Consider the following 72089-nt stretch of genomic DNA (forward strand, 5'->3'; position numbering starts at 1 on the left):
GCCGTTTAGCAGCAAACTTTGTGAAAACTGATATTTGTGTCATTCTCAAAACTTTTGGCCACGACTGTACAGGTGTCAGTTTCCCAGTCTGTATCTGGGTAGTTGAAGTCCCCCATAATAACCTCCTCATTATGATTTGCCGCCTCGTCTATATCGTTTTAGTAGCAGATTTTCTGTGGACTCTGGTATATTAGGTGGTTTATAGTAAACTCCTATTAGTAATTTATTATTGTTTTTGCCTCCATGTATCTCTACCCACAGTGACTCCACATGTCCATGTCCCTCACTTCTATCTTCTCGGACTGTGGGCTTTAGACAGGACTTTACATAAAAGCAGACCCCTCCCCCCCCCCCCCCCCCCCCCTCTCCGGTTCTGACGATCCTTTCTAAACAGACTGTAACCTTGTACATTAACCGCCCAGTCATAGCTATCATCCAGCCATGCCTCAGTTATCCCCACTGTCATAGCTATCATCCAGCCGTGTCTCAGTTATTCCCACTGTCATAGCTATCATCCAGCCATGTCTTAGTTATTCCCACTGTCATAGCTATCATCCAGCCATGTCTCAGTTATTCCCACTGTCATAGCTATCATCCAGCCATGTCTCAGTTATTCCCACTGTCATAGCTATCATCCAGCCATGCCTCAGTTATCCCCACTGTCATAGCTATCATCCAGCCGTGTCTCAGTTATTCCCACTGTCATAGCTATCATCCAGCCATGTCTCAGTTATTCCCACTGTCATAGCTATCATCCAGCCGTGTCTCAGTTATTCCCACTGTCATAGCTATCATCCAGCCGTGTCTCAGTTATTCCCACTGTCATAGCTATCATCCAGCCGTGTCTCAGTTATTCCCACTGTCATAGCTATCATCCAGCCATGTCTCAGTTATTCCCACTGTCATAGCTATCATCCAGCCGTGTCTCAGTTATTCCCCCTGTCATAGCTATCATCCAGCCATGTCTCAGTTATTCCCACTGTCATAGCCATCATCCAGCCATGTCTCAGTTATTCCCACTATGTCACAGCTATCATCCAGCCATGTCTCAGTTATTCCCACTGTCATAGCCATCATCCAGCCGTGTCTCAGTTATTCCCACTGTCATAGCTATCATCCAGCCGTGTCTCAGTTATTCCCACTGTCATAGCTATCATCCAGCCGTGTCTCAGTTATTCCCCCTGTCATAGCTATCATCCAGCCATGTCTCAGTTATTCCCACTGTCATAGCCATCATCCAGCCGTGTCTCAGTTATTCCCACTGTCATAGCTATCATCCAGCCATGTCTCAGTTATTCCTACTGTCATAGCTATCATCCAGCCATGTCTCAGTTATTCCTACTGTCATAGCCATCATCCAGACGTGTCTCAGTTATTCCCCCTGTCATAGCTATCATCCAGCCATGTCTCAGTTATTCCCACTGTCATAGCCATCATCCAGCCGTGTCTCAGTTATTCCCACTGTCATAGCTATCATCCAGCCATGTCTCAGTTATTCCTACTGTCATAGCTATCATCCAGCCATGTCTCAGTTATTCCTACTGTCATAGCCATCATCCAGCCGTGTCTCAGTTATTCCCACTGTCATAGCTATCATCCAGCCATGTCTCAGTTATTCCTACTGTCATAGCTATCATCCAGCCATGTCTCAGTTATTCCCACTGTCATAGCTATCATCCAGCCGTCTCAGTTATTCCCACTGTCATAGCTATCATCCAGCCATGTCTCAGTTATTCCTACTGTCATAGCCATCATCCAGCCATGTCTCAGTTATTCCCACTGTCATAGCCATCATCCAGCCATGTCTCAGTTATTCCTACTGTCATAGCTATCATCCAGCCATGTCTCAGTTATTCCTACTGTCATAGCCATCATCCAGCCGTGTCTCAGTTATTCCTACTGTCATAGCCATCATCCAGCCGTGTCTCAGTTATTCCTACTGTCATAGCCATCATCCAGCCGTGTCTCAGTTATTCCTACTGTCATAGCCATCATCCAGCCATGTCTCAGTTATTCCCACTGTCATAGCTATCATCCAGCCATGTCTCAGTTATTCCCACTGTCATAGCTATCATCCAGCCATGTCTCAGTTATTCCTACTGTCATAGCTATCATCCAGCCATGTCTCAGTTATTCCCACTGTCATAGCCATCATCCAGCCGTGTCTCAGTTATTCCCACTGTCATAGCTATCATCCAGCCATGTCTCAGTTATTCCCACTGTCATAGCTATCATCCAGCCGTGTCTCAGTTATTCCTACTGTCATAGCCATCATCCAGCCATGTCTCAGTTATTCCCACTGTCATAGCTATCATCCCGGCATGTCTCAGTTATTCCCACTGTCATAGCCATCATCCAGCCGTGTCTCAGTTATTCCCACTGTCATAGCTATCATCCAGCCATGTCTCAGTTATTCCTACTGTCATAGCTATCATCCAGCCATGTCTCAGTTATTCCTACTGTCATAGCCATCATCCAGCCGTGTCTCAGTTATTCCCACTGTCATAGCTATCATCCAGCCATGTCTCAGTTATTCCTACTGTCATAGCTATCATCCAGCCATGTCTCAGTTATTCCTACTGTCATAGCCATCATCCAGCCATGTCTCAGTTATTCCCACTGTCATAGCTATCATCCAGCCATGTCTCAGTTATTCCCACTGTCATAGCTATCATCCAGCCATGTCTCAGTTATTCCCACTGTCATAGCTATCATCCAGCCATGTCTCAGTTATTCCTACTGTCATAACCATCATCCAGCCATGTCTCAGTTATTCCCACTGTCATAGCCATCATCCAGCCATGTCTCAGTTATTCCTACTGTCATAGCTATCATCCAGCCATGTCTCAGTTATTCCTACTGTCATAGCCATCATCCAGCCATGTCTCAGTTATTCCTACTGTCATAGCCATCATCCAGCCGTGTCTCAGTTATTCCTACTGTCATAGCCATCATCCAGCCATGTCTCAGTTATTCCTACTGTCATAGCCATCATCCAGCCATGTCTCAGTTATTCCCACTGTCATAGCTATCATCCAGCCATGTCTCAGTTATTCCCACTGTCATAGCTATCATCCAGCCATGTCTCAGTTATTCCTACTGTCATAGCTATCATCCAGCCATGTCTCAGTTATTCCCACTGTCATAGCCATCCTCCAGCCATGTCTCAGTTATTCCCACTGTCATAGCTATCATCCAGCCATGTCTCAGTTATTCCCACTGTCATAGCTATCATCCAGCCGTGTCTCAGTTATTCCTACTGTCATAGCCATCATCCAGCCATGTCTCAGTTATTCCTACTGTCATAGCTATCATCCAGCCATGTCTCAGTTATTCCCACTGTCATAGCTATCATCCAGCCATGTCTCAGTTATTCCCACTGTCATAGCTATCATCCAGCCGTGTCTCAGTTATTCCCACTGTCATAGCTATCATCCAGCCATGTCTCAGTTATTCCCACTGTCATAGCTATCATCCAGCCATGTCTCAGTTATTCCCACTGTCATAGCTATCATCCAGCCGTGTCTCAGTTATTCCTACTGTCATAGCCATCATCCAGCCGTGTCTCAGTTATTCCTACTGTCATAGCCATCATCCAGCCATGTCTCAGTTATTCCCACTGTCATAGCTATCATCCAGCCGTGTCTCAGTTATTCCCACTGTCATAGCTATCATCCAGCCATGTCTCAGTTATTCCCACTGTCATAGCTATCATCCAGCCGTGTCTCAGTTATTCCTACTGTCATAGCCATCATCCAGCCATGTCTCAGTTATTCCTACTGTCATAGCCATCATCCAGCCGTGTCTCAGTTATTCCTACTGTCATAGCCATCATCCAGCCGTGTCTCAGTTATTCCCACTGTCCAGAAAAAATACTGATGACATCCTTAAGATTTCCGTGTTGCATCTGTTTTTTTTTTTGCAGATTCATTGTAAACACGCCTATTCTTGTCCGCAAAACAGACAATATTAGGACATGCGCTATCTTTTTTGCGGGTCTGCGGAACAGACATATGGATGCGGTCAGCACATGGTGTACTGTTTAGATTTTTTGCGCACCCATTGAAATGAATGAGTCCACATCCAATCCACAATAAATAAGGATTGGATGTGGACGGAAATAAACGGTCGAGTGAATGGGGCCTTGATAGAATCTGTCCCCAGCGACCTCCCTGTCCCGCTGTCTGCACGGACTCATGGCTGTGCTTCACCTGGTTAATGCGCCGTTTTTCTTTAGTTGATCCGAGGCTCTGTTCTCGAGTGATGATGATTTTCCTGAGTGGAGCTTGGGTGCAACAAGAGCAATGGTGACGCCCTCATTGCACCAAAGACCTGATTTGCATATTAAGAAAAAGTGTCATAACTCAAGAATGGAGCCTCAGACCAACAAAAGAAAACCAGCGTTTTTAACCAGGTGAACCCCAGCAATGTGTCTGTGCAGACAGTCGGATGGGGAGTCGCTGGGGACAGATTCCATTTAACCCTTTATAGGCATGTATAATACCCCTGTGCCTCTGGTGCCCGAACACACGGGGTTATCGTTCATGAAGTGCCGTTTCTGTCAGGATTTCCATGACCTTCCTGGCATGGCGGAGTGTCAGAATAATGAGACTGTCGCCGGCACAAATGATTTTGATGAGCCGCTCAGCGTGATACGTGTGATGTTTTAGGCCTCATGCACACGGCCGTTGTTTTGGTCCGCATCCGAGCCGCACTCCATGTGCTGTCCGCATCCGTTGCTCCGCAAAAAAATATATAACATGCCCTATTCTTGTCTGCGTTTTGCGGACAAGAATAGGCAGTTATATTAAAAGCTCTCCGCGCCATTCCGCAAATTGCGGAACGCACACAAACGCCATTTGTGTTTGTGGACCGCAAAAGACACAACGGTCGTGTGCATGTAGCCTTATAGATGATCTCGATGGGCTGCAGTCAGATCCTCCTGCACAGCTGACATTTAACGGAGGGGATCCTGTCACACTGAGAGGTCACCGGCGGCAAAAATAGCAGCGGCCCGGCCGTGCCCTCACAGGAGGTCAAGCAAATAGTATGGGGGTCAACCAAAGCAGCCCCCATATTAGAGCAGAGAGAAGTCACATTACCACCTCGTCAGTGGAGCAAAAGAACAGCCGATCCCCCCCTTCCCCAGTAGATTACCTCTCAACTTCCAGTATATTTCACATGCGGTGTAATCGTACACTGCGGTCAAAGCTGCTGCAAAAACTGCACGTGCCCCCCTAAGGCCATGTTCACACTGGGGGTTTTGCAATGGGAAATCCACCCAGATTTTGGTGCAGATTTCACTTCTACTTTGCAAAGGGTAAAATCAGATTTCAAATCCTCACTACAGGTCAAGTCATGTGTGGATTCCATTGCAAAAGATTTCCACCGAATATTTTAAAATCTTTTCCACTTTGCTGCTACTGTAAATGCTGCATATTCTCTGCCCGCAATTCCGCTTTGGAAAATCCGTAGTGTATGTGCCATGTGTGCCCGTACCCTTTAGAAGGCTTAGAAGACCACACAGCAGGGATATCTAACACTGTCCACTGGAGGTGCTCCCTCTGCTGGACAGGGCAGGTAATACCAGTGTTCTTATAAAGATACCATTGCAGGGTGTCACCTGACCTGAGGCCACATCGTGTATATGAAGAATTGGTCAAGTCGACCCTAAAACACATTGGGGTACACTTATCAAGCTTGCCTGTTTTTAGGTGTAAAATTAGACGGGCGTATTTCAATCGGCGGTCCTTCTTTTGCCGAGTATTTATTAAATGTGGCACAGCCGTTGATGATATAGACTCGGGGTACTGTTATTAGTCTGCCCTCTGGTGGTTGTTTTTCGGTACCGCAGGTTCATAGTCACTTAGACTGGTCTAAATTATTTGCACATGAAAAAAGTCGCATCTTTGCGGAGTAAAGTCGCATGTCTCCCAGAAAAGTGTGCAAAAAAGGTCGCACTTCACCACTGAAAACAGATGCCAACCCTGGGGGGGGAGACGAAAGTAGACAGTTTTTGTAACAAATTCTGGCGCAAAAAAAAGGCGCACCTACATAAATAGGTCGGGAAAAAGTCACAAATGTTAGAAAACTTCAGAATTAGGCCTCATGCACACGTCCGTGTTCCGCGGCCGAGAGCGGGCTGTGGAAACCCGGCCGGGATTCCTGCTGACAGCATGAGTGCACGGGGTCATTGGTTGCTATGACGCCGTGCGCTTCATGCAGCCGCTGCACTACAGTAATACATGCTGTCAGCAGCTCATGTGATTGGACCATGTGATATGACGCCACCACAGGTCCTTTAGCCGGCAGCTCATGCTTAAAGAGGTAAGAAGAGACCGGCAGCTACGCGATCAAGAGGAGAAGGTGAGTTAATTATTTTATATTTTTTAACCCTCAATTGACCACCTACTAAGCATTCTGTATTAGGGAATACTATTATTTTCCCTTATAACCATGTTATAAGGGAAAATAATACAGTGAATAGACTGTCATCTTAGCAACCATGCGTGAAAATCGCACCGAAAACGCACTTGCTTGCGGATGCTTGCGATTTTCACTCAGCCCCATTCACTTCTATGGGGCCTGCGTTGCGTGATAAACGCACAACATAGAACATGCTGCAATTTTCACGCAACGCACAAGTGATGCGTGAAAATCACAGCTCATGTGCACAGCCCCATAGAAATGAATAGGTCCGGATTCAGTGCGGGTGCTATGCGTTCACCTCACGCATTGCACCCGCGCGGAAATCTCGCCCGTGTGAACTCAGCCTAAATCATCAAACGTGGGACCACACGCCCAAACACAAGTGGAAAAAAAACACATTTTTGACTCTCTTAATTTTTATGCGTGAGCTCCGCATTATAAAGGGACCAGTTCTATTAACCTATTTATGATTTATTGGTATATTAAATGTTTTTTATATATATGTATGTAAAAGGAATGAGTAAAAATACTTGCAAAATATTGTGACCAGCCATTTTATAGATATAGTCCCCATCACTGGCTTGGAGGTGGCTACACGAAGTCACTCCATTATATTAAACAGAACATTGACGTGAGCGGAGACCCCCTCCCCCCAATCGGAAACCTATAAACAGGATATAAACCTTGGCACCGGGAAAACTCGTAGCTTTTTACTATCCTTTACTTTAAAATTTTTGTAGCCTAAGCCTTCTGTGCTCCATACTGTACATACTGCCTGCAACACGCGGCACGCTGCTGCGCAGAACAGTCTCGTGCCTCTCCTGTGCCGGTCTCTCCGGCATCCTTCTCACCATTTGGAATGATCTATATAACAATAATACGTGATTGATATATGTCCACACCTCCTAATAGGAGGACATATAGTTACTGTCTGCAGACCGTGAAAGAAGTTGGATTACTCTCTTCTTAAAGGTATGTTAGGTGGCATGAAAGGAAATGTAGTAACGTGGGCGACAGTAGGGGGTGTGGGAATGATCCAAAGTATGGTGGGAGTTCCCCTTTAATGTAAGTTCTGACTAATTCTACTTTTTGACAAAATAAATATTTATTAACACCTAATTAGGAAAATTTGGCACTTTCTTATTAATTCAAATCAACGAAAATAAAAACATTAATATCATTTCTTCTCCGCGTCGGCGGCACCCATCTGTCGGTGCTCTTCACGAGAGGACGTTCTGCACGCAGTGATATACCCACTCCTGCTTCTCGTTGACGGCCATGACATGCTGCGACACCTGCAGATGGAAAGAGATGGTGTTAGTTCACGCAGTTTAGTTCCCTTCGGACTGTGTGATGTCACCGAACGGCCGACCAGGCAGGTCAAAGCTTCATGGACAGAGTTTCTGTATCCTTTGTCACATCCATTGCTAAACTGGCTTGAAAAGTTTAACTTGTTTGTCACTTCCCTTCTTGCACTCCTCAGCAGGGGGCGGCGGTGAGCACGGGAGAATTGCTCTTTAACCACCTCCGGACCGCCTAACGCAGATGTGCGGTCCGGAGGTGGCAGCCCTGCGCAGAGTCACGCATATACGCGTCATCTCGCGAGGGCCGGGATTTCCTGTGAACGCGCGCACACAGGCGCGCGCGCTCACAGGAACGGAAGGTAAGCGAGTGGATCTCCAGCCTGCCAGCGGCGATCGCTCGCTGGCAGGCTGGAGATCCGAATTTTTTAACCCCTAACAGGTATATTAGACGCTGTTTTCATAACAGTGTCTAATATACCTCCTACCTGGTCCTCTGGTGGTCCCTTTTGTTAGGATCGACCACCAGAGGACTCAGGTAGGTCAGTACAGTCGCACCAAACACCACACTACACTACACCCCCCCCCCGTCACTTATTAACCCCTTATAAACCCCTTATAAACCCCTGATCACCCCATATAAACTCCCTGATCACCCCCCTGTCATTGATCACCGCCCTGTCATTGATCACTCCCCTGTCAGGCTCCGTTCAGACGTCCGTATGATTTTTACGGATCCACGGATACATGGATCGGTTCCGCAAAACGCATACGGACGTCTAAATGGAGCCTTACAGGGGGGTGATCAATGACAGGCGGGTGATCACCCATATACACTCCCTGATCACCCCCTGTCATTGATCACCCCCCTGTCATTGATCACCCCCCTGTAAGGCTCCATTCAGACGTCCGCATGATTTTTACGGATCCATGGATACATGGATCGGATCCGCAAAACACATGCGGACGTCTGAATGGAGCCTTACAGGGGGGTGATCAATGACAGGCGGGTGATCACCCATATACACTCCCTGATCACCCCCTGTCATTGATCACCCCCCTGTAAGGCTCCATTCAGACGTCCGCATGATTTTTACGGATCCATGGATACATGGATCGGATCCGCAAAACACATGCGGACGTCTGAATGGAGCCTTACAGGGGGTGATCAATGACAGGCGGGTGATCACCCATATACACTCCCTGATCACCCCCCTGTCATTGATCACCCCCCTGTAAGGCTCCATTCAGACGTCCGCATGTGTTTTGTGGATCCGATCCATGTATCCATGGATCCGTAAAAATCATGCGGATGTCTGAATGGAGCCTTACAGGGGGGGTGATCAGTGACAGGGGGGTGATCACCCTGATCACCCCCTGTCATTGATCACCCCCCTGTAAGGCTCCATTCAGACGTCCGCATGTGTTTTGTGGATTCGATCCATGTATCCATGGATCCGTAAAAAATCATGCGGATGTCTGAATGGAGCCTTACAGGGGGGGTGATCAGTGACAGGGGGGTGATCACCCTGATCACCCCCTGTCATTGATAACCCCCCTGTAAGGCTCCATTCAGACGTCCGCATGCGTTTTGTGGATCCGATCCATGTATCCATGGATCCGTAAAAAATCATGCGGATGTCTGAATGGAGCCTTACAGGGGGGGTGATCAGTGACAGGGGGGTGATCACCCTGATCACCCCCTGTCATTGATAACCCCCCTGTAAGGCTCCATTCAGACGTCCGCATGTGTTTTGTGGATCCGATCCATGGATCCGTAAAAAATCATGCGGATGTCTGAATGGAGCCTTACAGGGGGGGTGATCAGTGACAGGGGGGTGATCACCCTGATCACCCCCTGTCATTGATAACCCCCCTGTAAGGCTCCATTCAGACGTCCGCATGAGTTTTGCGGATCCGATCCATGGATCCGTAAAAATTATACGGACGTCTGAATGGAGCCTTACCAGGGGGGTGATCAATGACAGGGGGGTGATCCGGGAGTCTATATGGGTGATCACCCCCCTGTCATTGATCACCTCCCTGTCATTGATCACCCCCCTGTCATTGATCACCCCCCCTGTCATTGATCACCCCCCCCCCCCCCCTGTAAGGCTCCATTCAGACATTTTTTTGGGCACAAGTTAGCGGAAATTTTTTGTTTGTTTTTGTTTTTGTTTTTTCTTACTAAGTCTCATATTCCACTAACTTGTGTCAAAAAATAAAATCTCCCATGAACTCACCGTACCCCTCACGGAATCCAAATGCGTAAACATTTTTAGACATTTATATTCCAGACTTCTTCTCACGCTTTAGGGCCCCTAAAAAGCCAGGGCAGTATAAATACCCCACATGTGACCCCATTTCGGAAAGAAGACACCCCAAGGTATTCGCTGAGGGGCATATTGAGTCCATGAAAGATTGAAATTTTTGTCCTAAGTTAGCGGAAAGTGAGACTTTGTGAGAAAAAAACCCAAAAAAATCAATTTCCGCTAACTTATGCAAAAAATAAAAAATTTCTAGGAACTCGCCAGGCCCCTCATTGAATACCTTGGGGTGTCTTCTTTCCAAAGTGGGGTCACATGTGGGGTATTTATACTGCCCTGGCTTTTTAGGGGCCCGAAAGTGTGAGAAGAAGTCTGGGATCCAAATGTCTAAAAATGCCCTCCTAAAAGGAATTTGGGCCCCTTTGCGCATCTAGGCTGCAAAAAAGTGTCACACATCTGGTATCGCCGTACTCAGGAGAAGTTGGGGAATGTGTTTTGGGGTGTCATTTTACATATACCCATGCTGGGTGAGAAAAATATCTTGGTCAAATGCCAACTTTGTATAAAAAAATAGGAAAAGTTGTCTTTTGCCAAGATATTGCTCTCACCCAGCATGGTTATATGTAAAATGACACCCCAAAACACATTCCCCAACTTCTCCTGAGTACGGCGATACCACATGTGTGACACTTTTTTGATGCCAAGGTGGGCAAAGGGGCACATATTCCAAAGTGCACCTTTCGGATTTCACCGGCCATTTTTTACAGATTTTGATTGCAAGGTACTTCTTACACATTTGGGCCCCTAAATTGCCAGGGCAGTATAACTACCCCACAAGTGACCCCATTTTGGAAAGAAGACACCCCAAGGTATTCCGTGAGGGGCACGGCGAGTTCCTAGAATTTTTTATTTTTTGTCACAAGTTAGCAGAAAATGATGATTTTTCTTTTTTTTTCTTTTTTCCTTACAAAGTCTCATATTCCACTAACTTGCGACAAAAAATAAAAGATTCTAGGAACTCGCCATGCCCCTCACGGAATACCTTGGGGTGTCTTCTTTCCAAAATGGGGTCACTTGTGGGGTAGTTATACTGCCCTGGCAATTTAGGGGCCCAAATGTGTGAGAAGAACTTTGCAATCAAAATGTGTAAAAAATGACCGGTGAAATCCGAAAGGTGCACTTTGGAATATGTGCCCCTTTGCCCACCTTGGCAGCAAAAAAGTGTCGCACATCTGGTATCGTCGTACTCAGGAGAAGTTGGGGAATGTGTTTTGGGGTGTCATTTTACATATACCCATGCTGGGTGAGAAAAATATCTTGGTCAAATGCCAACTTTGTATAAAAAAATGGGAAAAGTTGTCTTTTGCCAAGATATTTCTCTAATCCAGCATGGGTATATGTAAAATGACACCCCAAAACACATTCCCCAACTTCTCCTGAGTACGGCGATACCAGATGTGTTACACTTTTTTGCTGCCAAGGTGGGCAAAGGGCCACATATTCCAAAGTGCACCTTTCAGATTTTGCAGGCCATTTTTTACACATTTTGATTGCAAGGTACTTCTTACACATTTGGGCCCCTAAATTGCCAGGGCAGTATAACTACCCCACAAGTGACCCCATTTTGGAAAGAAGACACCCCAAGGTATTCCGTGAGGGGCATGGCGAGTTCCTAGAATTTTTTATTTTTTGTCGCAAGTTAGTGGAATATGAGACTTTGTAAGAAAAAAAAAAATCATCATCATTTTCTGCTAACTTGTGACAAAAAATAAAAAGTTCTATGAACTCACTATGCCCATCAGCGAATACCTTAGGGTGTCTACTTTCCGAAATGGGGTCATTTGTGGGGGTTTTCTACTGTTTGGGCATTGTAGAACCTCAGGAATCATGACAGGTGCTCAGAAAGTCAGAGCTGTTTCAAAAAGCGGAAATTCACATTTTTGTACCATAGTTTGTAAATGCTATAACTTTTACCCAAACCATTTTTTTTTTGCCCAAACATTTTTTTTTTATCAAAGACATGTATATATGGATGTCGTTTTTTTTGCAAAATTTTACAGCTGAAAGTGAAAAATGTCATTTTTTTGCAAAAAAATCGTTACATTTTGATTAATAACAAAAAAAGTAAAAATGTCAGCGGCAATAAAATACCACCAAATGAAAGCTCCATTAGTGAGAAGAAAAGGAGGTAAAATTCATTTGGGTGGTAAGTTGCATGACCGAGCGATAAACGGTGAAAGTAGTGTAGTGCCGAAGTGTAAAAAGTGCTCTGGTCATGAAGGGGGTTTCACCTAGCGGGGCTGAAGTGGTTAAAGGGAATCTGCCACTGCAATCTTGGACTATTATCTGCAGTAGTAGACGAGTAGTCCTGCAGATAAGGAGTCCAGATCACTAGTTTTTATTTCCTAGGCACTAGTATGTGTTCAGCCTGCCCGCATGCATCACCTGGTCAAGGACTGTATATATTACAGACTCGGGGACAGTATAGCCTGGTGCTGTCCGTTCAGCTCGTGGGCTCCCTCTCGGAGCGCCTAGTCTAGTCTGCGGGCGGCCGCAGACGTCAGTCACAGGGCCTACAGTGTAAAGCAGGCAGGAGAGCGCTCCCCGTACACAGCAAGCTGAACCGGGGGAGAGGAGGGAAAGGCCGCAGCCTCTATTTTGGGGGGGGGGGGGGGGGGGTAAAAAGTATGTCTTATAGTCTGAAAACTACGACAGCACTTACTGATACAAAGCAGCATAGAATTGAAAACATTAAAAATGAGCCAAAGCACATATGTGGGCTATAATAAGCCCAAAATCCACCCCCTCCCCCCAAAAATCAATAATGGAAGACTACAGCTAAGGAAAAATACTCAACTCTAGAAGTCTGTACGCCAATAACAAAAACATACAAACGCGGCCTAAATAAATAAAAAGGCACAAACGGATAAAAAAAAAAAAATAAATGCATAAAAATATATCACCCAAGACAAATGGGAGGCAAGGACCAGGGCCCCACACGTATCGCCATATAGCAGGAAGGTATGTCTGCACAGCAGGAGGCCACGGAGGGTCCCCGGGGGTCTTTCTGCTCCCTCCAGTCTCAGATTACATGACATATACTGAAGAGCATCCATCACATCATGAGGTAACAATCCGCTCGTCATCTGTATTTTAATGATCCTGTATATTATTATCATCTACAACTTTTTATCTCCGACCTTAAACCCCAATAGCGCAGAAAATTACAGCCCCGGAGAACGTGGAACAAGCGGGTAACGCGGCTGTAATTCCTCCCATCTGTTTACAGGGGGCGGCAGTTCTGCTACATTCCTGGAAACCACAGAGTGGAGGCAGGAGGATGTGGGGAGAGGGGGGCGCCCCAAAACAAGAGCTTTGCTGAACATAACCATTAACATCATGAACTGCCATCACATTATTAACCCCTTGGGTCTGGGACAGTATTTGTATTGTTCCTCTTTGCAATCCGAAGGTCATAATCATTTTTTTAATTTGATGCTTCTGTGTGGGGCTTTGTTTTTTGCTAGACGAGCCGTGCTTGATGATTTGGTACAACTACATTTGCACGTAATTTATAGTAAATTTTATTGCAAAAATGGAAAAAATAATAATAATTATCTGTTGCAGCTAATCTTTTCTTTTTCCTTTTTTTTATCTCATGCAAAAATATGCCTTTGTGTTGGATTTTTTTAATGATTTTTTTTCTTTTTAAGGCTACATGCACACAAACGTACAGCGGGTCCACAATACACGGGCACTGGCCATGTGCATCCCGCATCACGGATCGCGGACCCATTCACCGCAATTTTTTTTTTATCTCAATGGGGAAGTTTTTACTGTAATTCTAATATTCATGTTTTTAACTATAATGTACCGCCATACATCTATATACTAATTCTACGCAGGCAGATGGCCTATATATACCCTAACATATGGAAATCCCTGCAATATGATCGAAAGTGGGAAGGGGTCCCTGCCTTTGAATGCTGCAGTCAGCACTGATCAACGCATTTAAAGAGTTAAATGGCAGAGATCAGAAGTTGCTGTGATCTCCGCCGCTGCTGCTTTCCCTGCACGACTATGCTCGTCATGATATGGCCACTCAGGCTATGTCCCGTAGGGTTATTACTATTACACTTACTGCTGTAGATTCTAAGGATAAAGCCGAAGAGTTGTACCTGGCCTGATGACATCATCGGTCACTGTATATGATGATGTCACCTGGTATAGGATCCATACTGAGCAGCATATCTAGTTTGCCTCCATCCATTAGCCTTCTCTATCACTGCACCTCTGTAATATGGCAGGGCTCTGTGCTTTCTGCACATTTACACTTTATGTCTCTGGGGCTTCTGAGATGAGATCTTGTGCACTGGAGCAGTACAGAGGTGTAGATAGAAATGGATATTTTTTGGTAAATGCAATCACATAGTAGTAATACTGTCAGAGGCGGCAATAGCACCAGGATCCCTGTCCCCGGGGAGCACATAGACAAGTTGCAAAATGCATTTTGATTATTTCTTTGAGTGCAATGGGTTAACAGTACAGAACTCCATTTAAAGCTCCTCTATTCAATGCATTGTGTAGCTGGACCAGCCCATCGCCAGCAGGGACTGCCCGTACATGCATGCAGAGCCTGTGCCAGCTTTCTGCAAGGATTGTCAGGTTCTTTTACCGTGGTTGATTTTCCTGGCACTTCTACAGCAAACACGCTCATTCCTCGGCTGCTGATACAGTTCTTGTTCTGATCGTTATTGACCTGCAGCACAATCTTCTTATCAGACTGGGAAGAGAAAAGCAGAGTCATGGTGTGTCATGCAGATCTCCCGATACCACATCACTTCTATACTGCAACTACACCACCCATCAGCCATAACATATAAGCCCGGGGTGCACCACTGAGCATCTTGTGACAATGGCGCCGTTCTGGGGAGGGATAGATTCAGCAGCAAAAAAAAGGCAGATGATGTTGGAAGCAGGAAAAATGAGGAAGCGCAAGGATCTGAGCGACTCTGACATGGCCCATGCCATAAGTCCCTACAACAGGGCCATGAGCATCTAAACTGCACCATGGATCAATGGAAGGAGGAAGCATGGCCTTACGAATCATGATTTACATCACGTGGACGGCCGGGTGCACTATGGAAAGAGGACAAGCCGGCGGAGGCAGTGTGAGGCTTTGGGCAATGTTCTGCTGGAAACCTTGTCTCCTGGTATTATGGCAATGTGACATGTACCCCATAATGGCAGTGTCCTCTTTCAGCAGGATAATGCCCCGGCCTCACTGCAGAAACTGCCCAGGAATGAGGAACATGACAGAGAGATGAAGGTGATGACGCCTCCAGATTCCCAGATCTCAATCCAATCGTCATCTGTGGGATGCGCTGGAGAAACAAGTCCGATCCATGGAGGCCGCGCCGAGCAACGTACAGGATCTGCTGCTAACGTGCCGGATACCACAGGACACCTCAGGTCGGTGCAGTCCGGGCCTCGAAGGGTTTAGGGTATAAGGGTAGGATACACAATATTAGGTAGGGTGTTATAATCAGGGGCTGACTGGGAACTTAAAGGGATTCTGTCACCTCCCCTCAGCCAAAAAACGATTTAAAAGCAGCCATGCAGCACAGCTTACCTGGATTAAGCTGTGCTGTTTAATCTTGAAATCCGTCCAGCAGTTACTTTAAAAAACGACTTTGATCAATAAGGAAATGCGTCCTGAAGGTGCCCAGAGGGGCGTTTTTTTCTTCCTAGTGAGCCCAGTACCGCCCCTCTTTCAGTGCCCAGCCCGCCTTCCTTGTATTTTCTAACTGCCGCCCCCAGCCTGCCACAGCCTCTCCTGCCTCTCCTCCCCCTCCCTCACGCCGAACGAAGTCTCGCACAGGCGCAGTACCCACTGAGGGCTGCGCCTGTGCGATCATCAGGAGACTGAGGGCGGCAGCTTCATCTTCGTCACTGGGCATGCGCCGAGCCCAGTGACGTCCGATGCTCGCTCTTCCCTGCTGACTGAGGGAAGAGCGAGCATCGGACGTCACTGGGCTCGGCGCATGCCCAGTGACGAAGATGAAGCTGCCGCCCTCAGTCTCCTGATGATCGCACAGGCGCAGCCCTCAGTGGGTACTGCGCCTGTGCGAGACTTCGTTCGGCGTGAGGGAGGGGGAGGAGAGGAAGGGGAGGCTGTGGCAGGCTGGGGGCGGCAGTTAGAAAATACAAGGAAGGCGGGCTGGGCACTGAAAAAGGGGCGGGACTGGGCTCTCTCAGAAGAAAAAAACGCCCCTCTGGGCACCTTCAGGACGCATTTCCTTATTGATCAAAGTCGTTTTTTAAAGTAACTGCTGGACGGATTTCAAGATTAAACAGCACAGCCTAATCCAGGTAAGCTGTGCTGCATGGCTGCTTTTAAATCGTTTTTTGGCTGAGGGGAGGTGACAGAATCCCTTTAAAATGGCCCTGGAAAAAAAAACTAAAAGTGGCCCCATGTTGTAGGTGGGTTCAAATTGACAGAAGACAGACCAAAACAAGTAGGAGGGGACAACTGAAGTAGGCGGGCCTGCACAGAACACCGCCCCAGCAGAACCAAATACCACAGGACAGCACAAAATACTGCCATTCCAACCACAGTATCATTGTCATGAGGACGGTAATACCGTTCAGGAGGGCACCTGCAGCCGTTAAGCATCAGATCATTATGTACCTGGCCTGCGGCCATCAAGAGGGCTTGAGTGGCCCCCTAGGCATCGGCCCACCGGGAAATTTCCCTGTAGGGTCTATGGCCAATCTGCCCCTGGTTATAATGTTATGGCTGATGTGTCATTACTTTCTGGTCAGAGGACGGTGACCCTCCGATCCTTAGGATAAATCTGCTGTCTCCGTGTGTGCGGTAATCACTCGGCTTACACACCTTATTCTCTATAACAGAAGTGATGCGGGCGTCATTCTTATAGGTGTAGATGATGACGTGTGCACATCCATCCATCGGATTTGCCTCCCCCTTAAGAATCACTGATCGGCACAGCACCTTCTGCAGAAGACGACTGCTGGACTCCAGGCTCACAGCTTTCATCTTAGGTTTACTCTTCTCCGCATAAACATCCATTATAAAAGGACAGGCCTGCGGTACACGATAAAGGCATGTCATAGCAAACACAGACATGATATAAAAGTATTCCCCTCCCCTGGACCGAGCGTCACATGCAAATAATTACCTCTGTCATTTCCAGGGCTTTGTTATAGCCCATGGACTGCAACGTCACCCACAGGTCACTGGGGTCTCCTTCGCGGTCATTGGCCTCCATTAGATTCAGATCCATAAAGCCCTTTCTTGTTAATTCATTATTCTTGGTTTCAAAGTTGTCTGTATAATACAAAAGATATAAATGATACTGGCTGCATTATACTCCAGAGCTGCACTCACTATTCTGCTGGTGCAGTCACTGTGTACATACATTACATTACTTATCCTGTACTGATCCTGAGTTACATCCTGTACTATACTCCAGAGCTGCACTCACTATTCTGCTGGTGCAGTCACTGTGTACATACATTACTTATCCTGTACTGATCCTGAGTTACATCCTGTATTATACTCCAGAGCTGCACTCACTATTCTGCTGGTGCAGTCACTGTGTACATACATTACATTACTTATCGTGTACTGATCCTGAGTTACATCCTGTATTATACTCCAGAGCTGCACTCACTATTCTGCTGGTGCAGTCACTGTGTACATACATTACATTACTTATCCTGTACTGATCCTGAGTTACATCCTGTATTATACTCCAGAGCTGCACTCACTATTCTGCTGGTGCAGTCACTGTGTATATACATTACTTATCCTGTTCTGATCCTGAGTTACATCCTGTATTATACTCCAGAGCTGCACTCACTATTCTGCAGGTGCAGTCACTGTGTACATTACATTACTTATCGTGTACTGATCCTGAGTTACATCCTGTATTATACTCCACAGCTGCACTCACTATTCTGCTGGTGGAGTCACTGTGTACATACATTACATTACTTATCCTGTACTGATCCCGAGTTACATCCTGTATTATACTCCACAGCTGCACTCACTATTCTGCTGGTGCAGTCACTGTGTACATACATTACTTATCCTGTACGGATCCCGAGTTACATCCTGTATTATACTCCAGAGCTGCACTCACTATTCTGCTGGTGCAGTCACTGTGTACATACATTACTTATCCTGTACGGATCCTGAGTTACATCCTGTATTATACTCCAGAGCTGCACTCACTATTCTGCTAGTGGATCACTGTGTACATACATTACTTATCCTGTACTGATCCTGAGTTACATCCTGTATTATACTCCAGAGCTGCACTCACTATTCTGCTGGTGCAGTCACTGTGTACATACATTACTTATCCTGTACTGATCCTGAGTTACATCCTGTATTATGCTCCAGAGCTGCACTCACTATCTTACTGGTGCAGAAATATATTTATGTGCACAGCGATTCCACTAGCAGAATAGTGATTGCAGCTCTGAGGCGTTTTTCTCTATAGCTTTATCCAATACATTAAAAACAGGACTCAGTGGTGCAGCCTCTCTTGGTGCACAGTCCCCTGACGCTCCGCACGTCTCCACCAGGAGGGACTCTGACACTTTCCTATCATTTCATCTGCATATTTCCGATGAACAGCGGAATTAATAACGAGTAAATGAGGTTACGTTTTTTCCGCACCGTCCATGGATAGAGCCGTGCTGTTAGCGGGTGATATTAAGGTCATATGATAATAAATGCTACCCGCGCGCGGCCTTTATGCCAGAGGCTTTTTTTTTCACCATCTTGCAGAAAGGTTAAAAGAAAAGTAATTCAGTTCTAATGCATTCTTAATAGAAACCATAAAAATGCAAATGTTTGGCTCAGAATTAGTGGACTTTTTACAGCGTGTAATATAGCATGTATTATCAGCAGGATAGGGCGACATATTTAAATCTCTTCCAAATTATCTCCCAATAACACACTTTTTCCTGTTAAACAACTGTATTAAGTGACTTCATTAATATAAAGGAGACAACTGCTGGCAAGATGGAGGCGACGCGCGCAAAATACAAACTAATGCGGCCGCACCTTTACAAACCTCCCAGGCGTCGTCATCGCACTTCTCACCGCTGTTCCGCAACTCAAAGAAATTATATTCCTCCAGGCTCAGGAACCCGTTGCCGTCTAAATCAATGATGTCAAACACGTCTGACAGAGCGGATCTGAAATGTGGGCGAGGAGGAAGACGAGAAGCCATTATTTCACGCCGTTACACAGAAAAGGGCGACTTCCGGAAATTTCTGCAATAATCTTTCCATTTGTGGTGCAACTGAATGCTCTCTGTTATCAACCACATCAGGCGGAGGACTGCCCTGTTCTTAAGCGCTTCTCTGGAATTTACATTTTGACGACCTATCCTCAGATCGACTCCTGGCACCCCCGCCGATCAGCTCTTTGAGGAGGCCTTGGGGCAGATTACCAAGCACAGCGCTGTCCACTGGATAGTGGCCGTGCTTGGTATTGCAGCCTGAGCACATCCACTTGATAATCCCTTTGAAAACGTATGCATAGGACAGGTCATCAATATCAGATCCGTGGGGGTCCGACACCCAGAGACAGCGCAGTGGATGGAGCCAGAAGCATAAAGCGCCATCCATTGTGTAGTGCATGGGTGTCAAACATGCGGCCCGCGGGCCGCATGCGGCCCGCAATGAATATTTTTGCGGCCCGGCAAGTATTTCTGAACATGAGCGAGCTGCTATCGGCGCGCTCATGTTCTCTCAGCAGCACGGGGAGAAGGAAGCTGTCCTCCCTCCCCCTGTGCTGCTGCCGCTGCCGCTGCCACCAATGAGAAGAGAGGGGGGGGGGGGAGGAGGGGCGGGCGCACTGCGCCACCAATGAGAATAGAGGGGGGAGGAGGGGCGGGCGCACTGCGCCACCAATGAGAATAGAGGAGGAGGGGGGGCGCACTGCGCCACCAATGATTGGACTATTTCCACACAGAGCGGCGCCCAGCACTCACCATTAGTCCTGGGTGCCGCTCCGTTCGCCCGCAGTGCCCCATTACTGTCTCCTCTCCTGCTCCACATGCTGCTTACTATCGGAGCGATGGGAGGAGACATCAGCTTCACTAGTGGGCGTTCCTTCTCCCTGCGCTGCGATTGGACAGCGCTACAGCCAGGAAGAAGGAACGCCCACTAGTGAAGCTGATGTCTCCTCCCATCGCTCCGATAGTAATCAGCAGCATGTGGAGCAGGAGAGGAGACAGTAATGGAGCACTGCAGTCGAACGAGCGGCGCCCAGGACTAATGGTGAGTGCTGAGACATCGCTGGGCGCCGCTCTGTGTGGCCTGATAGTGAAAGTAGTTTAACACAATACAGGAGGCGGGTGCCGGCAGCAGAATCGCATTGCCGGCACCCTGCCCCTGACAGGGAGCTGCGATCAGAGGCAGTTAACCCCTTAGGTGCCGCACCTGAGGGGTTAACTGCTGATCTGCCAGTACCCGCCTCCTGTATAAAGGGGTAATTTATCATTGGTGGTGCACTGTGCCCCCCCCCTCAACCCCCCCATCCCATTAAAATCATTGGTGGCACAGTGCGCCAGCCCCTCTCAACCCCCCCAGTATTGAAATCATTGGTGGCAGTGGCCACAGGGACCTCTCCCCTCCCCCTCATTGGTGGTGCAGTGGCAGCTTCTGATCGGAGCCCCAGCTGTGTAAGCCTGGGGCTCCGATCAGTTACCATGGCAGCCAGGACGCTACAGAAGCCCTGGTTGCCATGGTAACATCCCTGATGCTGTGTGCACAAGGCACAGAGCAGCAGGGACAGTGTGAAGTCCTATTCACCCTGATAGAGCTGAATAGGACAAGGGATGAAAGATCCCAGGTTCTCGCCCCTAAGGCTACTTTCACACTTGCGTTCAGAGCGGATCCGTCTGAGACGGATCCGCTCATATAATGCAGACGGTGGATCCATTCAGAACGGATCCGTCTGCATTATATTGTAAAAAAAATTCTAACTGTGAAAGTAGCCTCAGACGGATCCGTCCAGACTTTTACATTGAAAGTCAATGGGGGACGGATCCGTTTGAAGATTGAGCCATATTGTGTCATCTTCAAACGGATCCGTCCCCATTGACTTCCATTGTAAGTCTGGACGGATCCACACGCCTCCGCACGGCCAGGCGTTTTTTTTTTATGCGGCCCACATAAACTTAAATTTAGTTTTTTTGGCCCATGTTAGCCTTTGAGTTTGACATGCTTGGTGTAGTGGTTCAGCTCCCATTTAATACAACCGTAGTACCTGAGATCGGCCACTACAAAGGGTATGGCGCTGTGTTCCAACGCAGTACACTTTTTACTGCTGCTAACAGTGGATCGGTCGGAGTGACGCTTGTGTTGGATCCCCCATCGATGAGATACTGGTGGCCTATCCTATGGCCCCATGTTATGGGACCTATGGTCCTGCTTCCTCGCTATCCTTCAAGGTTCATGTCATCTGCTGTGAAAGGAGAGGGAGGGGCTGGCAGGGGAGGCAGGAGGAGCAAGGGTGCACAGATTATCTTGGGCCCGCCCTCAGTGCACTTAACTGCTTATTTGCATATAGATTAAACGTTTTTTTTCCCCCCAGAACAGTGAAAGGCATCGTTACATTCATCTGAGCGAGCCCTGCAAGGCTCTGGGCCTCATTTATCAGGCCCCCTTTTAAAGGGGTTATCCGATGCCTGGGCCCCTCACACTGAATCTTCTTAGGGTCAATTCACACGTCCGTAGTGCATTGCGGATCCGCAATACACCCAGCCGGCACCCCCCATAGAACTGCCTCTTCTTGTCCGTAATTGCGGAAAAGAATAGAACATGTTCTATTTTTTTCCGGAGCTGCGGACCAGAAGATCGGGGGCGCTCTCCGGAAATGCGGATGCGGAGAGCACATAGTGTGCTCTCCGCATCCATTCCGTCCCCATAGAAAATGAATGGGTCCGCACCCGTTCTGCATAATTGTACGGATGTCTAAATGGAGCCTTACCTGGCTCCCCGCGCCGCTCCTGGTCCCCACACCGCCGCCGCTGCTTCTCCCAGTGCGCGGATGAAAACATCTGGTGTTTGGGGGGACAGCAGCCGGTGACGGGGACGAGCCTCCCTATCATCACCCGCAATGCTAGGGAGGCCCCCCCGACGATGTTTTCAAACGTGCACGGGGAGAAGCAGCTGCGGCGGTGCGGGGACCAGGAGCGGCGCAGGGAGCGGGGAGCCAGGTAAGAAGATTCAGCGTGAGGGGCCCGGACACATGGGGGACATTTTTTAGTCTCGGACATCCCCTTTAATGTCTATACCATGTGAACAGTGTGACACTAATAATTGTAGCTCATTCATTGATGTGGTCGTCGGTATCTGAGACTTTAAAAAAATAAATGACAGTGTCCTTATGTTTTAAAAACGTATTCTGTAGTCAATATATTTTTGTACGCCGATCTTGGCAATGAAAAAGAGAAACTGAGGGTAGACGCCTCCTTTAATTGTATTACTGAGAGATCCTGTGATCCAATCCAAGCTTATACCTACACTACGTGCAGAATTATTAGGCAAATGAGTATTTTGACCACATCATCCTCTTTATGCATGTTGTCTTACTCCAAGCTGTATAGGCTCGAAAGCCTACTACCAATTAAGCATATTAGGTGATGTGCATCTCTGTAATGAGAAGGGGTGTGGTCTAATGACATCAACACCCTATATCAGGTGTGCATAATTATTAGGCAACTTCCAAAAGAAGGACTTGACAGGCTCAGAAAAGTCAAAAATAGTGAGATATCTTGCAGAGGGATGCAGCACTCTTAAAATTGCAAAGCTTCTGAAGCGTGATCATCGAACAATCAAGCGTTTCATTCAAAAATAGTCAACAGGGTCGCAAGAAGCGTGTGGAAAAACCAAGGCGCAAAATAACTGCCCATGAACTGAGAAAAGTCAAGCGTGCAGCTGCCAAGATGCCACTTGCCACCAGTTTGGCCATATTTCAGAGCTGCAACATCACTGGAATGCCCAAAAGCACAAGGTGTGCAATACTCAGAGACATGGCCAAGGTAAGAAAGGCTGAAAGACGACCACCACTGAACAAGACACACAAGCTGAAACGTCAAGACTGGGCCAAGAAATATCTCAAGACTGATTTTTCTAAGGTTTTATGGACTGATGAAATGAGAGTGAGTCTTGATGGGCCAGATGGATGGGCCCGTGGCTGGATTGGTAAAGGGCAGAGAGCTCCAGTCCGACTCAGACGCCAGCAAGGTGGAGGTGGAGTACTGGTTTGGGCTGGTATCATCAAAGATGAGCTTGTGGGGCCTTTTCGGGTTGAGGATGGAGTCAAGCTCAACTCCCAGTCCTACTGCCAGTTTCTGGAAGACACCTTCTTCAAGCAGTGGTACAGGAAGAAGTCTGCATCCTTCAAGAAAAACATGATTTTCATGCAGGACAATGCTCCATCACACGCGTCCAAGTACTCCACAGCGTGGCTGGCAAGAAAGGGTATAAAAGAAGAAAATCTAATGACATGGCCTCCTTGTTCACCTGATCTGAACCCCATGGAGAACCTGTGGTCCATCATCAAATGTGAGATTTACAAGGAGGGAAAACAGTACACCTCTCTGAACAGTGTCTGGGAGGCGGTGGTTGCTGCTGCACGCAATGTTGATGGTGAACAGATCAAAACACTGACAGAATCCATGGATGGCAGGCTTTTGAGTGTCCTTGCAAAGAAAGGTGGCTATATTGGTCACTGATTTGTTTTTGTTTTGTTTTTGAATGTCAGAAATGTATATTTGTGAATGTTGAGATGTTATATTGGTTTCACTGGTAAAAATAAATAATTGAAATGGGTATATATTTGTTTTTTGTTAAGTTGCCTAATAATTATGCACAGTAATAGTCACCTGCACACACAGATATCCCCCTAAAATAGCTAAAACTAAAAACAAACTAAAAACTACTTCTAAAAATATTCAGCTTTGATATTAATGAGTTTTTTGGGTTCATTGAGAACATGGTTGTTGTTCAATAATAAAATTAATCCTCAAAAATACAACTTGCCTAATAATTCTGCACTCCCTGTAGTATGGATGGACACAAAAGGGGCCACTGAAGAATCCCAGAGGTGCTTGACCATATTTCTTGCCATTAAAGGAGATGTCTCACTTCAGTAAGTGGCATTTATCATGTAGAGAAAGTTAATACGAGCAACTTACTAATTTATTGTTATTCTCCATGTTGCTTCCTTTGCTGGCTGGATTCATTTTTCCATCACATTATACAATGCTCGTTTCCATGGTTACAGACCACACTGGAATCCACAAGTGGTGGTCATGCTTGCACACTATAGGCAAAAGCGTCAGCCTCTCTGGTGGCCGGGACCATGGGAGCTCACATAGGCTAGTGCTTTATCCTATAGTGTGCAAGCACGACCACCATTGATGGATTGCAGCGTGGTCATAACCATGGAAAGAGCAGTGTATAATGGGATGGAAAAATGAATCCAGCCAGCAAAGGAAGCAATATGGATAATAACAATATATTAGTAAGTGGCTTGTATTAACTTTTTCTACATGATAAATCCGACTTACTGAAGTGAGACAACTCCTTTAACCCTCCACCTACAATGAATTCTAGCCTATGCTGCTGCCATCTAAAGGCCACTATGAAAACTGCAGCTTCATCATTTAGTAATTCAATTTTATATAATTATAATTTTTTTTGTAAATCTGACTTTCTGACCATATTGCTCCTTTAAGACGGATGAAAGTGTAAACCAATTTCATGTGTTGCTCCCTGCTAGCAGGCTAGAGAATGGCTGCACATTTACCATAACACCAACCATCCCACCCCCTCAAAACCAGAAGTAGTGCTTTTAATCTAAGATGCTAAAAAGTTATCATTTTGCAACCTCTGCACCTACACATATTGATCACTATTCACTGAGGCATCTGAGGGGTAAAAGAGCCAAGACTGGAGTTATCGCTGATCCCGGCTGTTGTAACTGAATCTAAATATACAGCTGACGACCGCTCCCTATGCTGTGGGCACAGCTCCTCCTGCCGCGCTGTAGATGTGCGGCACAACACACAGCGCCAGAGCTGTACACGTAAGCTGCATTGCCCCAATATTCACATATGTGTTGTGGCTTCAATGGAAGCCATGATGCAGCATCAGATCTGTGACTATGGATACCACCTGTACCCAACGGACCACAATGACTTACAATGGCGTCTAGCGCGGTTCATCTTTAGGACTAGTAGAATAGCTTTTTAGGCTGATGGAAAATACAATGGAGTCTCTAAACCATAATGCAGATGGGAGCGGCCTGAAGGTAAGTTCACACGTCACGGATTTGTAAAGGATGAAATCTGTAACACATCCGAACCAAACCTGCAAGTAAATCTGTAACACACTTTTTGGTTGCAGATTTTAACAGGGGATGTTAATATGTGCAAAATATCCATAAGATAACGGGCATGCGGATTTGAACCCATACTACAAATCCGCAACGTGTCGCTGGATTACCTTATAGGGGTTCTACAAGACTTTTATGCTGATGGCCTATTCCTAGGACAGGTCATCAATATCAGATCACAGATGGACCTTGCTTAAAAAAAAGTAGATGCAAGCAAGGCAAATGGCCTGTGCTGCTGACACTCTTGATACACAACCCCCATCATGTTTCTTAAAATGAAAACACTGAGACACCAGGGCTCTAGTGCATGGCTGACATCACTCATGGCGCTGTCCCCTCCACTGTCCCCTGTGCCATGAAATGTAAAAAATAAAAGGGATGAGAAGAGCGGGATAAAATCCAGGTCCGGCAGATCACTTTATTATAATTCCTTTTTTTTACGGAACATTAGTGCGGCTCTAGTAATTCGCCACGTGGACGCTCGGACTTACCTAAACTCGGCTGTCAGCTGTAAATCCTCGCTGACGTCTCTGTACACCAGCCGGGCCTCTTTGGTGACTTGCTTCTTGTTCTTTCTCAGTCGGCAGCCTGTAGTGAACGGGATGAGTGTGTAGGAGCCGGCTCCCAGTTCGCCCTTCCAGACGTATGACTGTGAGCAGAGAATGTATGTAAGCCTGAATGCGTGATCTCATATCCAGCCTGATGACCATACTGGTGCCAGTGACACAGGGAGAGGTGAGATCAAGTCATACCCGAATTTTTCCATCTCACTGGGCTGTGTAATGACTTGCGAAAATCCAAAGCAAATGAGCATGCTCATATCTCTGCGTTTTCAGCTGTAAATTGCGGTAGACATGCGGTGTGATACCCGCAATTCTGCCATGTCTGAACCTGGCCTTAGGGGTTAAAAACTAGTCCTAGTCTAGCCGCCAGTCTGATGAACTATCCTATTAGTTTGAAAGATATTTGAAATCCATGTAGAAAAAATTTGCATGTCAATTCTGGCTGCGGTATCCACATTAAAACTGCGGTGCAATCTGCGCAACCGGGGCAGAAAGCCAAGAGTCCGCCTCAGATTCCACAGCAAATACTTTTTTCCAAACTCTATGGCGGCCATGGCCTGAGGGTGGCTCCAAACACAGGGGAGAACGTATCGGGATGTGACTTTTTCAAGCTAGTTTTCATTTGATTTCACTTTGAGTGCGCCAAATTTATCAGAAATTCGAAAAAGTCATAATGATAACTGTCTAGAAACAAATTACTATAACTAACTACGCCGAATTTTTAGACCACTTTTCAAAAGTGGTATAAAAATCAGCTTGGTTTAGTATGGTAATTCATGGGGGTGGTGATTGCTACAAAACTTGTGCCAAAATATGTGACTTTTGTACATCCGTTTTCTGACCTCTTTTTTGCAGCATCTTTCTAGCTTTTTCTTTTTCAAAGCAGCATATAAAACTGCATTTTTTGAATTGCTCTTCACTTCTGGGGCATTTTTTGGGTATAGGTGGGTTCACACTAGCATTAGGGATTCCGTTATGGCTTTCCGTTATAACGGAAAATAACGGAATCCATAAGACGGAAGGACGGATCGGTTCTTCTGCCCATAGACTTGTATTATGACGTAATGCAAAACGGAAGCCTTTAAAAGGCATTCCATTTGCTTTTCGTTCTAATAGAAGTCTATGGGAATCATAACGGATCCGTCTGGGTCCTGTCGACAGGACTTTGTTTTCCGTCTTGCATAATGGGACCCAGACGGATCCGTTATGATTCCCATAGACTTCTATTAGAACGAAAAGCAAATGGAATGCCTTTTAAAGGCTTCCGTTTTGCATTCTGTCTGGGAATTCCGTTATTTTCCGTTATATCCATGTTATAATGGAAAGCCATAACGGAATCCCTAACGCTAGCACAAAAATACTGGGTGCAGGAAATCTTACCTCTTTGTTGCGTAGTTCTGTAAAGGCGACGAGCTGCGGTTCTCCTCGTCCGTCGCTTTCCTTCAGGACGTACAGAGCTGTGTCCATTGACATCCAGGGGGAAGGTTTCCCTACAGAAAAGGAGAATCCCTTAAAGGGGTTGTCTGGGTTCAGAGCTGAACCCGGACATACCCTTATTTTCACCCTGGCAGCCCTCCTGAGCCTGGCATCGGAGCATCTCATGCTCCGATGCGCTCCCGTGCCCTGCGCTAGATCGCGCAGGGCACAGGCTCTTGTGTTTTCAATAACACACTGCCGGGCGGTAACTTCCGCCCAGCAGTGTGTTCGGTGACGTCACCGGCTCTGAGGGGCGGGCTTTAGCTCTGCCCTAGTCGTTTTACTGGCTAGGGCAGAGCCAAATCCCGCCCATCAGTGCCGGTGACGTCACCGGGCTGCCTGTCAGCCCCATAGAGAGCCCGGTATGTCACCGGAACTCAGAAAATGCCTTTGCCCTGTGCGATTTAGCGCAGGGCAAAGGAGAGCATCGGAGCACGAACTGCTCCGATGCTCATGTCAGGGGGGCTGCCGGGGTGAAAATGGAGGGATGTCCAGGTTCAGCTCTGAACCTGGACAACCCCTTTAAAGAAAACTACATCATGCAGGAAATAAAACATTTATACATTTCACTTTAATCATAAATTCTGTTTCAGCTCCTTTTCATTTTCGAGATCTCAGCTTCCTGCCAGTGAATAGAATAGAAATGTCCTAATTTACATTATCCTGGGGGTTCGACCACCGGGACTCCTAGAACAGGGGTCTCAAAATTGCCACTCTGAATGGAGCAGAGGTGTCCATGTGGGTCCACAGCTCCATTCACTTCTATGAGACTGACAGAGCGCTGTCTACATTAGTCCCACAGTGGATGGACATAGCGCCTTCACTCTGTTCAGGCGAGGGACTTGCATTCTCAGGATCGCTGGGGGTCCCAGTGCTCAGACCCTCACTGACCATACATTTATCAGATAGGTGAAAGATGTTGTTTATAGGAAGAACCCTTTTAAAGGGGTTGTTCTGGTTCAGAGCTGAACCAGGACATACCTCCATTTTCACCCAGGCAGCCCCCCTGACATGAGCATCGGAGCAGTTCATTCTCCAATGCTCTCCTTTGCCCTGCGCTAAATTGCACAGGGCAAAGGCATTTTTTGGAGATCAGGTGACGTACCGGGGCTCTCCATGGGGCTGCCAGAAAGCCCAGTGACGTCACTGGCACTGATGGGCGGGATTTAGCGCTGCCCTAGCCAGTAAAACGGCTAGGGCAGCGGTAAAGCCCGGCCATCAGAGGCGGTGACGTCACTGAACACACTGTCGGGCGGAAGCTTCCGCCCAGCAGTGTGTGATTGTAAACCAAAGGGCTCTTGCCCTGCTCGATGTAGCGCAGGGCAAAGGAGAGCATCAGAGCATGAACTGCTCTGATGCTCAAGTCAGGGGGGCTGCCGGGGTGAAATTATGGGTATGTCCGGGTTCAGCTCTGAACCTGGACAACCCCTTTAGGAGCCTAAAAACACGTTCTGCTCACACTTAGGGCTCATGCACACAGACGTCATTCGTATTTTTTCCGGACTGCAAAATACATACGGTCATGTGCATGAGCCCTAAGTCCAGCTCACAGAGCAGATGGGTCCTAAGACTGTAGAAGCGTAGGTAACAGCAATCAAGATTAATTACAACCCATCAGCTGTGTGAGCAGAGGGGGCTCAGGAGGTGTTTTCAGCCTGTCAACAAGAAAGTTTCCATTCACTGACAGCATGCAGAGACCATGAACTAGGCGAGGAATGAAAAGGCAATGTATATTACAAAATTGCAGAACTTTTGCACTGATTACACTGGACAAGCCCTGTAAATACACAGTAAAACTCCTTATCAGTGATATAGAGAAAATAATGACGGATGGCAAGATTGGTGTTTTTTATTGGCAAGCAAGCAGAGATAGGGAGTGGTGGCCTGCTTAAACTGCTGCTGTCACACCCAAACATCTCTAGACATAGTAAACTAGATCTTTAATCAAAACTGAAACTGAAGCCCCTCTATGCCCCATTATACGTCCTGCTATGAAATCACACATGCAGTTTGCGGTGCTGCTTTTGATGTAGATTCATAAGAAATAGGAAATTTAAAAGGAAGGACTTTTACACTTACTTCCTGCCAGATTCACTTCTGGCTCAGAAACCCGGCTGTGCGCCCCCAGCCTTACAACGCCCCCTCAATCCTAACATTTACTCTTCCTACGTGAAACTACAGTGAAGAATATACCGTGCTGCCGGCTCCCTGTAGCAGCAGCGTTCAGCTCCTGAGACCGACACTAGAGGGCAGCACATCCACAGTCATAAGCTGCTGCACACAGTGGCACGTACCTTCAGCTCTGCTCAGGTTCAGTGGCTTGATTGTCAGATACACCGTAGATTTCAGGGTCAGCTGCAGCTTGTAGTGATGGCTCGTTATACCGTTCTCTTCCAGGAAAAAGCATCCCTTGGACCGAGTGCAGGGCCAGTCCTGAAGATGACGAGAACAAACTGTTATAACGTACATGTCATGTAAAATGTAAAGGAAATCATAAGAATGAAGAAACTGTAATCCTCTCCTGCTGGAGGCAGCGCGTCGTCTTGTGTGCACTACAAGACCCAGCAGGCGACCACCAGTCTAGACAATCCGCTGTGAGCCTGGAATCTAGACTGATACAATGTATCAATCAGGGCAGGGGAGAGCTTAGTGCTGAAGATAGGATTGTCTAGACTGGAAACAACTGTAGCGAACCCTCAGCTGTAAGTGGTATCACACTTGGTCACACCACCGTGTTACCAAATATTTATCGCCTACCCAGAGGGTATGATCGGGAAGGGGTTCTGACCACTGGAACCCCACCCATTACCAGTATAGGTGTCCCAAAGTCTGTGTGACCACTGCTCAATTCACTGCTGACTACTGTCAGTGAATGGAGCAGCGGTCACACCTGCACATTACTGCTCCATTTACACAGCGGACTGGGGCACCCCTACACTTGTGATCTGTTGGGGTTGGGGCTGTCGGACCCCCAGTGATCATACCCCGTGGATGAGTAATAAATGCTGTTAATGGAAAAACTCTTTTAATACTTAAAGCAGAATTTCCATCTTATCAACTGATGACATATCGCTATGATATGACATCACTTTATGACTGTGGGGTGTGAATTCTAGGACCTCCACCGCTCCTGATTATGAGGGGGCTGCAGGACTGGTGTAGTGCTGCATCCCCTCTAAGTTCTCCCTGCACAGGGGCATTCCCCTCCATCTCATTGTTCAGGCAGGGGCAGACTTTACCAACATACAGATCAAGCAATTTCTCATGGACTAAAAGCAGTTGGTGTAAAAAAAATAACTAAAGGGGTGGATGCACCGTCTGCACAAGGGCTGGAGGGGGAGAACCTTCCCAGCAGCAGCAGAAGACCCCCGGCTGCAACACTAAGCTAAGAGTGGGGCAGGACTTAGCGGGGCTACCAGGGTGGAGCTTAGCGGTACAACGGGGGACACCCCCAGACATGCCAGATCTGCCCCTGTGTGCAGGAAACTGCAGCGCTGCCCCGTTTAGCTGCAGTGCTCGAGTACAGACAAAATCAGTAGAAGGGATGCAGCACTATATCCGAACTGCAGCCCCTTCATTCTCAGGATTGTGAGGGTCCCAGAAATCAGCCCACCACCAGTCATAAAATTATCTCATATCCGAGCCATCATTTTTTTAACAAGGATGCTCAACCTGCGGCCCTCCAGCTGTTGCAAAACTACAACTCCCAGCATGCCTGGACAACCTACAGCTATTAGGGCATTATGGGAGTTGTAGTTTTGCAACAGCTGGAGGGCCGCAGGTTGAGCATCCCTGTTTTATAAGATGGGGATATCCCTTTAAACCAGCTCTCTTATAAATATCAAAGTCTGCCATACAACTGCTCCTGATGAAGGTAAGCAGAGTGATGACCAGTAATTGTGAGGCGGGGGGACCTAGCGACCCCCTCTGATGAGCTGAGGGAGGCAAGAATGAATCCTACACCTGATGATCATACTGCCCGTCTTCTATATATCAATCTAATTTATTCTTATAAGAAATAAATGGCGCACTATGAACAGTTCGCACTGCGTCGGTAGCGGCAGAAATATGGAGCTTAGCGGGAGCCCGTTACTTTCTGTGAGCGGCGTCTACCTGGACCCATTGCTCAGCTTGCCGCCCATTGACCTGTAATGCAGAAAATGTAAGTGTCAGGCGGCACACAATTTACAGGTGGTCGGGGCAGAAAACAATAGCAGGAGTTGTTATTGGAAATGAGTACACGCCCCGGGAGAGCTGTGACTGCCGCATTTTCGGCCTGCGTTCCACAATCATTTTATGTGCCTCATACGCCTCCCCGGGGCCCCGTAAAGCGGGGTCCGGGCAATTTGCCCTTTATGGCTTTGATATCTGCAGCTATTATTTCAGGTTGAAGGGAAAGAAAAAATAAAATAAAACGGAGACCCTAGTAAAGTCCGAAAGAAGTAAAGGACGGCGGCGAAGCGCTGATCAATAATAACACTCCGCAAATATTGACTCTGGGAAGGGAATTTGACGCGTCCCCCACAGGAGAGGCCGCGCCGGTCATTTATCAAGGCGACGAAAAGTGGCCTCCTAAATGAAAATCAATGGACATGGGGGGGTAGGTGGTTATCAGGGTGCCTCGTACCTCAACTGGCCTCATGTCACTTAACCCTTCCCATTCTGCTGAGGGGACGGCCGCTTGCCACGCAGCCAGGCTTATGTAACAAGAGTCACTGGTGCACACCAGGTAGGCATAAAGACCACCCTAGAAATAAAAATGCAAATCAAGCTCGGCTTTTTTTCGGACATTGCATGCTCGGCCATTAGGAAGACTGTGCGGAGCAAAGCCGCATTATTATTGCAAATGGTGGGAAAACAGCGGCTGAGCGCCAATCAGATAGGGGCGGAAAATCCTAGCAATATGTGATTAATGACGCAGATTTACTAAGAATGTCAAAGTAAAGGACAGAGATGGAGTGAACCGCGCCAAATTTATTCAAAGGCACTCACCTCGTCTTAATAAATTAGAAAATTGAATTACCTGTGACGAGCAGGGATAGGTTTATGGCAAAAATTCAGTTTGAACCCGGCATGACGCCACGTGAGTAAGGAATGGTACCAAAGTCACCACGGATAAAATATCACAACAGTGGTCGAGATAAGTGGCTGCAGGGCAATCTGTGACTGCTTATCTCATAGGAAATAAAGAAATCCAACACCCCTGAATGACTTAATAAAATATTGCGCGTGGATTCATTGCGGATTTCATCTCGCTGCATGGTAAGGACTGACATGCTGCGGATCTACACTCCGTGCTGCGGGTCAGTTTCCGCACGGACTTATTTTCTGCAATGTGGGAAAGATCTCATCCTCTCTGCTGTGAATGTGCTCCGCTGAGGAATTTCCTCCAGCAAATCCAGCCCCTCTGCAGCATTTCTGCTGTGTATGTGAACACGCCTCTAGGGTGCAGCCAGCCGGGGTGGAGTAGCCACTGCACGTTTTGCCGCAGCGGATCTGTTGTGGTTTTGCAAACTATTTGCTGCGGATTTCACCCGAAGCATTTAAAAGGATGAAATCCACGGTGTAAGGCCTCATGCACACGGCCATTGGGGACCGCAAATGCACGGGCAACATCCGTGCAGCGGGCCGGACCCACTCAACCTAAATGGGTCCGTGGTCTGTCCGCACTGCAAAAAAGTATGACATATATTTATTTGCGGTGCGGAACAACGGAAAGAAACACCACGGAAGCACTCCGTAGTGCTTCCGGTGTTCCGTTCCTTGACTTTGTTCCGCATCTTCGGAATTGCGGACCTATTCAAGTGAAAGGTTCCGCATCTATGACGCGGGGTGCACACGGCCGGCAGCCATGGATTGCTGACCCACCGTTTGCGGGCCACAATATGATCACTACCGCCCAACGGCTGTGTGCATAACGCCTAATGCTAAGGATTTAAAATCCGCACCGCAGGTCACTTTCCACTGAGGACTGTCGATGCAGCGTGGGGAAGAGATTTGCTTAAAGGGGTTTTGTCACTTCAGAAAGTGGTATTTATCATGTAGAGAAAGTTAATACAAGGCACTTACTAATGTATTGGGATTGTCCATATTGCCTCCTTTGCTGGCTGGATTCATTTTTCCATCACATTATACACTGCTCGTTTCCATGGCTACGCAATCCCCCCAGAGGTGGTCGTGCTTGCACACTATAGGAATGTATGTAAGCACAGCCATGCTGATAGATTGCAGGATGGGAAAATGAATCCAACCAGAAAAGGAAGCAATATAGGTAAAACAACAATACATTAGTAAGCGGCTTGCATCAACTTTCTCTACATAATAAATGCCACTTGCTGAAGTGACAAAACCCCTTTAAGGGTACGACAACAAGTGATTGACTTGCTGCTGGTTTTCCAGAGCAGCACCAAAAATCTGCAACAAATGGTGTGAAATTTGTTGGGGAAAATGCCTTGAATTTCCCAGGGATTTCGACTGCTGCATTCCAAAGGGTTAATTTACAATTTTCAGTGCGGACGGCGCCGAAGGAAATCTGCGATATACGGTGGACACATACAATCACGTCAACCATAGAAGAAGGCTTCCAGGAACGCAAACGTTGGCCGCGGGGTCTAATATACGTGCAGCGCGCAGCTTTATTGCTCTCCATGTTTTACAGATTAGCCTGTTGTGGGATTTATAGAAAAGGCAGCAACCCAGACGGTCATGTCATATACAGTAAATAGGTCCCATGGCCCCCTGTGATTGCCCCCGACCTATCAGAGTTACCACCAGGATGCGTATGGACGTGAGTAAGTCAGAGGGTGACTAATAGGTGGATGGAAGTGCAATCCCCCGAAATGAAATACAGTTTATATCATTGGCAATTTACTCAGTAGAAGCAACGCAAGAACTGCACAGGGTGATGAGGCTGATGATGATGAGGACGATGATGGAGCTGCTTTGTTCTCTGCTCACTTAGGTCACTGATGGCAACTTACAATGAGACACTACAAAAAAAAAAAATCTAGAACATGAGTTTTAAATTAAACCATTTAAATGTATAGCCTGCAGGGTTTTTAATTAACCCTTAGGATACCGGAGTTTTTTTTCGTTTTTGCATTTTCAGTTTTCTTCCCTATCTTCCTTGAGACATAACTTTTTTATTTCAAATGCCACCATTTAGGATGGCATACAATCTAGTGGGAAGCAGGATAAAAAATGGGGTGGAATTGGAATTTTTTTTTATAATTCCTCCACCGTTTTACGGGCTTTGTTCCCACAGAGTTCTGTTTGCAGCCATTGATATAACTGCCTATTCTTGTCCGCAAAACAGACAAGAATAGGACAGGTTATATTTTTTTAGCGGACCACGGAACGGAGCAACAGATGCGGACAGCACACGGAGTCCTGCCCATATCTTTTGCGGCCCCATTGAAGTGAATGGGTCCGCACCCAACCTGCAAAAACTGCGGCTCGGATGCGGACCACAACAACGGCCGTGTGCATGAGGCCTAAATATAGCTCTGTAATATGGAAGTGTGCATGACCCCTTAGGCGGGGTTACACCACTTGTCATGAACAGAATGTGAATATAGCAAAGGCGCCACACACAACATTTTTCACCTTCTCCACAGGACCCCCGTGATCACTGGTGACCCCCACAGATCGGTAGAGAACACTGAATGAGTCAGCCATACATGGGATGGAGGCAGCGAAGGGTAGCGCTCGCCGCACAGACAGCACTATAATCTTGATCCATAATAACTTCTTGGGGGTAGGTTACCTGCAGATCACTGGGTTCCATGTGTCTGGGATTCTTGAGAGGCGCCATATTAATCACCGTCGTCGCTGTCCCTTTGTAGTTTCGAGCTGAAGACGGCCGCGGGGATTTACTTTCCACTGCAATAATATAAACTGAGTAAAGATATGAATCATTGTGGATATAAATGGTGAAACCCCAACCAACAAACACGATTCTGAAAACAGGTGAGGTCGGGACTGCTACTGCATCTCACCCTCCCATGCTTTACACTGCAGCTCTACTTTTTCAAACTGGCTGCTGTGTATGAGCATGTGTCCTTGTTGCTGATTTCTATAATGGACCGGACTGTGGACCCTCAGAGATCCACTTTAAGTGTTTATGTAATCATGTACTCACCTTTCCGCGGAGTTGTGTCGCCATCATTAAACCTATAGTTCCGAGGAGACACAGAACGTTCCGGAGAGGTTTCAATTTGGTTCCCAAACTGCTGACGCTTGGCCCGGTTGTTAGATTCCATCTTCTCAACCGCTGTCTTGGCACATTGGTCACAGGTGCTGATGAATGTGGTACAGAACTGCACAAAAAAGGTGTAAATGTCGCTATAAAATGTGGAAATACGCGCATCACAGTAGATAGCGGCATTCCTCATACCAATCAGGGCATAGAATGTAGTGACCTGTACTAAAGAGCACTACAACCAGCCCCATCCTGACATGGCTGATAACAGGGAACAATAGGCTGCATTCAACTGTGCGGACTAAGGCCTTCTGCACACAACTGTATCCGTTCTGCGGTCTGCAAACCACGGATCTGCAAAAACGGATACTGTCCATGTGCAAGTCGCAGTTTTCTGACTCCCTTCACTAGAACTGGCTATTCTTGTATGCAAAACAGACAAAAATAGGGCATCATTTGCGGAATGGCCACACGGATCCAGGCAGCACACAGATGACATTTTAATGGGTCCATGTGTGATCCACAAAAAATGCAGATCGGAATTGGAACAAGAATACGGTCGCGTGCATGAGGCCTTCCTGTTTGCTGAGCCTTCATTTCTGTTTCTGGTAAAGCTGTGTGACAAGCAATATGCCCGCCACCATTTTTATTATTAATTTGTCTACTCCTGTCAGTATTAACATGAAATAGAACAGGATCCGTGATTACACTGCAAGGGTGTTTCAGAGAAAAGAAAAGGGGAAAGTTACTAAGCAAAATGCAGAATTGGCAAATTTATTATGTACTTTAGATCATTTTTATGCCTCACTGCACAGATTTTAAAAATGCCTAAAAAGGAGGCATTGTTTAATGGAAAATGCAGCAAATTTATTAAAGGGGTATTCCAAGAGTTAAATACTAATGACCTATCCTCTGTATTTTTTATCAATATTATATAGGTGGGGGTCTGACTCCGAGCACCCTGGACAATCAGCTGTTTAAAGAGGCTCTCTGCAGCCTCTTCATTGTATATCAAGCCATACATTGTATAGCGGCTGTGCTTGGTATTGCAGCTCATTCACTTGAATGAGACTGAGCTGCAGAAAGACAATGTGACCGATGGACATGACGTCACAAGCCTAGGACAAGGCTTGTCCCCTGGGCGGTTCCTCTCAGATCCTCCCAGCGTACCTGTCAATCAAGCTTAGCTGGAGCCACAAAAGCCAAGGGGGCCGCCCAGTGGACACTTAGGGACACTATTTATTAAGATCGGCATTTTAGACGCTGGTCTTAATAAAGCCCTGCACTGGCGACGGATCCAACGTCACCTCCGAGCTGTCTTACATTTAGGCCTCATGCATGCGGCTGTTGGGCACCCCTCATCACGGATGCGGACCCATTCACTTGAATGGGTCCGCAATTCCGGAGATGCGGAACGGAACACTAGGGAGTGCTTCCGTGGTGTTTCCGTGGTGTTTCTTTGCGTGATTCCGCACCACAAAAAAATATGACATGTCATATTTTTTTGCGGTGTGGACAGACCACGGACCCATCCAAGTTTAATAGGTCTGGCCCACTGCACGGATGTTGCCCGTGCATTGGGGACCGCAATTGTGGTCCCCAATGCACGGAACAGCCGCACAACGGCCATTTGCATGAGGCCTTAGACTATTTTCTACACCTAACACAGGCGTAGAAAATGATGAATGAGACGGGCCAACCAGCCGATCCCCTTCCCCACCCACTTTTTTAGACCTGATGAGAGCGGGAAGAAGTTGCAGATTGCTCTAACGCTAATATAGGCGTATTTCTGTTTACTAAATGACCCCCTTATTCTCTGAACCCAATGTAAGCCTGTCGCTATGTAATGCTGCCTGTGGTCAGGGCATGCTGTACTGTGAATAGAACTTGTGTCTCTATGCTTTACCTTATTATAATCCAACCTGCCACCGTTGTTCACGTCAGACAGGCGCAGCACGGCGCTCACCTCCTCCGGAGACATCTTCTCTCCTTTCTGGAAACAATAACAGAGATTTTACATCTTGACACAGTGAAATATATAATAAAAACCATATGTATTATTAGTGAGGAGCCGTCAGCATCTATACATATGTGATGCCTGGACGCTGAACTGACCGCACATATTAAAGTCAGCTGAACCTACGAGACTGTCCGACCATCTAATGTGTCTGGAGATGTCTAACTTTCTCCAAAGGGCAGAAGTCAAGAGAAGGATCGGGCAGATAGATTTCAACATGCCTAATCCATTTTGTTAAAAACTGCTGCCAGTGGTGTCTTGAGGGGTCAGAGGTGTCTGACAGTGGCCTACTTCTCTTTTAGGATAATTGAGCCGAGAGTACGTATGTGTGTGAAGAAGGTCGGGAGTATAGCCAGGCTTACTCCCCCCATTCTGCACACATGTTCATGGGGAACCAGCTATAGAAAGACAGATAAGCAGACAGTTAGGAGATGGAAGGATTTGGTGCACATACTGTGGTGAAGATCTTGGTGAACTCATCATGTAGGAGGTATCCCTTGTTAGCAGGGTCTAGTTTTCGGAATGCTTTCAGGAGGTCGGCTCTTGCTGCGGGTTTCTCTCTTTTCACAATGGCACAAAAATCATCAAAGTTCAGTTCCTTGGTCTTTGCGGTCCAGTATCTGCTGAGGGATCTGTTAGACGGGTTCCGCCCGGCCCGCTGGAGAACTGCAAAGAGGTAGAAAAAGGAAGTCATCTGCCTAGTTCAAGAGACACAAACCAAACTGCATGTCGGCCAAACCAGAGACTCCCTCTAATGGAGTTTTCCGCGCGGGTGCAATGCGTGAAGTGAACGCATTGCACCCGCACTGAATCCGGACGCATTCACTTCTATGGGGCTGTGCACATGAGCGGTGATTTTCACGCATCACTTGTGCGTTGCGTGAAAATCGCAGCATGTTCTATTTTGTGCGTTTTTCACGCAACACAGGCCCCATAGAAGTGAATGGGGCTGCGTGAAAATCACAAGCATCCGCAAGCAAGTGCGGATGAAGTGTGATTTTCACACACGGTTGCTAGGGGACGATCAGGGTGGGGACCCGATCTTTATTATTTTCTCTTAAAACATGGTTATAAGGGAAAATAATAGCATTCTGAATACAGAATGCATAGTACGATAGCGCTGGAGGGGTTAAAAAAAATAATAATAATTTAACTCACCTTAATCCACTTGTTCGCGCAGCCGGCATCTCTTCTGTCTTCATCTGTGAGGAAAAGGACCTTTGATGACATCACTACGTTCATCACATGGTCCGTCACATGATCCATTACCATGGTGACAGACCATGTGATGAGTGTAGTGACATCATCAAAGGTCCTATTCCTCACAGAAGAAGACAGAAGAGATGCCGGCTGCGCGAACAATTGGATTAAGGTAACTTAAATTATTGTATTTATTTTTTTAACCCCTCCAGCCCTATTGTACTATGCATTCTGTATTCAGAATGCTATTATTTTCCCTTCTAACCATGTTATAAGGGGAAATAATACAACCTACACAACCTTGAACCCAAACCTGAACTTCTGTGAAGAAGTTCGGGTCTGGGTACCACATTCAGTTTTTTATCACGCGCGTGCAAAACGCATTGCACCCGCGCGATAAAAACTGAACAACGGAACGCTATCGCAGTCAAAACTGACTGCAATTGCGTACCTACTCGCACGGGTTTGCCGCAACGCATCCGGACATGCTTGTGCGAAAGAGGCCTAAAAAGGAAGAGACATGAGCTAATTTGCATATTTTTTTCCCATGGAGCATTGCCTGAAAATAGGCCACCGTACACCCGCTGGATCTCTTCAATGAGAACAGGTAACTCCTCGAGCTGAATCCCATTTACTATAATACGTAGCGATCAGACATGCTCGGGCCACTTATTTGCCAAGAACGGGGTACCCAGTCACCCCTGCTCCCAGTCTCAGTGACCATCTCTGCACAAGGGCTCATGCACACGAAAGTTGTTTGTTTCCGCATCCGAGCCACACTTTTCGCAGCCCGGATGCGGACCCATTAACTTCAATAGGGCCACAAAAGATGCGGACAGTACACTGTGTGCTGTCCACATCCGTTGCTCTGTTCCGTAGGGCCGCAAAAAAAAAAAAAAAAAAAAAAAAGAACATGTCCTATTCTTGTCTGTTTTGTGGACAAGAATAGGCATTTCTATTATGAGCAACCCATTACGTAAATTGCGGAACGAGCACAGACAGCATCTGGACCGCAAACCACGGCATGGCTGTGTGCATGAGACCTTAATCAGATGCTTATGAGACCTACTGAACACATTATCGGCCATGTTTTACAAAGCCAGCAGCAGCGCCCCCTAGCTGCTAACAAACACCACAGCATCGAGGAGGTCTTGTCAGGCACGGGCGGTGGCGTGCAGCTCTCGCACTTGTGAAAACCCATCTTAAGGTCACGGCTCCTTCAAGTGCATTCGGTCACGTGACCGCCGCGCTGTAACGTTATAGCCTGTGAATTAGACGGCAGGAAAATTATTTTCATTCCTGCTCATTTATCTCCTGGGAACATGTTCCCTGATCCCGGGACAGTTAACCCCTTAGGCTTTGGATCCTGGCACGTAGCGAGCTGCGCAAAGGTTTAATCATCATTGTAATGACGGGAAATATTTGGTATTCTGACGGCCTGTTCTCTGCGACCTTGACACCGCCGCTCGTATAATAATAATTGGTCAATTGCTTAAGTGGCTGGTGGAAGGAGATGAAAGACATAACAAGCCGAAAGGAGATAACATTTGTTCTCGGCGCTACTATTTTTGAAGCTGGATTATGAGAAACCTGCCATTAGCCGCCCGCGAAAAAAAAAATCTTTTGCCATAATGTTGAAAGCCTTCATTAGGCTAAGCACATCTGCTGAATGTGACCGCCTGTTAAACTAGCCGTGGCGTAATTAGGATATCACGACTGAAAAAATCCAACGTGTCATCAGGATTTATCTCTCTATCAACACAGCAGAACGGCAGAGTTTAACCCCCGCCGTGCCGCCGCCAGCGTAAAAACGAGAAGCGCCACAAACTGTTCCTAGCGCCGCACCTACGGGAAACCGTGATGACCGCGCTGTATGGAAATTCTGACACATTCTTTTTTTGCTTTTTTTTTTTTTACCATTGAATTCAATGATAGAACAAATGCGGAGCATGGAGGTTTTTAAAATTGGCAAAAAAAAGCTTTTTTTTTTACAAAGCTCATTCTCATTTTGTTAATCTCCTGGAGGTTGCGTAGCTTTTTTTTTTTTTTGCCCCTAAAGAATGAAGCACAAAAAAAATTACATTAAAATAGGATAAAATAAATTAAATAATAATAATAAATAATAAAATCATAATAAAAAAAATAAATAATAATCACACCCCGCCAACGTGTATGAAGCCCTTGTGGCTTAGCAGATCCAACGGGGGTAATTTATCAACATTTTGGTGTCAGGTTTTCAGGGTAAAAATTCATAATCCCCACTCCAAAAAAAATAAGTAACAAAAACAAAAACGAATCTCACCCCGCCAACGTGTTCGAGGCTCTTGTGGCATAGCAGACCCATTGGGGGTAATTTATCAACAGTATGGTGTCAGGCTTGTGCGGAACTGAGACCGCTGTAGCGAATCTGACACAGCTGGCACACTGTCGTGTGAATGAGGCCTTATTGATAAGGGCGTAGCCCAAAATCGTTAAAGAGTAACTTTTTTTAAGGGCTCGTTTGCAGCGTGTGCTGCCCGTTGCCATATTGCGGAACGCATTTGCGGATCCACAATACACAAGCATCGTTCCGTGTGCATTCCGCATCACGGATGCGGATCCATTCACTTTAATGGGTCCGCAAATCCGGAGATGCAGAACGGAAGCACAGAACGGAACACTATGGAAGCACTACGGAGTGCTTTCTGGGGTTCCGTTCCGTGCCTCCGCACCGCAAAAAGATAGAACATGCTCTATCTTTATGCAGAACGGAGGGATCCTGGATCTGTTCAAGTGAATGGCTCCATGATTCCCATGCGGCTGGGCCGCGGTCGGTGCCCGTGCATTGCGGACCGCAGTTGGGCACGGAATTCATGTGAACGAGCCCTAAGAGTTTGTTATTTCATGCAACGTTAGTACAGGCGAACATAAGAAACACTGTAACCTATCGTATCACACACCGTGCCCTGCCATCCCCAATTTTTTTTCAGTGCCCAGACAACCCCTTTAAGACTAGCCTTTCCTACGGCGGAATTAAACTGATCGATGGAGACTACGTCCCCTCCTAGTTAGGGCTCATTTACATGACCGTGCCGTGTTTTTTGCGGTCCGCAAATTGCGGATACGCAAAACACGGATGCTGCCCGTGAGCCTTCCGCAATTTGCGGAATGGACCAGTAGGCCCATTATAGAAATGCCTATTCTTGTACGCAATACAGACAAGAATATGGCGGGGCTACGGAACGGAGCAACAGATGCAGACAGCACACCGAGTTAATGGGTCCGCACACGGATGCAGACCAAAAGCAAGGTCGTGTGAATGAGCCCTTAACCTCACCCACTCTACTAAGCCTGAAAGGGAGAAGTTGCTAATTATTGCGCAAATATGGTGTACACCAAAATTTTCACCTTTTATGCGGCAAAAAAGTGGTAAAAAGCAGTTAATAAATTCTCCTCTGTGTGCAGAAATGCTAAAAAATAAAGCCCTATCACAAAAAAAAACATTATCATCGTTTAACCACCAAAAATTAACTTAAAATCATCAGGTTACCGCTGCTTCCAGTCCCCGCCATACTGGAAGTGTGACGTGCCACCCACTGTACACGCATTTGACCCCTGAGGCTGTGGTTAGTTTTTTTTTTTCAGTCCATACCTGACCACCCCTAATTTTTTTTTTAGATCTCGGGCAACCCCTTTAAGAGGTTAATAAACCTCATTGCAGCTTGTCATTTGGTGCTCATTTATCAAGTCAGTCAAAAAAAAAATAAAAAAAAATAATGGCAACCAATCAGAGCACAGCTTTCATTTTAGAGCAGTTTATGACATAAAAGCTGCACTCTGATTGGTGGATGCAGTTTCTCAGCTGAGACGGTCAATATAGCTGCCGCCTGTGATTTCACTTCTCAGGTTACGGTTTCTTTATGTCCCCCCATGATTTTGGACACGACTAAATCCAGCAGGTATGAATGCCCCTGGATCATCGAACTGATACAAAGGGTTAATACCGAGACACAGCTGCTGCCGCTCTGTGATGCTGTCCAGGCTGCTCTTGAAGACGGTCAGGTAAGCGGCTCTGCACGAGGCGTAAAAAGACTCCTCGTCATTGGGCTGGGGCTTCTCTGATCGCTCGTCGGATGGACGCCGTTTGCTCGTAAGCGATGAGGTGCTGCCGTACAAGCCCGACATCCTGCAGAACCTAGACGCAGTGCAAAAAAAAACGACAGGATATAGATTAGAAACGTAATGTCTCCTGCTCCAGTCACATTCAAAGCTGCAGGACAAGAACATACAGGGCACGCTCTGCTAGGGGGCGCCGTGCGGGATGCAGTTTATATGAGAGCTACCATCCAGCAGATTTTGGAATGCAGCTCTGGATGCAACTGGAGTATATAGCTTGTCAAGATAAAATTGGTAGGAATACAACCAGGCATTATTTCAGAACCAGAGCGCTATCCAGAGAGCAATCCCCACTTAGCACGGGGGGTCCTTAAAGGGGGGCAGCTAGAATGGAAGCTTGGGAAGTCAGAAAACGACCTAGTGTTTCAATGATAGGGGTATGCACAGGATAGGGCAGTGATGGCTAACCTCCGGCACTCCAGCTGTGGTGAAACTACGACTCCCAGCATACTCCATTCATTTCTATCGAGTTCTGAAAACTGCCAAGCAAGCATACATCTTGGGAGTTGTAGTTTTGCCGGAGGTTAACCATCATAGGGGATAGCAATTAGATTGGTGGGTGTCCTACTGCCGAGACCCCCACTGACCACTCCGCGGGGTGGCCGGTCGGGCATGTGCCCAGCTGTTAAATTCATTCCTATGGCAGGTCCGGAGGCAGCGGTACTCGGCCATCTCCAACAATGCCATAGAGCGGCTGTGCACATGCCCACCTCTCCGCTCCATGGAGTATGGGGGCCCCCATTCTCGTGATCGGTGGTGGTCCCAGCAGTAGGACCCCCACCAATCTAATTGTTATCCCCTATCCTGGATAAGTAATATAACCAGAATACCCAATTTTTATGACAAACATATATTTTTAGAATTGGGGCGGGGGTTCTTTTTTAATTTTTCATGTCATTATCTATTTTTTTATTTTATTTTTTATCTTGAAATCCTGCAGTTTTTGCTCCCATTCGGCTGCCACTTTCTGTTCTGTAGAGATTGCTGCCCAGCAGCCAGCTCATGATCATCACAAGGCAGGATTACAATGACAGGTAACACATCTATATAAATAACATACAGAGTAGGTGATTGATCAGCTCCTCTCCTCCTTGCAAAATGACCACAACACTCGGCCTCAGCATTATCAATACCGCCCTGGACTGGCTGTAAGCTGCCCATACACCTTAGGCCTCTTTCACACTTGCCGGAATTACACGCCGGATCCGGAAAAACGCAAGTGAACTGAAAGCATTTGAAGACGGATCCGTCTTCAAAATGCGTTCAGTGTTACTATGGCAGCCAGGACGCTATTAAAGTTCCTGGTTGCCATAGTAGGAGCAGGGGAGCGGGGGAGCAGTATACTTACAGTCCGTGCGGCTCCCGGGGCGCTCCAGAATGACGTCAGAGCGCCCCAGGCGCATGGATAAGTATACTGCTCCCCACTACACTTTACCATGGCTACCAGGACTTTAGCATCCTGGCAGCCATGGTAACCATTCAGAAAAAGCTAAACGTCGGATCCGGCAATGCGCCGAAACGACGTTTAGCTTAAGGCCGGATCCGGATCAATGCCTTTCAATGGGCATTAATTCCGGATCCGGCCTTGCGGCAAGTGTTCAGGATTTTTGGCCGAAGCAAAAAGCGCAGCATGCTGCGGTATTTTCTCCGGCCAAAAAACTTTCCGGTCCGGAACTGAAGACATCCTGATGCATCCTGAACGGATTTCTCTCCATTCAGAATGCATTAGGATAAAACTGATCAGGATTCTTCCGGCATAGAGCCCCGACTGCCATTCCCCCCCCCCCCCCCATGCGGATGTTCGCTGTCACTCCATTCAGCTCTATGGCAGCGCCAGAGATTGCTGAGCGCTTGTACTCCCATGGAGTCCCCTGCCACTCAGACACCTACAGGTATATCCTGTGAATAGATCTCATTATTGGACAAACCCCTTTAAAGACCACAGCAACCAATCGGATTCCATCTTTTATTTGTGACGGCTCCTTCGGAAAATGAAAGGACAAATCTGATTGGCTGCTGGGGGCAACTAAACCAGTTCTACTTTACACCAGTTTGATAAATGACACCCAGGATCACACAGGGGTTTTGGTCTCTATCTGCAGTAAGCCTTGTGTACTCTGCCGCCTACGGTTTCTCAATGTGACTCTGAGCCGCACACACAAAGACTTTTATATTTTTTTCTGTACGAATTTCAACATCACGACAAGACGGATTATTCGGGGGGGGGGGGCATCTGATGTCGGATCCACGGCTCGGCCTATTCTTTGGGACTGGGCCTATATGGCGGCATTATGCACTGCGCGGCACAATGTGAACCGGTAATACTGGGGGTGTGAGGCCGCTGATAACACGTGCACTACATGAACCACCCAGCTTTCCCGATTCAATCCCCTCCAGGAGGACGTCACCCCGTCCTGTGTCCCCCACAATTCTGGAGAGAACTCTACAGGGTGCCGTTCCTCTGTTACTCCTCCGGTAAATGGCGGATGGGTGTTACCAGTTGGGGGGGGGGGGGGGGTCCTGCACATTGTGACATTGACCAATCAGTGGTGTCAGGCTCCACAAGGACACACCCTTTTGAAAAAGGAATGGTATCATCCAGTTGGCAACTAATTTATGAATTTCCTGTAGGCAAGGGAAAGGTACAGAACAGCGTTGACAGGTGCCCTCTAATTGGTGAGTGAGGACGTATATGTACAATAGTACCCTGGATCCACCTCCAAAAGCTCTTCTGGGACTTGTGGTGCATATTTTGGACGGGACAATACCAGCCTATATTATATATAGAGCCGCCGTGCCATAGAGTGCCAGCTCTTGGGGCGAGGAGAAGGCTACCCCACCCTATATAGCTCTGTCTACTCACTGTATAGACCCCCGTCTTCTGCCCAGTCCGTTCTCTGCTGCTGCTGCTGCTGCTGCTCCGTTACCAGGGGAACGCCGAGCCGGAAGTGACGTGTTCCTCCAATAACAAACATGGCCGCCGGGGCTTCAACGTCTCGAAAACTGCAAATGTCGGGTGTTGGTATTTTAATGAGAGTCGGACTAGTCTAGCGGGATGACACGAGCGCTCAATGCCACGAGACACACGGAATTTCATGATTTAGACGGAATAATTATAGTAATGAACTGCGGCGGAACCTTACAGCGCGGCACATTCCCGGGCGGAAGGATTTAGAGGCGCACAGGACGCCAGTGTCAGAATAAGAGAAGTTTCACTTGTGGTGGGAGAGCAATGCCGTGAGTACAGTGCGCTGTGGGCCGTGCTCTGCCCTCCTGCTGAGGGGCTCAGGCTGGTTTTGGGATTATAGGTCGTTTCCCCAATGGTTATGAGACTACAACTCCCATCATACACCACAGGAGTAGTAGGGGCTTCTCTTTAGGCTCCTGATTAATGGGGGCACACAGTGAATAGACAGAAGTATTTGGCCTAGTTATATCCGTAGACTAGTCGTGGTATACAGCGCCCATGTGTCGCCAAACAGTGCATACGTAGTGCCATACTTTACACCTGTACAGCAGAGCGGTGCCCAGAGATCGCCATACTGTGCCCACATACAAAAAGGCCAAGGAGGGGCATTATCAGTAGGGCGCTGTGTGCCGCGTTACGTTTTTATTTTATTTTTTTACACTTCAGACAGTTATCACCTAGACAAAGTTAAAGGGGTTTTCCCATATGAGACAATGGGAGCATATCGCTAGGATAAGCCCCCCATTGTCTGATAGGTGGTCCCACCACTGGGACCTACACCAAGAATGGAGCGGGGAAGGTGGTTGTCAGGGGACCCCGGGTTTCACCGGGTCCGGCCACCACCAAGTACTGAATGGGAGCTCGCCACGCATGCGCTGCCTTCGCTCCAATTCATTTGTATGGGGCCGTCCAGCGCACCCTCCACAACTTTCGGACCTGCGTTCTCAGTGTAGGTGTGGGTCCAGGCGGTAGGACCTGCAGCTATTGGACAATGGGGGTAAATCCTAGTGATCCCCCCCCCCCCATTGTATCAGTTGGGGAAAACCCCTTTAATACAAGGCACTTACTAATGTATTGTGATTCTCCATGTTGCTGGCTGGATTCATTTTTCCATCACATTATACACTGCTCGTTTCCATAGTTACGACCACCCTGTAATCCAGCAGAAGTGGTGGTCGTGCTGCTTGCACACAATAGGAAAAAAAACTGGCCTCTCTGGTGGCCAAGACCATGGGGAGTGTGCATAGGCACGCATACGCAGCAGCTCCCATCCCAGCCGCTTCGTATCTGCGCTGCAGCGATGGCCGTAACTCCATGATATGAGCAGTGTATAATGTGATGGAAAAATGAATCCAGCCAGCAAAGGAGACAACATGGAGAATCACAATACATTAGTAAGTGCCTTGTATTAACTTTTTGTACATGATAAATGCCATTTGCCAAAGTGAGAAAACCCCTTTAAGCCATGCCCCTAACTCTGCCTATACACTCCCAGTCCCCTAATTGCCCCCACAAAGTAGAATCCCGCTCTTTCCTGTGCTGACCTCAAGATTATCATTCCCCCGGCCCATTCATACTGTTATTCAGCTCTGAGATGACGTCACCGAATCGCACCTGCTATGCAGCGCAGCGGCCAGGGAATGGTGGAGCAGGGAGCTGATGGCTCCTGTCTTATTGTATTCAACTGCTTCAGGTTGTATAGACATTGCTCAGCCATGGTGGACAACCACCGAAATCAATGTCTGTCCTTCCAGCTCCAGGACGGACGGTTGGGAGGTGTACGGTATGCTACGGTGGATTTCCAGGACGTCCCTCCATGACAGCACCCATGGAGGTTGTCCTATTGGTCTCTGTAGGGACAGGAAGCGAGAGAGATTAAAAGGCCCCCTCCCCTCCCACTCTCCAGTGTTCTTCCTGTCCCTACAGGGATCGGAGCAGAGAGAATCTTTCCCTACTCTGGGAATCTATTTCAGGGCCGAGCCTGGTCGGGGGGGTCTCCCTCTCCTCTTCAGGCTCTGGAGGGCCCTGGGGCTAGCACCTCTCTGGGTAGGGGTCCCCTAGCTTCCCCCGATACCTGTTTCTTTCCCGCATCAAGCTCTGTGGGTGGCCGCGGTATCAGGGAGCCGAAGCCGCTTCTTCCGGGTTCGGGAGCTCTGGGATCGGCTGCGGCTCCTGCGCTCGGCGCTCCTCCCGTTTGACGTGCAGCCCATGTGACCGGAAGTGCGGGTCACATGGGCGGAAGAAAGATGGCGGCGCCCAGGGAACGCTGAGCCCGGCGGAATGCACGCAAGGGGGGGTCGACTCTTCGTTTGAATGAGTCCCCCCCCCCCCACCTGGATTTAAGGAGGCGGAGCCGCGCGGCAACGGGTGGACCAGGTAGGACATAAATTGTGTGTCAGTTTGTTGTCCAAACGTGGTATGGAGGTCCAGATGTCAGCTATGCAGGACACTAGCGCAGACATCCCTACCCCGAGTCATGTAAGTAAGTGAGGCTTGTATTCCGGTCCCTCTCTCTCTTCTTGGCACTGGACTAATGGTCTCTCTCTCTTCCATACCAGGGAGAGAAAGACACCACGGTTAAAACGCTGGGAGAACCCAAAAAGAAACCCAGAAGATGTGCTCTATGCTCAAAGAGACTGGGGGACGCACACGTAAAAGCCCTGTGTAGCGACTGCCTGGCAAAGATTCTCAGAGACGAACAATCCTCCCTTTTGGCTGATCTGAGAGTGATTGTGAAAGAGGAGATCCAAGCGGCCAGCTCTAGTATAGCACAGAAACCCTGTGCCGTCTCCCCTCCCCCCAAGAGACCCCGTGTTCTTAGGGAGTCAGATTCTGAGGAAGAAGGTTTATATCTGTCAGAAGGGGAAACCTCAAAGGGGGATAACGATCAGGGCTCGTCTTATATGGCCGACGACCAGAGAAGATATCTCTTCTCGCAAGAAGATCTAGATCCCCTCCTGTCGGCCGTAAGGCAGACAATGGATATAGAGGAGGAAGAACAGACTCGCTCGATACAGGACGAGATGTTCGGCGGCTTAAAAGCTAAGAAGAAAAAGTTGTTCCCGGTAAACGAGACCTTAAAGGACCTAGTCATAGACGAGTGGGCAGATGCCGATAGAAAATTGTACATTCCACAGGAGTTTAAGAACAGACTATTGTTCAACTCAGAGGACACAAAACTGTGGGATATAGTTCCTAAAGTTGACATTCAAGTGGCAAAGGTGGTAAAGAGAACCACTCTCCCCTTTGAAGACTCAGCCCAGCTAAAGGAACCAATGGATCGGAAGATCGACGGTTTGCTCAAAAGAGCATGGGAAGTTTCGGCCAACAGCATAAATACCAATATTGCTGCTACCTCCGTGGCCAGATCTCTGTGTTTATGGGTGAACCAGCTGGAGGAACATCTGAAGCGGGACACCCCTAAGGAAGAAATTCTGGCATCACTGCCTCTCTTTAAGATGGCCGCATCCTTTGTAGCAGACGCCTCGGCAGAGTCCATAAGGTTTGCAGCAAAAACAGACTCCCTAACCAATACGGCGAGGAGAGCCCTGTGGCTAAAATCCTGGTCAGGGGATATAGCCTCCAAGAATAAATTATGCGCCTTACCTCTTAAAGGTTCTCACCTCTTTGGTCCGGTACTGGACGAGATCCTGGAGAAAACAGCGGACAGAAAGAAGGGTTTTCCGGAGGAAAAAGGCAAGAAACCCTTGCCCTTTCGTAAGACGACCAGCAGCTTCCAGGGCACTCCCAGAGGTAAAGGGAAGACGGGAAGGTGGAGCTACCCCAAAGGAGGAAAAGGTCGGGGTTTCCTCTTTAATCCCAACTCCAAGCCTGAGAAACAATGACGCCAGACCAGTAGGGGGCAGACTCCAGTTCTTTTGGGAAGAATGGACCCGGATAACCAAGAACCAATACATCCTGGAATCCATCCAGAAAGGGTTCAAGATAGAGTTTCGCCTTCCCCCTCCTCATCTTTTTCAGGCCACAATATTTCAGTCGACCTCCCTGCAGAATCAACTTCTGGCGGACGTCCAAAAACTTCTGAGTTTGGGCGCAATAGTACAAGTCCCTCCTTCAGAAGAATTCAAGGGTCACTATTCAAAACTCTTCCTCATAACCAAACCGGATAGCTCCAAGAGAACCATCATCAACCTGAAATTCCTAAACAAATGGATAACACATCACCACTTCAAGATGGAATCAATAAAATCCGCAATTCCGTTGATAAGCCCAGGGGCGTTCCTATGCACCCTGGATCTAAAGGACGCTTATTACCACGTCCCCATTCACCCTCAATACCAACAATACTTGAGGTTCGCAATCAAGAAAGACGGCAGGATTATGCATTTCCAGTTCCAATGTCTCCCGTTTGGGATCTCATCAGCCCCACGCATCTTTACAAAGGTAGTGGCGGAGATAGTTGCCTATCTAAGACAGAGACAGGTAACTATAATTCCCTACCTAGACGATTTTCTGCTTGTGGCAGACTCAGAGGAGGAGTTAGAGCTTCACAAAGAAAGGACTCTATCTTTACTCACACGTCTAGGATGGAAAATAAACCTGGAGAAATCAGACCTACATCCAGCAACACAAAAGAAGTTCCTAGGAACCCTCCTAAACTCCGTGACCCAATATTCTCTTCTTCCCCAGGACAAGCAGGTCAGTATAAGGGAAAGAATAAGAGCCTTCAAACTAAAGAAAAAACGGACTCTACGGGAAGCCATGCAGGTCCTAGGTCTGATGACCTCATGCATCACAACAGTTCCTTGGGCCCAGTTCCATTCAAGAACTCTCCAGGCGGAGGTCCTCTCTTCTTGGGACAAGGACCACAGATCTCTGAACGCCAGGATATCTCTTTCAGACAGGGCAGTAAGCCCCCTCTCCTGGTGGTTGTTAGCAGAAAACCTGTCCCGGGGGATTTCCTGGAACACGTTACCACTCAGAACGTTAACCACGGACGCAAGCAGCCAGGGTTGGGGGGCTCACGTAGAGGATCAGTTCTTTCAGGGCAGTTGGTCCTATACAGACGCCCTACGATCCTCAAACTACCGGGAGTTAAAAGCGGTCTGGGAGTCCCTGAGGGCGGCAGAACATCTCCTCATAGGTCATCATGTCCGAGTACTATCAGACAACGTAAAAACTGTTTGCTACATAAAGAGACAAGGTGGGACAAAGAATCCTCATCTCCAGCAGCTAGCGGATCTCATCTTCAGCTGGTCAGAGGAAAAGATCTTATCCATTTCAGCCACACACCTGAAAGGATCTCTCAATCGCACAGCGGACTTTCTCAGCCGACAGTTAGTCAGGCCAGGGGAATGGAAATTGAACCAGGAGGTATTCCAGTTGATTTGCCAGCAGTGGGGGAGACCTCAGGTGGATTTATTCGCGTCCAGCAGAAATACTCAGCTGGACTATTTCTTCTCGCTAGACCCAAGAGGAGGACCACGGGCGGTGGATGCTCTTTCCCAACCTTGGGACATGAGTCTAGCCTACGCCTTTCCCCCACTTCTCCTCATACCGCAGATCCTGAAGAAATTGAGAGGGTGCTCATCCACGCTGATTTTGATAGCCCCAGCTTGGCCCAAGAGAGCCTGGTTTTCGGTTCTAAAGACCATGTCCATCAGGGATCCAATATCCCTTCCAAAAAGACAGGATCTTCTATCGCAAGGTCCTCTGTTTCACCCCAACCTGGACAAACTGAACCTTACAGCATGGATCCTGAGAGGCAGACCTTAAGGAATAAAGGGCTCTCGGACAAGGTAATTTCAACTTTACAGAGCTGCCGCAAACCTGTCACAAGAGCAATATACAACAAGATCTGGAAGAAGTTCTCATCCTGGTTGTCACAGAACCATACAGATTCCGGATCCCCCACGGTGGGTTGTATTTTAGAGTTCCTTCAGGAGGGGTTCGATGCAGGTCTGAAACCCAGCACACTCAAAGTACAGGTTTCGGCTCTCAGCTGTTGTCTCGATACTCCCCTTGCAGACCATAGGTGGATTAAAAGCTTTCTAAGAGCAGCTTCTAGATTGAGACCCACCTTGAGACAGTCGGTCCCCCCCTGGAGTCTAAACATAGTTTTAGAAGGGTTATGCGATCCTCCTTTTGAGCCGATTGGGCAGATATCCGAAAAATTTCTGTCTCTAAAAGCGGTGTTCCTTCTGGCTATAACCACAGCCCGCAGGATAGGGGAAATCCAGGCCTTATCAATTAAACAACCTTATCTAAGGATTCTGGATGACCGCATAATCTTGAGGCCGGATCCAGCTTTTCTTCCCAAGGTGGTCTCTACTTTCCATAGAGAACAGGAGCTAACACTCCCTTAATTTTGTTCCTTTCCCAAAAATATACAGGAGGAAAGATTCCAGAGGCTGGACGTTTGAAGAACAATCCTAGCCTATCTGGACAGAACCAGTTCCTGGAGGAGATCAAGTAATCTGTTCATCCAGTTCGGTGGGAAGAATAGAGGCTTGAAAGCATCAAAACAGACGCTGGCACGGTGGATTAAGGACACCATCAGAGAAGCATACAGACTGCAGGAAATGACCTGCCCCTTAAATCTGAAGGCACATTCCACGAGAGCGACGGCAACTTCCTGGGCCGAAAGGGCCGACGCTACAGTTGACCAGATTTGCAAGGCTGCAACCTGGTCTAACTTCCTGACTTTTGCTAAGCATTATAGGCTTGATGTATTGGCCGGACAGGACTTGGCCTTTGGGCGAAAAGTCCTTCAGGCAGTAGTCCCCCCCCCCTAGGAGATTCAGTTGTTAGTTCTCCATGGGTGCTGTCATGGAGGGACGTCCTGGAAATACTGGTTTAGTTTACCGGTAAATCCTTTTCCAGGAGTCCGACATGACAGCACCCTGTACTACCCTCCCTGTTATGCTGGTTCCAGCCTTGTAAGCAGTGTGAATATAACATTGTATTAATAAAGGTGTTGGATCCTATCCGGTGTAGTAATTTGAAAAAACACTGGAGAGTGGGAGGGGAGGGGGCCTTTTAATCTCTCTCGCTTCCTGTCCCTACAGAGACCAATAGGACAACCTCCATGGGTGCTGTCATGTCGGACTCCTGGAAAAGGATTTACCGGTAAACTAAACCAGTATTTTTGTTGGCTGCAGCCATGGGGCCGGATGTAATTTTTTTTAAAAAAGTGCAGAGAGCAACGTTAAAATTTGCTCCCACGCGGGAGGGCCAATTCACACACAGCAGATCTATTGCAGAAATTCTTCAGCGCTGTCATTGTTTTCTGCAAGCCACATTCAGAGGAATGAGACTGTTGCAGCAAATCTGCTGCCTGTGGATATACCATAATCTAGATGCAGTGCCCACATAGTGCCATATTGAGACCATGCAGGGTAGAATAGTGCCCTATAAAGTGCCATAATAATCGCTGATCAGCCCCCACGCCCCCTGTGCTGGTTCTGGTCTCACCTCAGTGGAGTGAAGCTAGTCATGTCTGATGGCTATTGCTAATTAGAAATGTTAAAGCTCCTCCCACCTGTCAGATTGGGCGGAGCACAGCCCTAAAATCACATTTACTTCCATCTGTCCAGTTTCATGCAAGCTTCTATTCATTGGGTAAAGCTAGGGCTTATGAAGTAGTAAGGGACAGATGGAAGAGAGGATGACTGAAGTATCGGACTGCACAGGGTTGTTTGTTACCATGGAGATGTGTAGCGCTGCGCAGGAGCTGTGGACACAGAACAATGGGGCATTTTTCAATAAACCCTGTTGCGAAGTTGCTCCATTATTTGGTTGTTACAATGGACATATCTTGTAAGCCCCACCCTACATTATGGTTATGCTGCCAGAACTGCGGATACTGCAGATTTTCTGTTTTGTGGTTGGAGAATCCAGTGTTTTCTGAGACTTGGGGCTCGTTCACACAAACGTATTTTGCGTTCCGTATACGGAACCATTTATTTCAATGGGTCCGCAAAAGATGCGGACAGCACTGTGTGCGTTGTCCGCATCCGTTGCTCTGTTCCGTGGCCCCTCAAAAATGTAGTCCTGTCCTATTCTTGTCTGTTTTGCAGACAAGAATAGACATTTCTATAATAGGCGCCACCTCCTGTACCGTTCCGCAAATTGCAGAAGGCACACGGGCGCCATCCGTGTTTTGCGGACCGAAAAAAAAAAAAGGGCACGGTCGTGTGAACGACCTCAGGATAGGTCATCAGTATCTGATCGGTGGGGGTCTGACACCAGGGTCCTCCGCTGATCAGCTGTTTGAAAAGGCACCAGCGCTCGCAGTATCGCCCCGGCCTTCTCCAGCTTTTCCTAGGCATCACATGCAGTAGTCGCAGCTCTTAGGCCCCTTTCACATGGGCGAGTATTCCGCGCGGATTGAACGCATTGCACCGCACTGAATCCCGACTCATTCATTTCTATGGGGCTGTGCACATGAGCGGTGATTTTCACGCATCACTTGAAATCGCTTTATTTTGTGGGTTTTTCTTGTAACGCAGGCCCCATAGAAATGAATGGGGTTGCGTGAAAATCGCAAGCATCCACAAGCAAGTGCGGATGCGGTGCGATTTTCACGCACGGTTGCTAGGAGACTATTGGGATGGAGACCCGATTATTATTATTTTCCCTATAACATGGTTATAAGGGAAAATAATAGCATTCTGAATACAGAATGCATAGTAAAATAGGGCTGGAAGGGTTAAAAAAATAATTATTATTTAACTCAATCCACTTGATTGCGCAGCCGGCTTCTCTTCTGTCTTCTTTCTTTGCTGTGTGCAGGAACAGGACCTGTGGTGATGTCACTCTGGTCATCACATGGTCCATCACCATGGTAAAAGATCATGTGATGACCGGAGTGACGTCACCACAGGTCCTGTTCCTGCACACAGCAAAGAAAGAAGACAGAAGAGATGCCGGCTGCGCAATCAAGTGGATTAAGGTGAGTTAAATTATTTTTATTTATTTTTTTAACCCCTCCAGCCCTATTGTACTATGCATTCTGTATTCATGTATTATCTACAGAACACCGATCCCAAGCCCGAACTTCTGTGAAGAAGTTCGGGGTTGGGTACCAAACATGCAGATTTTTCTCACGCGCGTGCAAAACGCATTACAATGTTTTGCACTCGCGCGGAAACATCGCGCATGTTCCCGCAACGCACCTGCACCTTTTCCCGCAACGCCCGTCTGAAAGAGGCCTTAGGGTCCATTCACACATCCGTAGTGCATTGCGGATCCGCAATACACCCAGCCAACACCCCCATACAACTGCCTATTCTTGTCCGCAATTGCTGACAAGAATAGAACCGGAAGATTGGTGGTGCGCTCCGGAAATGCGGATGCGGAGAGCACATAGTGTGCTTTCCGCATCCATTCCATCCCCATAGAGAATGAATGGGTCTGTACACGTTCCGCAATGCGGACCCATTATTACGGACGTGTGAATGGAGCCTTAGAAGTGGATGGGGCTGAGCTGCAATACCAAGCACAGCCACTATACAATTTACGGCGCTGTACTCGGTGAGCTAAGAAAGCTGTGGCACTACTGTGAGCACGCTGCTTTCTCCATCAGCTGATCAGCAGGGGTCCCGGGTGTCGGACCCCCATCCATCAGATAAACCCTTTAAGCCTACAGCATGTCACTTCTTTCTGCTGATTTTGATTTCACCTACTGCAATGTATAGGACAAAATTTTGCCGCACAACGCCACGGGCCAAAATGTTAGGAGTTACGTAACCTGACCCGAGCTTTATAAAAAAACACGGTGGGCGACTTCCAGAGCGACTCAGGAACGGTTAATTGGTGGGGGGGGGAGCTCAGATCTCCACCACGTAGATATTGATGGCCAATCCTGAGAATAAACCCTTTACATCAGCTAGCCCCGTCCACGTTCCCTCCCACTTTTCGAAACTGAATAAAAAAATACAAAATGTCACAATCTTTTTTTGGGGGGCAAATAAGGGTACTTTCACACTTGCGTTGTTTGATTCCGGCAGGCAGTTCTGTTGCCTGAACTGACTGCCTGATCAGGCAAACTGTATGCAAACGGATGTCATTTTTCTGACTGATCAGGCATTTTTCAGACTGATCAGGATCCTGATCAGTCTGAAAAATGGCTGATCAGTCAGAAAAATGCATTGCAATACCGGATCCGTTTTTCCGTGTCATCAGGCAAAACGGATCCTCAATTTTAAAGGTCTGCGCATGCGAATGCCGCATCCGGCACTAATACATTCCTATGGAAAAAAATGCCGGATCCGGCATTCAGGCAAGACTTCAGTTTTTTTTTGCCAGAGATAAAACCGTAGCATGCTATGGTTTTCTCTTTTGCCTGATCAGTCAAAATGACTGAACTGAAGGCATCCTGAACGGATTGCTCTCCATTCAGAATGCATGGGGATATGCCTGATCAGTTCTTTTCCGGTATAAAGCCCCTGTGACGGAACTCTATGCCGGAAAAGAAAAACGCTAATGTGAAAGTAGCCTAAGCCCAAAAATTCACAAAGCCTTGTTTTGCCACTTTGTGAAGTCAAGCTGGGCCTGACAACTCTCCCCTCTTTGTGATGCGTAAGGGGCAGTGGAAGCCGGGGTCCGGCGTGCGGCCATTATATTCCCGTCCGTGGTTTTGTGCGGCTGAAGCTCGTTCTTGCTGTCGGTATTTAGTCGCGGTGTAATGAAATGCTAATGTCTGCTCTTTAGGTGACAGCTGTGAGATTGAAGGCATTATAAATATTCCGCTCTCGGTTTCGAGCTTTGCTATTAACAGCTGGGCATCCAGCTCAGGAGAAGATTTTGGCACCAGCGAGGGGAGCGCTTGGCATCTCTCTCACGCTGGATGGCGGCGCAGAGCTTCTTTAAGGGTCACTTTACCTCCTGTCTTTTTTAAAAAAAAATTTTTTTTGCAAGATACTAATCACCAGCTTCTTTACCATAGACTGGAGGGTGGTGTCCGCTGTCACTGGTGTAAACCCCATGTCCACTGGAGGGAAGTGCATCTTATGACTTTGGCCCCGCCCCCTTCCCAATAAGCCCCACCCACTCTTTAAAAAAGTTGGAGTGACAAAAAAGTCTTACATTTTTGCACAGGAATGGTCAATGTTTTTTGCTTTCCGAATCAATTAATAAATTCCTTGTTTGTTACTTCTTCACCAATTTAAAGATCTCTGCTTGCTGTTAGGGAAAGAACGTTGTTGTTTAGGTCCAGGTCCGTACACCTGTCCTCACAGCTGAGGGTTTGCTGCTACTGTATGCAGCCTAGAGATGAACAGTGTGGACTCTAAACTGATACATTGTAGCGACTGTCAGGACAGCAGAGAGGTGTGCGCTGCTTGTGTTTACTTCCCAGATGATTGTCTAACACTGGATACATTGTAACGAGCTCTATGGAAATATTAGCTCTTATGGTTTCCCACCTTCTGGTGCCACTTTTGCCCCCAGAATTTTGGCGCGGACGCTGCACCAAAATTCCCACAGCAACCGCGTGTTTTTCTGCCTCCCGTTTTTTTCAATGGGAGGCGGCTCTGAAGCTCACGGCATGTCAAAATATACCAAGTAAATGTCCCCGTCTGGGTGTTAGCATTGACTGTTTCCATTCACAGATCGTGAAAATTGTGGGAAAACATTTCTTCCTATAGCGATTTGGGCTTTATTTATTTCAAGGGCTTCTCCCTTTTGGACAATCTCTACTTGTTAGATGGTTCCTTCGATGATCAGCTGTGATCTGTGGGGAAGTCCGGCAGTAAGTGTTTAATTTCCCTGCAGCGCCACCAGAGGGTGGAGGTCTGACCGAACACCCTTACCAAACCGCTGATTGAATCGGACAGGGCACTTGGACCCCCACTAATCTGATATTGTTGGACAGGATATCACATGGTTACGCGCTTAATTAAAAATTCCCGCTCCATACCCACGGATCCATCGGTGACCCCCTTAGAATCCAGTGAGTGCTCCAGCATCAGAAACCTGTGGCAGACCTTTGGATTTCTGCAGAGGGTTTGCTGCCGTGTGCCACTGATCTGCATGAGGATTAGCCTGCGAGAAGCAGCCCGTGAAATGACACTGAATGTGAACTGGGTTGTGGATATCCCTGTGGACTTCAGCCCAGAATCAGTGTCTGGTCCAACACATGTGAAGAAGGCCTTAGAAGGGGTATACCCAGCTCATAGATGAAGGTCCTGCATCCTCCCCCTGACACCGTCCCACCTGGATGAGGAGTCTAGACATAGTCAGGGCTACTAAAGCAGCCAAGGAGGTTGTGCTACGCATTTATCCTTCCTCCTTGGCTATATCTGTAGTCTCGACCACCTCTGGACGCTTCTCCAGGTGGTATGGTGTCAGGGGGAGGGTTCATTATAGAGGTGGGACCCTCCTCCAGGTGGGATCGTGTTGGGGGGGGGGGGTCATTATAGAGGTGGGACCCTCCTCCAGGTGGGATTGTGTTGGGTGGGGGGGGGTTCATAATAGGTGGGACCCTCCTCCATGTGGGATGGTGTCAGGGGGAGTGTTCATTATAGAGGTGGGACCCTCCTCCCGGTGGAATGGTGTCAGGGGGAGGGTTCATTATAGAGGTGGGACCCTCCAGGTGGAATGGTGTCAGGGGGAGGGTTCATTATAGAGGTGGGACCCTCCTCCAGGTGGGATCGTGTTGGGAGGAGGGTTCATTATAGAGGTGGGACCCTACTCCCGGTGGGATGGTGTTGGGGGGGGGGGGGGGGTGTTACTTCTAAATGATATCTGTGTGTCCTACATCTATTAGACACTTACGGCATATCTGGTGTGTCCGACGTGAAAATGCCCCTTTGAGGGTTTCCTTGTAGACTGGTTCTTTTAAAGGGGGTGGTGAGGGTGGATCTGGGTCATCAAGTTTTTTTTAATATATATTTTGTAAACCACTTTTATATTGTCCTAATTCCATCTTCATCTTTCTTTCCAGAGCCAAAAGATCCCTGCATCTGGAAGCGGCAGAGAGCAACAAGGTGCGTCGCACCCCCCCCCCCCCTCAGGGTGCAGAATAGATCTCAGCCCTGTGAAAGGTTAATCCTCCCATATCTGCCATGTTACATCTGCCGCTGTTTTATTACCAATCCAGATTGTATTCGTTGCCTGACATCACGAATATGCCCTTGGCATGGCGGAAGGGGCCGATGCACTGTCCACAGGACGGCCCCCTAATCACGGAGGAGATGGTGTATTTTTGTGTGCCCCATAGTCATTTTCCGGAGAGAACGCGTTAGCAGTTGAAGGGGAGTCATTTGTCAGCTCTGAGCGGCGTAATTACAGCGGCAGCCGTCTTGTCATCGACCACCACTCCGAACAATATGGAATTATGATAATGTTACATCCAGCAGATTAGGAACGTGCGAAGGGGAAATGGGAACCAGACAGGCATTTTTATGCGGAGGACATAATTGTTTACCTCGGCTAATCTGCTATAATTAAGCCGTAAAAATACCACCGCTTCTATAAATGATGCCGCCATTACTATCGTATAAAATAAAGCTCAACTGTAACTGTTATGCTTGTGGATCCCCGTCACAGTGGGAATGCGGTGCCAAATGGGTGGGCTGCTATGCCAAATGTATCATGATATAGTAGGCGATGGCCCTCGCATGCCAGCGGCGGGTATTAACGGGGATACTAATGGTGGAGGGATTGTAATGACTGGCATTTGAGATCTATGGCTGGTCAGTGCCGTCCGGCTCGCCAAGAGACTTCATCTTCCTGATTTTTTATTTTTTTTGATTATTATTTTTTTATGTCACCACAGACCAGTGCGTTCAGTCTATGGCTCCTCCGCCCAAAATGCCGGTCGGGGAAAGGGAGACTTCACCTTCTTGCTTCTTATAATGTATATTTACTCTACGTACATCACCAGGAATGAATGCCTTCAGATTGCATCTTCTCGCCCCTTCTTCAGGCTTCACCTTTTCCCAAAGTGCATTGCTCGCCGTATGTGCTCCTCCCCTCTGAGCCAGGAGGGGTCATTTCACACCGTTACTTGCACCCTAGTTTGTTAAGAAACCCAAAATGTCCAGATACAGGGAGGTCAGGGCTGGATCTCACCTCTTCATTCTGCAGTTTGAACCCAGTGGTGGCAGTCATGTCTCAGAGCCATGTAATACAAGCAGTTGGTGCTTCTCCAACCTACTCACCATTCAAAATACGTTTCGGATCACTTCAGGTCTGTTCACACTCTAATATCATTAGGGTCACATGACTATTAGGAGGTTAATACTTGGAAGAACTGCTGCCATCACATTTTCCCAGCCCTTCACATGTTATTATGTCTCCCCCACCTACAGAATGAAAAGTCCAAGGTTGAAGCAGCACCTGACCTCGGCTCTTACTCTCCACTTACCGGAACCCGTCAGATGAGCCCCTCATCGGCCTCCAAAAGACGAGCAGCGGCAGGAACCGTAGAGCGGAGAAGACAAAGTGAGTAGGTGCTGTCTATTCCTGAAAAAAATTCCTTGAAAATTAAAACGTACACTTTATTAAGTCTTATTAAAAAGGGGGTTATAGATGCCCCAATGTCCACACATTTAAAACTATCAGACGATAGTACTGGTTTATGTAGAAATTGTTACTATTTGTTAACCCTATTACTGGGTGAAGTTATCACAGTTACTACCGTCTGTCTAAAAAGAGCGCCTAACACTAGTCCCCACCCGACATGTTTAGCCGCGATGCGGCTTCGTCAGGGGTTTGGGGTATTAGCCAATACCCCAAAGGCTAATACCCCAAACCCCTGACGAAGCCGCATCGCGGCGAAACATGTTGGGTGGGGACTAGTGTTAGGCGCTCTTTTTAGACAGACGGTAGTAACTGTGATAACTTCACCCAGTAATAGGGTTAACAAATAGTATGTTTTGAGTGGTTTGGTGCATTGTGGCTGTCAGTGAAGAGTGACACACAGTTGATTGAACAGGGATTAGTAGCCGGGACCTGGGCCCAGGTCCTAGGACACCTAGATTTAGGGCTATACCCCAAGTGTGTGTTAAACTGTATACCACCAACCTGCATAATCATTTCTCTCTTCCAAATTGAGAGAAAAAGTAACAATTTCTACATAAACCAGTACTATCGTCTGATAGTTTTAAATGTGTGGACATTGGGGCATCTATAACCCCCTTTTTAATAAGACTTAATAAAGTGTACGTTTTAATTTTCAAAATTAGTAGACCCCTACAGGGATTTCTTTTGGTCTTGTTGACCAGTGGTGTATTTGAGTAATACAGGATGTAATTCAGGATCAGTACAGGATAAGTAATGTATGTACCAGCAGAATAGTGAGTGCAGCTCTGGAGTATAATACAGGATGTAATTCAGGATCAGTACAGGATAAGTAATGTATGTACCAGCAGAATAGTGAGTGCAGCTCTGGAGTATAATACAGGATCAGTACAGGACTCGCGGGCAGGGCCCTCTCTCCTTCTCTACCAGTCTGTAACTCGTCTGTATTATGTATTTATACCCCCTTTTCATATGTACAGCGCTATGGAATGAATGGCACTTCAATAATAATAAGTAATGTATGTACACTACAGACCAAAAGTTTGGACACACCTTCTCATTCAAAGAGTTTTCTTTATTTTCATGACTATGAAAATTGTAGATTCACACTGAAGGCATCAAAACTATGAATTAACACATGTGGAATTATATACATAACAAAAAAGTGTGAAACAACTGAAAATATGTCATATTCTAGGTTCTTCAAAGTAGCCACCTTTTGCTTTGATTACTGCTTTGCACACTCTTGGCATTCTCTTGATGAGCTTCAAGAGGTAATCACCTGAAATGGTCTTCACTTCACAGGTGTGTCCTGTCAGGTTTAATAAGTGGGATTTCTTGCCTTATAAATGGGGTTGGGACCATCAGTTGCGTTGTGGAGAAGTCAGGTGGATACACAGCTGATAGTCCTACTGAATAGACTGTTAGAATTTGTATTATGGCAAGAAAAAAGCAGCTAAGTAAAGAAAAATGAGTGGCCATCATTACTTTAAGAAATGAAGGTCAATCAGTCCAAAAAATTGGGAAAACGTTGAAAGTAAGGGCTATTTGACCATGAAGGAGAGTGATGGGGTGCTGCGCCAGATGACCGCGGAGTGAAGGCAAAAGGGCCAACAAGTGCTAAGCATCTCTGGGAACTCCTGCAAGACTGTTGGACGACCATTTCAGGTGACTACCTCTTGAAGCTCATCAAGAGAATGCCAAGAGTGTGCAAAGCAGTAATCAAAGCAAAAGGTGGCTACTTTGAAGAACCTAGAATATGACATATTTTCAGTTGTTTCACGCTTTTTTGTTATGTATATAATTCCACATGTGTTAATTCATAGTTTTGATGCCTTCAGTGTGAATCTACAATTTTCATAGTCATGAAAATAAAGAAAACTCTTTGAATGAGAAGGTGTGGCCACACTTTTGGTCTGTACTGTATATAGTGACTCCATCAGGAGAAGCAATGTAATTGCTCAGCTTTGTGTGTATATTGTACAGTAGTTGACTTATTTCCACCCAAAATATTAAATCACTTTTTGATTAGTAAATCGGTTCATGCTGGAAGTTGAAGCCCGTCTTGGTGTATAGATGAGGTATGTAGGGTTAGGTACGGATAGCTGTGTTTGTATGATGTGAATTTCCTGATAATCTGCCATATCGGAGACCTACCCAGCAATAGATGGGTGACCAGCGCTCACATGGTAGACGGCTGTATATCCCTCCATACTTATGTGTTACTTTAGACTCATTTTGAAAGTCAGACATTGGCGCCCCATCAGTATTCGGGGAACGTGAGGCGAACGGGGCGCCGGTAATGTAAAGTGTAAATGATATTGGTTTTAATAAACTTTGTTCAGGCTGCGTGTTTAACTGTTCTTCTCCGTCTGACTGTATCAGTCTGTAAGTCATGCCTGAGAGACGTCTGATTACTTTTCTTAAGTGCGCCCATGGATTTTGCCCGAATCTCATTTTCTGGCTGCAGACGGTCGTTTAGTGCTGCAAAGAATGGACACCGTGGAGGGGAGAAGCGGCGGCACAATCTCTGGATGATGATATAGTTTCTGCCCTTGTGCGTTCAGTTACCATTTCATCCCTTCCTCATCGGTTTTCAGTAATGTGGCAGCTCCTGAACAGTGCTGTCACGGTGGTTAGGATATGCTGGGAGTAGTAGTTATACAAACTGGAATGACTTCAATGGCTGCCAAAAATACAGAGACTTTTTGGAACACATGATTTCATGATCGTCAGGAGCTCCTGTGACACCTCTCCAGAAGACCACCCCTCATCCAGACCAGATGTCCGGTGACTGATTTTCTCCTCCACCATATAGTAGGCTCACCCGCCATCTTCTCTGAGAAGACCAATTCTCATTACCATTTTAGATGGTCGTCCCAGAGAGGTGCATGTTCCTTCTAACAGTTATAGATTTATCTGTTTTAAAGGGGTTGGCTGCTTTCTTCCAGAAATGGCACCACCACTGTCCACAGGTTGTATGTGGTATTGCAGCTCTATCTCTTGGACTCCAATGGAGCCAAGCTGCAGTACCAGACACAGTCCATGGACAGAGGTGGTGCTGTTTCTGGAGGGGGAAAAAAAAGCAACAATGTGTTGTTTTTTGTGTGTTTTTTTTTTTTTTTTTATAATCCTGGAAATCCAGGAAATCTGCTTGTTGTACATTAAAGGGGTACTCTGATAAGATGAAGTTATTCCCTGTCCATAGGATAGGAGAAATAACTATTAGATAAGTGGGGGGGGGGGGGGGTCTTACTGCCGATCACAACATTGGGGTGCCATTCCCCCAAAACAAATGATTCCAGCATGTGCACTGCCGCTCCATTTAGTCTCTGCTCCATTGGCGCAGCAGTTACATGCTCTTCTTGGCTCTCTGTTCATTTCGGGGGTGCAGGGCCTCCGTTCTCATGGTCGGTGGGGGTCCCAGTAGTCTAATACTTATCCCCTATCCTGTGGATAGGCTATAACTTAATCTAATGAGAATACCCCTTTAATTCCAGATATGCATATTTGTTTACACGTGGTGTAATGTCTGTGTACATTTTTGCAAATACTATAATGATTGAAAGGTTTACTGAACAGGATTTTTGTCTCCTTTTGCAGATGATGCAGAGCCAGAAACGTCCAGCAGAGGGCAGACATTCCCAGACGAAAATGCAGGGTAAGTTGGTAAAAAGGCGACTGTGAGGTTCCAAACCCGATGCCTCCTTCACTGGAATAATCTATACATACTATTCACTGTAACCTCTGACAGCTTGGAAACTCTACCACATCAGAATTAAACCTGGTAGTGAGCTTTCCTGAGAGGAATGCTGGTGTAATGTGCCCTTCTGGACGCCATGTTATTTAAAGGGCATGTCCTGTTTTGACAGTCGCTTGATATTGGACATCTCCTGGCAGCAATCTGATTGCCTGAGTCACACAGCCAGGACCCTTAGCTGGGGTATTACAGCAGCTGACTTGTCTTTTCACGTTGTGGTTCTCCCATGTTGATTGCAGTGGGATTTTTTCATTACAAGCTATTACATGTTGTCTAAGGCGAGGGGAACCGCAATAACTTTTAGTACAATGCATTGTACCCATTAGTGTTAGTGAGCGCCCTACATTCCTACAGTGTCAAGATGGATGCATATCATGGCTTTAGCTAATAGTGAGGGCTCCATGCTGGGTTATCGCCCCTTCTCAATGTGCTTATCATACCCTAATTGTATATAAAGAGGGGCTTTCTATAGCAGATAACTTCAAACAGCCACAGTATGTTGGAGCCCAGATTAACAGGAGGGTAAAGGATTTGTTCCACCATTAAATATAATTTTTATTGCATAGATCATAAAAAATATTTGCCATTTACGTGCATTAAAAAACAATTCCAGGGGGAGTTATGACATTTACTTACATAGCGTGGCTCCACCTGGTGTTCAGTTACTTACATAGCATGGCTCCACCTGGTGTTCAGTTACTTACATAGCATGGCGCCACCTGGTGTTCAGTTACTTACATAGCATGGCGCCACCTGGTGTTCAGTTACTTACATAGCATGGCGCCACCTGGTGTTCAGTTACTTACATAGCATGGCGCCACCTGGTGTTCAGTTACTTACATAGCATGGCGCCACCTTGTGTTCAGTTACTTACATAGCATGGCTCCACCTGGTGTTCAGTTACTTTCATAGCATGGCGCCACCTGGTGTTCAGTTACTTACCTAGCATGGCTCCACCTGGTGTTCAGTTACTTACATAGCATGGCGCCACCTGGTGTTCAGTTACTTACATAGCATGGCGCCACCTGGTGTTCAGTTACTTACATAGCATGGCGCCACCTGGTGTTCAGTTACTTACATAGCATGGCGCCACCTGGTGTTCAGTTACTTACATAGCGCCACCTGGTGTTCAGTTACTTACATAGCATGGCGCCACCTGGTGTTCAGTTACTTACATAGCATGGCGCCACCTGGTGTTCAGTTACTTACATAGCATGGCTCCACCTGGTGTTCAGTTACTTACATAGCATGGCGCCACCTGGTGTTCAGTTACTTACATAGCATGGCGCCACCTGGTGTTCAGTTACTTACATAGCATGGCTCCACCTGGTTTTCAGTTACTTACATAGTATGGCGCCACCTGGTGTTCAGTTACTTACATAGCATGGCGCCACCTGGTGTTCAGTTACTTACATAGCATGGCGCCACCTGGTGTTCAGTTACTTACATAGCATGGCGCCACCTTGTGTTCAGTTACTTACATAGCATGGCTCCACCTGGTGTTCAGTTACTTTCATAGCATGGCGCCACCTGGTGTTCAGTTACTTACCTAGCATGGCTCCACCTGGTGTTCAGTTACTTACCTAGCATGGCTCCACCTGGTGTTCAGTTACTTTCATAGCATGGCGCCACCTGGTGTTCAGTTACTTACCTAGCATGGCGCCACCTGGTGTTCAGTTACTTTCATAGCATGGCGCCACCTGGTGTTCAGTTACTTACCTAGCATGGCTCCACCTGGTGTTCAGTTACTTTCATAGCATGGCGCCACCTGGTGTTCAGTTACTTACCTAGCATGGCTCCACCTGGTGTTCAGTTACTTTCATAGCATGGCGCCACCTGGTGTTCAGTTACTTACCTAGCATGGCTCCACCTGGTGTTCAGTTACTTACCTAGCATGGCTCCACCTGGTGTTCAGTTACTTACATAGCGTGGCTCCACCTGGTGTTCAGTTACTTACATAGCATGGCTCCACCTGGTGTTCAGTTACTTACATAGCATGGCTCCACCTGGTGTTCAGTTACTTACATAGCATGGCTCCACCTGGTGTTCAGTTACTTACATAGCATGGCTCCACCTGGTGTTCAGTTACTTACATAGCATGGCGCCACCTGGTGTTCAGTTACTTACATAGCATGGCGCCACCTGGTGTTCAGTTACTTACATAGCATGGCGCCACCTGGTGTTCAGTTACTTACATAGCGCCACCTGGTGTTCAGTTACTTACATAGCATGGCGCCACCTGGTGTTCAGTTACTTACATAGCATGGCGCCACCTGGTGTTCAGTTACTTACATAGCATGGCTCCACCTGGTGTTCAGTTACTTACATAGCATGGCGCCACCTGGTGTTCAGTTACTTACATAGCATGGCGCCACCTGGTGTTCAGTTACTTACATAGCATGGCTCCACCTGGTTTTCAGTTACTTACATAGTATGGCGCCACCTGGTGTTCAGTTACTTACATAGCATGGTGCCACCTGGTGTTCAGTTACTTACATAGCATGGTGCCACCTGGTGTTCAGTTACTTACATAGCATGGTGCCACCTGGTGTTCAGTTACTTACATAGCATGGCGCCACCTGGTGTTCAGTTACTTACATAGCATGGCGCCACCTGGTGTTCAGTTACTTACATAGTATGGCTCCACCTGGTGTTCAGTTACTTACATAGTATGGCGCCCCCTCATGTTCATTTACGTACATAATATGCCGCCTGCCCCCCTAATGAGCTGAGTGCTGATAGACACAGATGCTCATCACTCTCCACAGCCAAGTCTCTGCCTAGTGATCCTTTATGCACTGCAGGCAGTAGAAATAGATTTCTATGCTGTTTGTCAGGAGCTGAGAACACTCCTACCGGGGTAATAAGAGAGAACTTTGTCAGGGAAGGAGACTGACTGGGGAGTTTTACACCTGCAAGAGGGTGAAGGAGGCTGGGAACACACTGAACCATATGTACAGCTGCCAGATGGTGAAGGAGACTGACTGGGGACTTTAGTTACAGCTACCAAAGGAGGAAGGAGACTGACTGGTGGTGATGTGGAGCAGTGGGGACCTATAAAGAGCATACACAGAATTTTGGGAGTTATGAGACACTGCCTAGCGGCTGGCATAGGTTAGCGGTGATGAAAAAGGAGGCACCAAAAAGAAAAAAAGATGTATTTTCTGGGTGGAAGAAGTGCCAAGTAATGTGGCTTCTGATTGGTCAGAGCTGAGTTAACCTGATTGTCATTTAGGTCAATCGGAACCAATGGGGGTGGGGGTGAGGGTCTAGTTCAGGATGTAATGCTTCAGACTTGGAGTGACTTGATTTTTTTTTTTTAGGGGGTGGGGGAGCTCTTACCATAAGGGGGTCATTTTAACAAGCGTTCCGGACGCCCCCTTTAAATGCAGCGTTGTGCATGCACATGGAGTGACTGATGGAGGCAGTGAGTGCGAGCGGCATCTATTTCCCCGGGACCGATGACACTTAAATCCACGACTGACAAGAAGAGGGACAAGTATTTAAACAGCATTTGGAATGAGGCACAATTGAAACGCATCGCATGCCGGAGCGTAAGATAACACAAATTCAGCTATTCCGTGTGAACTTTCCAGCCCCGAGGCAATTTACATCTTGTATAATACAGTGATGCTGACATTTCCTCTCTTGGCAGACATCTGTTGCAGCCACGGGAATGCAGTAAACAGCAACTTAAGTGCCTGGTAAATGCCACTTGTAATCAGTCCTTCTGTGGGATCGGGATGGGAGGCTCCCGCCTCGCCGGGGTTCACTTTCCAGCCTTCAGTATCCATTTACAACCTAATACTGTTATTCTTACTGTGAGGGAGGGATCGTCCGCGCCGCCTGACCATGAGCCGCTGCGCTCTGTCCACTTCCCTCCATCAGCCCATCGTGGTGACGTCCTAAAACCCTCACTTCCGCCTGTCATATGGCAGATCACTTGTATAGCGGCACAGATACAGCAAGAGCCAGTATGGGGAACGGGGTGGTAGTGAGCGTTTAAATTTTTTTTATTGGCAACTTTTCCCCTTTTTTTTTTTTTTAAACCACAATATTTATTTATTTATACATCCTGTGCAACATTTTTAAGATTAAAAAAAGAAAAATAAATAAAAAAATATATAAAATGTAGTTGTAGTCCAGAGGTCAGCAACCTGTTCGGGTTGCTGACCCCCGATGTAGTCAGAATTTTTCTGTGTTTTTTTGATGGGTGTGTTTATTTATTTTGATATTTTTTTTGGGGGGGGGGGGGGGGGTTGTGTTGCTGTTTTTTGTAAAAAAAAAAAATGACATTGTGTGTAAAATATTCTCATTAAATTCAAAAAAGTTTCCATGGTAAAATTTTTTTTTTTTTTTTTTTTTAATATTTTTTTTATAGCTAACCTAGTTTAAAAAACAAATTACACTCTGTGCAGAATTTCCAGGGTCTGGCCAATAACAATTTTTTATAAATGCCCCAGCAAAGTGAAAATATGCTTCTGTGTCACTTCTGGTCGGAAGACCCTTCGCTGCCCGATCATGGGTTATGTAAATATTACGGCGCTGTTCCATGAGAATCAAGATGGCGGCAGTCACGTGCTCTGTTTTTCCTGTTGAATCTTCTTCTCTACAGATGCTGGTCCAGGTCAGCTACTGTCTAGTATTTGTTATGCGTTGTTTTGTTAAAAAGTATAAAAAATAAAAAAAGTGTTGGGGCCCTCTTAAAGGGCATCTGTCAGCAGCTTTGTACCTATGACACCGGCTGACCTGTTACATGTGCACTTGGCAGCTGAAGGCATCTGTGTTGGTCCCATGTTCATATGTGTCCTCACTGCTGAGAAAAATAATGTTTTAATATATGCAATGAGCCTCTAGGAGCAACGGGGGCGTTGCCATTACACCTAGAGGCTCTGCTCTCTCCAACTACCACGCCCCCTGCACGTTGATTGACAGGGCCAGACAGTGAAAACATGATCACACCTGGCCCTGTCAATCAATCATAGTGCAGACAACAGAGTCTCTGGGTGTAATGGTAACGCCCCGTTGCTCCTAGAGGCTCATTTGCATATAATAAAACATCATCTTTCTCAGCAGTGCGGGCACATATGAATATGGGACCAACACAGAAGCACATGTAACTGGTCAGCCAGTGTCATAGGGACAAAACTGCTGACAGATGCCCTTTAAATGAACAAAGATTTTTTTAAATCTCCTGTAGTTTTGTGTCTGCAGCCCCTGTGCAGAGCAGTGTTTCTCCATCTCTGTGTGATCTGACCCTGCAGATGTGTTACTTTCCATCTTTCCCATTGTTAAACTACCAGGAGGTACAGACATAGGCTTGCATAGAACCTGAGTACATAAAACGGTAGGAAATGGTTTAACCTGTCTGTCCATATTTTAGATGCATTGGATCAATAGAAATTCGGGCACAGAAGTGGACACACCCTTTAGTTTTTAAGTTATTGTTACTTTAAAAAAAAATGGCTGAAATTATCTTTTTTTTTTTATTTATTTTTTTTTCCCCAGAATTTTAAAGCTTTTTTCGCAAGTTGAAGAATCGCTGAAAGAATTTTTGAAGATGAGGCAACATCTAACAGACTTACAGGTTAGTGAGGTGCCAAAGTGTGAAAGGCATATTCCTATTTTCAGGATAGGCTATCGGTATCTGATCGTGAGAGTCCAACTGGCCAGTATCTCTGACGTTCAGCTGTTGAAAGGGGCCATGGCACTCGGGCGAACACAGCATATTCTTTCTAGGCCAGTGATGTCCCGTTTGTCGGCCACGTTGCCTTTGCGCAGCGCAGTCCTATTTAAGTGAATGAGCCGCAATACCGAGAGCAGCCACTATATAATGTACGGCGCTGTGAAGAGGCCGCAGTGCTCACCTGATCGGTGGGGATGTCTGCAGTCGGACGCCCACTTATAAGACATTAATGACCTGTCCTGAGGATAGGTCATCAATATTTCAGTCCTGGATTTTCTGGACAGCCCGATCTGCAAATTATCTGAACGGCCATCTACAGTTCACCTATACACAACATTCAGAGCTGCCACAATAGTCTAATACAGGGATCCGCAACTTTTGGCACTCCAGCTGTGGTGAAACTACGACTCCCAGCATGCATACTTGATTGGCTGTTTTCAGAACTCCCTTAGAAGTGAATGGAGAATGCTGGGAGTTGATTTCACCACATCTGGAGTGCCGAAGGTTGCTGACCACTGGTCTAATATCATAGACCAGGTTATTTTTGTGAGGCTCGTCTTAGTTTACTTGGTAGTTTAGGCGAGGGATGCACGGTGGCTTTGGCCAAACAGTGAAGCACTGCAGTTTTGCAACTGATGACAGTGGTGGGGTTGCCTTGTGACCTGCAAGTTGCAAGGACCACAGCTCAGCGGTCACAAGAAATCCAGCAGGTTTGTATATATTGCAACCCCCTTCACTAGTTGCCCCTGCCTAATCCACATTCACATCCAGGTCTGCATTTAGATTATTCAGTACTTTTCCTATGGATCCTGTCCGCTTAGGTGAAACCATGTGATGCCAGCTGCCTGGTTTGTTACATGCTGGAAGGTTTATCTAAAGAGACACAACCCATTTTGTTAGGGGCAGCCATATCCATCAGCTTCTCGCCATAGGTCCATTCCTTGCAGGAGAGCTGAGGTAAACCAAGCAATTCCCCTGCGGAAGCAGCTGCAGGGGAAATGTAATGTTACATGGTGGCCATTTAGATGAAAATCCATCCTTGTAATATAAGGGTCACTTGGGGCTCTGGCTCATGGAGCCCATTTCTCTAATAGTCCATATGGGCAAGGGCTTTAATATACAGCAGCGTGCATATTCTGTTCATCTAGGGAACCAAAATATGCAGCTTTGGAGGTGAGTGGAGTACATGACACGATGTAACATAAATCACTCAACATATTCGATATGTTACTTACGGTCATAAAATGACGTTCACGGGCCAAGCTGCTTTTTTGACCAGGGAACATCAGCCTAAAATATGCAGCAGGATGGCTGAGTCGGCAGCTTCCTGACTTTGTGCACAAGACATATGTCCTTCTGTTTACCCAATTTAGGAGGAAGCTGTTTTAATATGTCTTAGCTGTTAGCAACACATGCTGTGACATTTACAGCAGCCGTGAGCGCGTGTGTATGAATTTCACGTGTGACACTTGCACTGCTTGCTGGGTGGTTGGTACATTTTTACGTCTGGGGCCGGGGGAAAATATTTACGCAGTGTGAAATCTGTTCTGTTCCCTGCAGATTAGCACTTGTGACAGAGTAGATAAACTCGAGGGCTCGCAGAAAACGGCCGAGTGCATCGGGGAAGGGGTGAAGCACTCAGTTTAGCCAGGAAACCTGCTGGAAAAAGGGAAACGGCGGGACGGCAGCAGAGAGGCATTTTCAGTAATATATTTATATTAATTTAAAGCCATTTAAAAATATTAGAAAGTTATATTTTAACTCACGGGCATACGTTCTGGTGAATGGGTGCAGTAGTCACATTGTTTTTTCGCCCTATAAGACGCACCAAGGTTTTAGAGGAGAAAAATCAGAAAAAAAAAGTTTTTCATCAGACTCTCAATGTTAATCAGACCTCACATCAGACAAAAAACTAAACCCCAAAAAACCTCACCGCTCCTGTTCCAGACAGTCGCTGCTCCTGAGATCCAGCTGCATTGTGATGTGACCTGACATTGCACAACATGAGGTCACAGAGCACGCCAACGTCCTTGCGCTGTGCTCAGGTCACAGCATGCAGCGCCAACCGAAGATGACCAAGGAGTGGCGAGTACAGAGCCCACACAGGGAGCGCTGCACTCGCCACTCTG

At 47.1% G+C, this 72089-nt stretch overlaps 1 protein-coding gene across 2 annotated transcripts; it reads right to left on the reverse strand.

Annotated features, from left to right (window-relative positions):
• Window positions 1-7515: 7515 nt before the first annotated feature.
• On the reverse strand, window positions 7516-45997 carry EFCAB7 (EF-hand calcium binding domain 7). 2 transcript variants are annotated; one of them, XM_044300724.1, is made up of 14 exons: window positions 45923-45997; window positions 42888-43078; window positions 38159-38370; window positions 37594-37680; window positions 35628-35805; window positions 35253-35368; window positions 29782-29920; window positions 27392-27501; window positions 25940-26097; window positions 19098-19231; window positions 17200-17348; window positions 16896-17105; window positions 14673-14780; window positions 7516-7724 (listed from the first exon to the last, which is right to left on the reverse strand). In XM_044300724.1, exons 2-14 carry the CDS (start codon window positions 43066-43068, stop codon window positions 7650-7652), a joined length of 1857 nt encoding a protein of 618 aa, XP_044156659.1. In that variant the 5' UTR covers window positions 43069-43078; window positions 45923-45997; the 3' UTR covers window positions 7516-7649. The 2 variants fall into 2 exon arrangements, with proteins under 2 accessions (XP_044156659.1, XP_044156658.1); XM_044300723.1 differs by having other exon boundaries at window positions 35253-35383.
• Window positions 45998-72089: the final 26092 nt, after the last annotated feature.

Source organism: Bufo gargarizans, chromosome 7 (genome assembly GCF_014858855.1).
Source record: "Bufo gargarizans isolate SCDJY-AF-19 chromosome 7, ASM1485885v1, whole genome shotgun sequence".
Classification (NCBI taxonomy): Eukaryota; Metazoa; Chordata; class Amphibia; order Anura; family Bufonidae; genus Bufo; species Bufo gargarizans.

Coding starts and splice junctions, on each gene's coding strand:
- EFCAB7 (XM_044300723.1), bottom strand. CDS start 43,068: ATGTCGGGCTTGTACGGCAGCACCTCATCGCTTACGAGCAAACGGCGT. Junction 29,921..35,252: donor TGGAACCCAGTGATCTGCAG/GTAACCTACCCC, acceptor CGTCATCTTCAG/GACTGGCCCTGCACTCGGTC. Junction 7,725..14,672: donor TGCCAGGAAAATCAACCACG/GTAAAAGAACCT, acceptor TTCCATCTGCAG/GTGTCGCAGCATGTCATGGC.